General features: G+C 39.5%; 3 protein-coding genes across 3 annotated transcripts; 1 reads left to right on the forward strand and 2 right to left on the reverse strand.

The window, feature by feature from the left end:
* Positions 1-15594: 15594 nt before the first annotated feature.
* LOC128490744 (probable UDP-sugar transporter protein SLC35A4) lies at positions 15595-17859 on the reverse strand. The gene has a single exon (XM_053462780.1). It carries the CDS (start codon positions 17849-17851, stop codon positions 16892-16894), a length of 960 nt encoding a protein of 319 aa, XP_053318755.1. The 5' UTR covers positions 17852-17859; the 3' UTR covers positions 15595-16891.
* Positions 17860-17896: 37 nt separating this feature from the next.
* On the reverse strand, positions 17897-25610 carry LOC128490745 (SLC35A4 upstream open reading frame protein-like). The gene is made up of 3 exons (XM_053462781.1): positions 25549-25610; positions 18849-18944; positions 17897-18684 (listed from the first exon to the last, which is right to left on the reverse strand). Exons 1-3 carry the CDS (start codon positions 25561-25563, stop codon positions 18487-18489), a joined length of 309 nt encoding a protein of 102 aa, XP_053318756.1. The 5' UTR covers positions 25564-25610; the 3' UTR covers positions 17897-18486.
* Positions 25611-32542: 6932 nt separating this feature from the next.
* APBB3 (amyloid beta precursor protein binding family B member 3) lies at positions 32543-60120 on the forward strand. Its single transcript, XM_053464977.1, has 13 exons — positions 32543-32777; positions 40918-41093; positions 42152-42225; positions 48432-48492; positions 50119-50265; positions 50459-50586; positions 52387-52392; positions 53849-53963; positions 54227-54314; positions 55791-55874; positions 56521-56636; positions 58214-58396; positions 59383-60120. Exons 1-13 carry the CDS (start codon positions 32729-32731, stop codon positions 59605-59607), a joined length of 1452 nt encoding a protein of 483 aa, XP_053320952.1. The 5' UTR covers positions 32543-32728; the 3' UTR covers positions 59608-60120.
* The last annotated feature ends 828 nt before the right edge of the window (positions 60121-60948 follow it).

Consider the following 60948-nt stretch of genomic DNA (forward strand, 5'->3'; position numbering starts at 1 on the left):
GCAGGTAGACTAGATGGGCCGAATGGGGCCGATCCTCCAACCAGCTCTTTTATTTTATTGTGTGTACAGAGACAGGCAGCTTCCCTCTTCGTTCGGTTAACCAAAGAAAACGGAAGGAATTGAGGAAATGTTGGCTTGTCCAAATTGTTTGAGAAAAAGGTATTAAATGTATATTTTAGCATGAAAAAAATATGCCTTTTAAATAAAAAAAATTTATTTTATTATTACGATTAAAATGTAATTACTAAAGTCCACTAAATTACATGTTGTTAAGAGTTTCTTTCTGGTAGCTGATAATTGTACAAAATTGGGATTGTCGCACAAAAAAACAGGTCATTTGGCTGGTATACTAAAAAGTATAATTTCATCCCAAAGACAGAAAATATTTGTCCCCAAATAGCCTCTCAGTGCCATATATATGTCCCCAACTGTTACAAGTTTTTATTCCTTTCTTTTTTTGGGATGGGGGGGCACCAGAGGAGTAGTCCGCACAGGGCGCCAGAACACCTAAGGCCGGCTCTGCCTTAGAGTGGCGGACCCGGTTGCAGTTGCGGCGGGCTTAAGGGGCTCTGCCTTTAATGCGGCCATATTTTAAGGTACTAGCCTGGAGCTGCAGCTCCATCAGCCCCTAAGTCAATCCTGCCCTGCCACAGGCGCGGTCACAGTTGCTGCTTGCTCTGGCAACAAGGTAAGTAGGGTGAGGGAGGGGGCTGCAGTGAGAAGGGGCAGAGGGGGGTTAGGTAGTGAGAAAGGGGGAGAGGGGATAGATAGAGGCGGTACATATTGATAAGTGGGGAAGGGGGTTACATAGTGAAAAGGGGGAACATAGTGAGAAGGGGCAGATAAGATGATGAGAGGGGGTAGTGTGAATGCGTATGAGAATGAATGAATAAATGTGTGGATGAATTGTGTGAATGCGTATGACAATTAATGAATTCATGTGTGGATGAATTGCTTGAATGATTTGTGAGACTGCATTAATGAATGTGTTAATGATTTGTGTGAATGATTAAATGCAAAGATGGTACATGAAGGGTGGGCTTTAACAATAAATAAATATGGGCTGCTCAGGCTTAAATGCCCGGGCCTATTTTTTGTCCCAGTCCGGGCCTGATCTGTATAGAACAGGTACAGACAGTCCTAGTTTGGATTACTGCTTCAACTGCGTATATATGTTAAGAACTTTCACAAGAGTCAAAAAACTATTAACATGGAGATCTTAAAAATTGTTGATCCATTTTAAAAATGTTTACACAGTTTATAGTTTTTTTTATCATATGGACAAAACCAAAGAGACAAAAACAGTTACAACTGGTTTTCAGTATTTCACCTAAAGGGTAACACGAAATTACTATTCTATACATTTTATACAACAGCTATGCCAACAGATATATATGCAGATTGTATTCTGGGTCTATGACAAGTGACAACCATCCTTGGTATGCAGTGTTACTCATCACTAATCTTCTCCACATTATAAGGTTTTCTCCTCCCCGCTGCCTCTAACCGTCACTCTCTGCCTCACATACAAGATCCACATACCCCACATGTTTGTGAGTCAAATTTGTTGCCCAATGTGCTGCATATTCATAACACTCATTTTCATCTACAAGCGCTGTTAAATTGGTGAGGGGTGGGATTGTTGTGGATCTCCAGTGCTGTGTTATCAAAGCCTCTGCAGATATTAGAATGTGCATAATTCGTTTTCTCACCTTGGAGGAAAGTTTGCTTTGAAGCATATCTAATAGTGCCAATTTTGGGTCAGCCTGCACAGGGGAATCAAGCACTTTGTTAAGGAGAGTGATCGATGACACCCAAAAGGCTTATGTTTCATAGAATTCCACTATATGTGGTACATATCACCTACATCTGTGCAGCCTCTCCAGCATCCGTCTTAGGATACACATTGTGGCTAAATGAGAGGGCACTCTATACCATCTAAATGAAGCTTTACCACCTCCCAATGGCTTGTACATCTGGATACACTCTTTATATTTTTCAGAGCCTTGAACACTGAATGACGCATTTAGGTATTTTTCTCATTTTAACATGGCAATCGTATCCATGTAGTAACAATTCATAGCTTACAGCTATTGCACCTCTCGCATAGCCTTTCTTTAAATAGGCAAGTAATTTTTGTTCTTTATATAGAATTCTGAATGTCGGCAAGAAGTTTGACGATACCGGTTCAATGAGTTGAATAAGCAAGAGCTTCTTTATTCAAGTGCACACAGGGGAGAGTCCAGTTCACAGACTTCTCTACTCCCTCCTTAATTCTTTAACAATATAAAGACAAAAAACGCAAGTCACTGAGCATAAAAACTAGAGATCTGGTGATGTAAACTACCAAATATAATCATGGTTCTGTTTAAGCCGATTTGTGAATTCTGCTAATTTACTAACAGGCACTATTTTAAAAAGTTCAGGAAAGGGACAACTTCTCCTTTGGGGTGGAGACCTTTCGATTCTTTCACAACCAGACACTTAGAGCAAAAAGAAACATACCGCACATACACATTTTACCCATTCATACAAGACAAGCGAGACAAAATGGTTGCTGTAATGGTAGCTGCAAATCATGAAAACCTTCAACTTCCACACCTCCTTCACTTCTCTTTGTTAGCATGGGTTGGAGAATATGTTTCACTCATAGATATTGAATCATATCTGAGCCTTCCAACTCAAAGCACTGGAAAGGGTAATAGTCCAGATTTATCATACATGTCACTAATACAAGTATAGGTAATAAGTCTCTTGGCAGGAAGCCCACTGGCGTGGCGCACGGCAGGAAGCCCTCTGGCTGGGCACGCGGCAGGAAGCCCTCTGGCGGGGCACGCGGCAGGAAGCCCTCTGGCAGGGCACATGGGAGGAAGCCCTCTGGCGGGGCACACGGGAGGAAGCCCTCTGGAGGGGCACACGGCTGGAACAATACTGGGTCAGGTAAAGGGCCAGAGCAAAGTGATCCAAACACATTACCAGGACAGGAGAAAGGACAACAAAGTACAGGGCTGACAAGACTACCCAGGACCAAACCGGACTAGCCTAGGACTATGAGATAACAATTGGAGATTCCGTCACATCATATGGCTATAGAATGCTTAGCCCACCACTACGCCAAAGTACTCCAATATGCGGTGGGTCCTAAAGCTAAACACTGCCTACAGAAGTACTAAACAAACTAAACATGAAAAGAAGCTGAAGCCAAGAGCAGGACTAGAATCAAAGAATCAGAAGATCAGGGCAGGAATGGATTGTAGCAAAACAGGGGAACGCCAGAGATTTGCAGCTCCGCAGCCTGGATTGGGCATGACATCGGCAATGGAAACTCATTTCATGAAGCTCCCAATGCACAGTGTTTGTGAGGATGTTGCTTCCCCACATGCAATTGCATACACCCAAAAGACGCCCAGTCCACACAAGTCACCCTGATATTAGTCCAGCATTTTCAGGCTGAACAAAGACATATAGCAGAAGTGATGAAAATGCCTTCATCTTCAATGTGTTAATGCTTTGGTACAACTATAGACTCAAAAGCCATCTGTGTTTTGAACAGAAGTTTTGAAGTGGGTGGATATCAATTTTTGAACTCCAGGCAGTGTTTCATGTATATGTATTATAATTGTGAATAATATGTGAGAAATGCCAAGCTGAATCAGGATGAAAAGTCACACGTTTGAGCCCCACACTTCCCACAGAGTTGGTAGAACAACTTGATCTGTAGTCTAATTTGATAAAAACTAATAGACGTGCCATCTGCACTCATTTGTAACCTAAGCCTGATCCACGTTCTAAATAATGGATTAAAAGGACAGTATGGGTTATATAAAAGTCGTTCCAGAACAGAGACCAGGAAACAGTAGAGTTAAAATGATAAATGATACAATTTATTGAATAACTGAGCATTTGATTGCAAGCTTTCAGGACCATGTTACTAAGTCCCTTCCTCAGGCATTAATGAGGCTAAAACAACATCTCCTATTTATAGACGCAATTCACAGCTTTAGATTTGGCACCACAGAATCAATGACCCTTGCAAATCATCCAAGGTGGTATACCTTATCATGTGTGCAAAGTGCCCAACAGCAATGTATATAGGCCAAGCATCGCACATTACAGTTTAATTCGCACAGACATAACTATCAATCAGAAAAAATGGATCTACCTGTTGGAGAGCATTTCCGTCAATCTGGACATCAAGGCTCTTGGTACTGATGGGATTGCTCCAATAAAAATATGAGAGGTCAAACTGATATGCCGGTTTAATGCCTTACTTACTGGCCTTGATAGAGACTGTGAATTTATTTCCCAGTATAACCTTACGAATGACTTTTTATTCATATTTATTTATATAAGAAGAATGAATGGAAAACAGTATTTGGCAGAAATCTGGTCCCTCCACTTCAACCAAAAATGGTTTCTTTTGCACTATACATTTAAACATTGGCAATACCATGCTAATAGCTTTTCCTACTCTTGAAACAGTCGATTAACTTTCGTTTCCTATTTGTAATACTTCTTTTATTTATTCTTTTCATACTCAATTAGCTGCTTACAGAATGACCTTGATTAAATGACTCCCCTTAGATTTTGGATGCACTTGGACTTAAAAATCTGTTTTATAGTAAATTGGCCAGATTACTAATTATCACTAGTAATATAAGAAATTCAATGTTGAATAGGAAATGCCCTCTTATATTATATGTCATTGATTTGCCAAGTAACCTACAATTTTGTAGATTGTTAGTAAATCTAGCCCACTGTGTTCTTTTTATACCTCCCAGGAATGTCAATACTGTTGGTGCAGTGAGGTGCTCCAGGATATGGCTGATCCAAAATCTAGCCCCACGCCTCACCAAAGACTTATTCAACTTATAAATCAGTCCAGAGCACAACAGCTTAACCAAGAAGAACTGAAACCGGAAGAAAAAGAAGACAAAACAGGTATTTGTGAACTTATCATTAAATTATATAATACAGTTTCATCTCCTTGAAAACTGGTGTTAAAGAGACTCGTCTGGTCTTCTGGAGATGTGCTATGTAGAAGGATAGTTGGATGATAAATCACATAGCTTGAAAAGCCACTCATTGACCTAGACAACCATTGGCCTATGCAAGAACTAAAACTCTGCTTGCAACTGCTCTACTCTGACCTGGCCTCTGCTTAAAAATGTCCTTTATAATTTTTGATTGGAACGCGTACAATATTTGCCATGTGACACAAAAGCAGAATCTTTTTTTTATACGAGTAAACCTTCTAAGGAAATAACAAAATGGCAGACCTGCTAAGCGTTATGCTTAAGGCTGCAATGTTTTGTATAAGTGGAACAGCAAAATTATGTTATCCCTAGGAAAAGTTTGGGCATTCAGCAGTACTTGGAAAGAAGTTTGCATTTAGTTATAAAAGTCTTAAATTTATCAGAATAAGGGGACATGTAAGCAAATTAGAAATCAAGTGTAGTTTTTCACTAAAATTGTTGGGGTTACAAACTGAACGTAGGTGCGAACGTCTTCCCAGAAATCTCAGCAAAATCAAGACACAATAAACTGTCTGATTTTAAATATATTTCTAGTTTCTAAAAATATTTCAAGCGAAATAAGCGAAAATCGAATTAAACAAACTTGTGTACAAAAAAAAAAGAATAAGGACATAGAGATTCATATTTTATGAACACTAATACATACAGCAACACTAATGTGATATTTTTCACACTTTCAAATAAAAAATTTATTTTTCAAATAAGGCGAGGGAAATCTTTTGAACCAGCTGAGCAAGAAATATTATACGGAACAGGATGGAAGTGATAAATATAAGCGAAAGGAACCCTGTTACCAGCTGACATCATCTAATAAGGTATGTTTTATTACATAGCAACGCCAACACTCATATTTACAGGGAATTACGAACATCCTAAAGCTGTCACATATAACTGTAATGTTATGTTTGCTTCTCTACGTCATGTGGCATAAATGGTTTATTAGTCTGGCTGTATGATAGGTGTTGGGGTGTCCTATTATGTAACTTTACAATATTGATAATCGTACATTGAGGTTTATTAACCCCTTAAAGACAATGGGCGGTCCCTAATCCCATTGAAAACAATGCATTTTGAGCCCGTATATGTACGGGCTTTGTCATTAAGGGGTTAATATCCCATGTGATATACTATGTAATATCTATTATTACATTATTAAGTCTGTATGTTTGAATGTATTTTCTAATAAAAACAAAAAAGGACACCCTAAAGCTGTTGTAGGTCTGTCACAGCCCTTTCCTAGATATTACAGTGATATAATAGCACCTTCTTTGTGCCTATGTGACATATGGGGCCATTCAGATGATAGAAGTAGCAGATCCTTATATTATGAATGTATGAATTCACTCTTATGCATTTATGCATAAGGTATTACATTTGCATATGGTCGGGTCAGTTATTTGTTAATTCCCCCGAATCCCCCCCCCCAAAAAAAAAGCCTAGAGCCCTTTGATCTAATAAATACATTTTGCATTAAATAATTTATTGGTCAAGATTCCTGAATACAGCAAGTGTATTGTGTATGGCTACAGTATCTTACCCAATAAGACCGTTTGACGTAAAATGGTTTAGGCTGTTATCGGTCCTTAAAAAATTTAAACAGTTAAATGCCAATGGAAACCTGCTAACATTTAGTCTGAGGCCAGGAAGCTGAATGACACATTTAAACAACATTTTGGGGATTTTTCTTACTATACAACCCAAAATGCATAAAGTCTTCAGTCCTTCGTACTTTATAGTTTATATAAACCACCAATCAGCAAGTGGTGTACACTGCAGAATTACCAGGTTTATCCTTACAAGATGCCCCTTGTGGTGATCCCTAGAACTACACTCCGGTTTAGCCGAGACCAGCCTCAAAACACCAAAGCAAATTCATTCATCTTAATGTCTGCTGGCCTGTCTTAAAAAACACACAGCATCTAGCAATAATAACTGTATGGAAAAATAATAAATCATTCCTCGTCTTGCCCCGCAGTGCTATGATACATGTGAAAGTTGTGCTAAGGTATCCTCCTCTTCATATACAGTATGTGACCTGTTTTGTCTTAATGACAATAGGCACCATGTGCTCTTCCGCTAATAAAAATGATCATTAGTAGTAAAAGTTACTTCAGTTAAATATTGCTGAGGTTCTTTATTGATTACCATAGCCCTAACAATGTAAAGTATTGCATATATATTGACCTCTAACAATAAATAAAAAAAAGATAATCCTAAATGGCCATTGTCTGTATATGGAAAAATGAAGCAGTTGTTTTGTTGACAATGGTCGCACATTGATCTTGTTCATGTGTTTTGTCTTAATAATTTATATAGACATTATGTTGTCTTTTTTGGCAGATATATCTGTCAAAATGTTTGGGCTTGGAACTGGAGTTTTCAATGGCACAAGCAAGACGGGAGTGGCTCAAAGAACAACATAAAGCTTTAATTAGTAAAGAACTTATTGGCTTGGAACAAGACAAGAAGAAACAAGAGGTTGGTTAATCTCTTTTTATATCTACAGCAATTTAGTTGAAATAGTAAAATATCTTAAAACGGTTGTTTACATTTTTTTTATTAATATTTTTGGGAACATTAATTATTAATAAGAGGATTGGGAGATACTAGTTATGAAGAGAGACTAGAAAAGTTAAAATTATATACACTGGAAAAACGGCGTCTCAGAGGGGATATGATAACATTATATAAATATATGCAGGGCCAATATAAAGAGCTCTTCGGTGACCTGTTCATTAACAGAAATGTACAAAGAACAAGAGGTCACCCTCTGAGACTGGAAGAGCGCAGGTTTCATAGACGACAAAGGAAGGGATTCTTTACAGCGAGGACAATAAAGGTATGGAATTCACTTCCAAGGGAGGTGGTGTTATCCAATACATTTGATGCCTTCAAAAGGGGTCTGGATATTTTTTTTAGAAAGGCATGACATACAGGGATATAAATAGAATTAATATTCTAGAGCTTCTTGATCCAAGGAGAAATCCGATTGCCTCTTGGAGTCAAGAAGGAATTTTTTCCCCTGATGGCAGAATTCAAAGTAACTTAATTAGGGGGTTGTTTGCCTTCTTTTGGATCAAGAGTAGGAAGGTAAGGTAGAAGGGTTGAACTTGATGGACTTAGGTCTTTTTTCAACCTTATGAACTATGTAACTATGAATATAGTTTATTTAAATATTAGGCCTGGTTCAATTATATGTTAGTAACCAGTTACATGTTTTTTTAATTACAAACATAATTTGAAGCATTTATAGTACCATTTTTTCACCGTCCTGAAATGAACAGTATTATGACGATTTAGGCCATAAGTCACCACTTCCACATTTCACATCTTTGAGGAAAATTTAGATAAACACTTATTCATGTCCCTAATGATATCCAAAACTATGACTCAAACAACCTTCCCCATCCCAGTTTAAACAATTTGTGTTTATGTATAATTTTCCTTAGAAATCTTCAGACATCTTCTTTGTATAAAACACTACCAGTACAAACTACAATCTAAAAAGTTAAACTATTCTTCAGTAATTGCAAAGCAATTGAACGCCACATATTGGTGCTATTACATTATGTCTCAATAGAGAACTCCACCGTATTATAGATCATGTTGTGAATTATAATGAGAGACAATTGCAGACATCGCATGATACATCGCAAACAACCTAATAGTTGGAAACTTTGAGTCAGGAAACCTAAAGTCCTTCCCAATGACTCCACTAATGGAAGGACATGAAGGACCAATCTTGGGCTATAAAAGCTCTTCTGTTGAACATTAGATGTAAGTATATGTGTAGTGCAAGTAGAAAGAGTTAATTGTTGAAATCCACAAAACTTTCTCTAATGAGTTTATTGTGTCTTAGAAGGCACATTGTATTCCTTGACAATTAAATAAATATGATGTTTTTTCCTCTCCCCAAAGCACAATATATTCCATGGCTAAATTTTCAGATTGTTCGTTTTCTAGATTTTAGGATTTTTGTATTGACAAATGTTCATATATTGTAATTCCTGTATTTCGGTATCTTCCCTTTTTAAATACAGTATCATTGGTAAATATTATTATTAGGTAAATGTTATTAAATAACTCTCTAAGTATGTGAGAGATTTACTGTATTTATTTAATGTATTTTATATATGCTGCTTAATTATATTTGATTTACTTGTTTATTGACTATAATACTCAATAAATACATTTATTAAATCAAACATATAATTATATGATCTATTAAATAAACATAATTAAATCTAAATTAAATATGGTACTAAAGACATTTTTAATTGTACTCATGGGTTCATTTAATGAATGTGTGGCCATTTTACATGTGTAAAATGAAGGTATTGTTACTTGTACAGTAAGGTATAACTTTACCTTACGACATTATATGAGAAGAAAAGTACGGCTTGTTACACTACCTGTTTTTTTATTATTTAATTTGCCATTTTTAAGTTCTCAGTTTATATTTTCCAGCACTTATATCACATCTTCCTCTACATAAGGCATCACCAGGGCATGTCATGCAAATGTACCTTCATTGCCCTTGAAGCTGCAAAGAAAAGTGCATTGGTATCACTGTCTGCTCTTATATAGGAAGTTGTAGCATGCCTCCCAGACTCTACCCGCTTTGTTTTAGCACATGGCATATACACCTCTAATGTTGGGGATCACTTATAACCAAACTGTATTATTACAAATACCAAAGGGACCAGTACGCACCCCAATCCTTCAGGTGTCCAAATTGGGACACCTGCATTGGAAGATGTGAGGTAGGACCCAAGACTAGAGGGATCAAAGGCTGGACTATACCTGAAGAGCATCGTAAGGATACCAGGCCTCCATTGATTTTACAGCTCCCTGGGCTGGTCAAGGGGGATCTGAAGAACTTTCCAATTTGTTGGTATTTTCCTTCTGTATCTCCCATGTAGCTCCTTCTCCAGGTAGTGAAGGAAACGAATGAAAGCTTTATTGGATTATTATCCACAGTTCCATCAGGCATCATCAAAGTTGAGCTGAGATAAGTTCCCCGACCCCTCTGGTGAGAACAAATCTTCTCTAAGTTCATCTTCCTCATCTGATGAAAAGGCTATGTGAGATGGACCTTCATGCTCAGAGGTAGAAGAGCCATAGTCTATTTTATCACACTTAGGGACAAAAACCTGAGAGGAGCATTATACTGCTGTAGCTGAAGAAACAGGAGGAATCTGGTTTCTGAAAAGCGCAGAATGGAGCCATTTCAAACATTCACTCCCATCATCCTCTCTAGATCTGGGACAGGAAAAACAGATCTTTGACTTATAATCACCCAGAGACTTTTTGCACAAAGAACATGGCAAATGCTTAGTCTTGGAAGGGGCTTCATAGAAGTCTCCTCCTGGTTTGCCACAACTTGCTTGTCAGACATAATTACAGGAAAATAATCCAGGCAAGGACTGAAGACCACCAGGGAAGCGGAGGTGAGGACATCCCGGGCATGGCAGCTCACCCTCCATTTGAAACAGAAGGGAGAGGAGCCTGCTCAAAGGCCCATATGCCAAATGCAGAGTCCAGGTAGCTCTCAAGAGTCCACACTCAATGCTCCATCACTACCTAGCAGTTCCCATATACCTCCCAAAGAAACTAGTAGAGGCGCTTTTTATATATATTGTCTATCCCGAACAACGGCACTTTTACCTATTGTGTGATACACCCTAAATCCCTCTAGACTGTAAGCTCATTTGATCAGGGCCCTCCTCACCTGTTCTTTCTGTAAGTCAAATTGTTATGTTACATACTTCTTGTTGTGTCCTGTCCACCCATTGTAGAGCGCTACAGAATTTGATGGCGCTATATAAAACAATAAATAATAATATCACTTAAAAGTGAAAAAGCATACTAATATGTTGCATGTAAATGGGATAATTGGGATAATCTGGCACACACAGTCCCTCTGTAATAATCAAATAAATTGATTGCAGAGTCTCACGCCAGAGCTGGAAGCACAAATACTGCAAAAGGAGAAATCGGTTTTGGTTTTGCAGCTTGAAGCACTTAGGCGGGAAGGGAGTGAAGCCGAAAAAGATCTGAATTTACTTTGCCAGTTTTACAAGGAAGAAGCCAATGCACAGAAACAGCATATTTTACAGGTAAATCAAGTGTTTTACATTTTATATTAGGTATCTTTTTATCTGGAACTCTTAAATATTAGCGTCATCACTACACATATTTCAATTAAGAGCATCATTTTGTGTGTAAAACAAATTTGTTTTAAATTATTATTAGTTGTGCACAAATAAAACATGTGACTATCACTATTTGTGACAATCATCAGGCTTTCTGGATAATTAAATAATACAAATGGTAAAGCACACATTATACACTACTATCATTTTATTGAAAAATTGAATGCACTTATATACATAAAAGCAACAGGCAGTATAGGAGCAACCCAACCCCAAACCCCATGTCTTTAACTGCCTTGACGTTTGTTGCCTCTTTAATCACCACCAGTCCCGTTTCCACCGCTGTGCCCACCTGCAGTCCAACGCACCGTGCCAGCATCTTAAGCACTGCCAAAACGTGAGCTGCTGTGTGCTGCTCATCCATAACCTCAGCATGGAATAGAAATGACCTGTATCCCTGCTGACATGAGGTAGTGATGACCGCACTTCAACCTCTTTGACACTCTGATCTGTTTCTGGCTACTACTGACATGCTGTTGGAACCACTTATCAAAGCCATAAACAATTTGGCAAATTTTCCATCAATTTCAACCATATATTTCCAATGTATATTTGTATATTCACATTTCATTCAAAGGCTTATTGAAAATGCCAACTGAATAAGATGGCACCACGTCTGCAGGTAGTGAATTCTAGGTTTCCACCATTTTGACTTTAAAGTACTTTTCTGTTGCTGTGTTCAGAATAATCGTACCACAGACCTCAGGGGATGACTATGCGTTCTCTGGATACTTATTTTGCTAAAGAGATCCCTATAGAGTTTTTGTATAAATAAATCCAACCCTGGAAAAATTTTACTTCCATAATGTGGTTTTTTTTTTGTGAGTACCCACATGTAGTCAGAAAAAATATCTTCTTCTACAGCCTGGCCCTCCTAAAGTCACTGCTGCTTTTGGCCACTTGGAACTTTGAAAGGCATTCATGAAGGGTAGTGATTAATGACTCTTGGTCTCCAGATACACATGTATGAGTTTTCATTTTTTAGATATTTCATGCTTATCGCGGGTTGTTGGAAGAACAAATGGAAGCTCAGGAGCAGCGTTACCGAAAACTTCTTGAAGAAACAATACAGGATGCCGTTCAACTTTCAACGCAGAATCAAGAATTAGAAAGAGAGAATAAACAGCTACAAGAAGGTGAGAGCGTTACACCACTTACACAAGGGCATGTCTAAAACCAGAATGCAGCGCAAGTAATGCACTTAAACATACGACAATGAACGAACATAAAAAGCATAAAGCCACAATTAGAACAACTGCTTATATATCAGCACACTGAACCCTAACATCGGGATTAGTTTACACCAGAAATGCAAAACTCAAGTCATCAAGAGCCGCAAACAGGCCACAAATTCTGCATATCGTTTTCAGATAATAAATTCTTAATTGAGATGCTTGTCATTCAGTTGAGACTTCTAAAAACAGTGGCAGTTTGCAGCCCTCGAGTACCGGAGTTGCGCTTGCCTGGTGTACAATCTAGATACCAAGACAGAAAATAATAAATTAACATTAAGCATAACCAAGACTTTTGGCATAACATTCTAAAGATTTCTTATAAACTGTAATAAAAACTAAACTCGTTTATGACATCATTGTTTTATAAAAGTACCGTAGTTACCAAAGTTTGTTTTCTTTGGAGAGAAAAAAAGTTATTCATACGTATCTTTAATCTTATTTAACAGTTATCAAAGAATTAAGAATGAAGGACACAAAGAAAGCATAGCAGATGTTCCAGAAGACAAGCAAGCATCATTGCATTTACAGAAATTGACAATTCTGATGTTATGTCAAGTTTATTAAACTAGAGCAGGTTAAGGAATCCTATATTTAACATGCTTAGAACGCTCTCATTATTATTCAGTTTAAGGTATTCTGTGTTTCGTCTCAAGGAATTAGATCACAAAATTCAAAAAAATATGTTTATAAAGGATTTATAAATCCAGTACACATTTGCATTTACAATATACATGCATAGGTGGCACCTCATGTGTAGAACAAATTCTAAGCAAAACAGCAAAAGAAAAAAAAATGTTTTGTTAAATAATTTTTTATGTATATACTAGAACTCTACTAGCATGTTTCTATGGTTTCAAACGAAAGCCCTATTTTTCCTGAAAATAAATATAATTTTGCGTGGGTACAAACATGGAAAAGGGGAATCTGATTTAGACCGATATATAGTAAAAATACCAAAAATGACTGTTGCAGGGCTTCAGTTGTAAGAGGACGGGAGGGACACAGTTTGGAGACCGCTGTTTTAGAGGACAACGTCTGAAACTACCCAAGATCAAATACTCCTCAAGGTGGGGAATGCAACCGAGAGCAGTGAAGTCATCCATAGGCCTAGGCTGCAAATATAAGACTTTATTGATCCTTAAAAGACATACCACATTACGGAGACTAAATAGATTAACCCATGTTTAAAGGGACGATGATTAATATTAATACGTCTTCACTTCTCTTCCCTTCAGTAAGCAGAGTGGCTGGGTTCCGACACACTTTTTTTGCCCTGGCCTTTTGGCAAGCCGGAAGAATAATTACATAGGGCTTACACGGTCGCAATTTGTTTTGCCCTGTGGGTTCAGTGAGATTTTAAGAGAAGATCCAGACCTTCCACTGGCTTTCTGGGCAGGAAGAGGCAGACGTATTTAGTGCTCCCTGTGCTTTGCCAGCTTTTGGGGCTGAAGACCCTACCCTTCTTAAAGGCTTTTTTTCAGAGTTGGGCAGGGAATATGAGTGGGGCTTAGTCCTTTATGGCTCATCACTGCACTTTGGCACAGCTTTAGTTTTTTTACTTAAGACAGGAGCACAGCACTGGCATGCTAGCCTACTGAACAAACTAGCGTGACAGTCACAGAAGGCACGTAAAAACACTTTGCAGACCTCATGGAGGCTTAAGTCCCTGCAACTTCAGTCTTTCATTCATGAACCATTAGCAAAATATAATCTATATTTATTTGCCTTAACTAAAACGGCTGTTCTATTTTTTGTTTCATTTATACTTCCGGTTACTAGCAAATTAGCGTTTATTCTCCTAAATTATAAACGTGAGAATTTTGATATAAAGATACAGGCACAAAATATGGGAATTTATGTCAGTGGGTAAAAATGTACCTATTTTGGCTGTTAAAGAAATGATCCATATTCACAGAAAAAACTGGTGTGAGTGTAATTATATATATATATATATATATATATATATATATATATATATATATATATACCCACCAATCAGCCATAACATTATGACCACCTACCTAATATTGTGTAGGTCCCCCTTTTGCCACCAAGTACAAACATTAGTGGCAAGGAAAAGGCATTTATATGATCTCCATCTAAGTTACAATAATCAAACACAATCTGTTTTATCTAATAACACACAATTATATTGTTGGTCCATATTTGCATAAAGCTGGAAAGGGTTACAAATTATCCGTTTTACATATTCATCAGTCCACATTTAGACAAATTGTTTATAAATGGAGATAAGTACTATCGCTACTCTCCCTAGAAGAAAAAAGGACCCTAGAGTAAAAGCTAATGGCTTGAAGGAATCAGATAACATCTCCTTTCATGAGTGTACTATATAAAAAAAACATTGAGTAGGCATGGAGCGCATGACAGAACACCATCGGGAAAGCCATTGCCCTTTAATTTAACAATGCTGTTCGCCTGAAGTTTGTCATAGATCACCTTGACACCGCACGTTACTTGGACTGATAAAACTAAGGTTGAATTGTAGAACACGCAGCACTATGTATGATGTAAAAAGAGCACTGCATACCCAAATGAGTGACACATGGTGAAGTATGGTGGAGGGACATCATGATTTAGGGCTGATTTGCTGCTTCAGGGCCCGGACTGCTTGCCATCATCGAGAAGACAATGAATTTTATCAAGTTTATCAAGGTATTATACAGGATATTGTGGTGTAATGCAGCAGCACAAAGACCCTAAACATTAAAGTCTAATACAGAATGGTATATAAAATAAAAAGATAAGAACGCCCACCTTTTGGAGCAAGCCAGTAAGAGCTCAGACCTTAACCCATTAGAGATGCCGTGAAATGACGCTGTTCACACCAGACATCCTAGGAACATGACTGAGATTAAGTAGTTCTGTAAGGAAGATGCCTCCTTAACATTGTTCAGGTCTGATCTGCAGCTACCTGACGCACTTGTTTAGGTTATTAAATGCAACGGGTTCACTTAAAAACATGAAAGATCATTGTGTGTTATTAGCTTAAGCATTCTGTTTGTCTGTACTTGTGACCTAGATGTAGATCAGATCACATTTTATAAACAATGTATGCAGGGAACTTTGGTTTTACTAATAACAGACAAATAAAATGTAATATCTTTATTGTAACAGAAAAAATATAGAAAGTCATCGTTAGAATCATATTTTGCAATCTGCCTTGGAAAAGAACTCCTAGATACAAAATTGTCCTTGAAGAAAGTCCAGTTCTATGTGATGAAATTGATAGCTGACGGAACGCAGCGAGATGATTAACATTTTAATATTGCTTTCTCCCGTGACAGAACAGTTACATAGGAAAAAGAAAAACGCACAAAAAGCAGGACAAAGCGAAATGCGTCCCTCACAGGTTTGGTATAGAGCAAATACATAGCTTGTAGAGTACTTGTACAGGTTACAGCTCACTATTGCCTTTTCTAGATAGTCTAAAGGGGGCCGTACAGAAATCTATAGTCTAGCCCACATGCACACAGAGCTACACATCGGGATGTGATTTTTTTTTTTTTTTAACCAAATCCTTACCCGCTCTACAGATACACAACTCCCTGTAGAAAGAATCGCTTGTTTTCAGCATCCATTGTCCAACATTCACAGCCACTATTCTCCATTACAGCTACATCTGCAGAGCAAACTACTCCAGTCACTGTACTTTTATTTTCACACAAGGAATATTTTGTGCTGTTAAATACAAAAACACTTTTATAATTGAACACAGATGAGGTGCACATGTTAAAGAAATTATTTTGCCAAGATGCACTTATTTGGCACAGATTTCTTTAACATTTAATATATTTGGAAACACGAAAGATGACATTAGGGACAGCAACCAGTCCATGTATTTCTAGATAAATAACCAACAGCTGCCTAGTAATTGCACATTAATGTTAATATTTATAGCCTAAGCAGGAACCCATAAAACATGTTTAAATGGAAACAAGGAGGAAAAAAATAGTACAAAATGTATTTAAAAATTATGCCATGACATCCATTGACTAAGGGTATTTCTTAATACTAACTGGCTCTCTGCCTTGGGGCACACCCTTTATAACCACAAATCATGTAATACGTATTTACATGTAATAATTTAAGGTGGCTCTCTACTAACCAAAAATGTTGTGCGAGAAGATGTGTGCATGTGTTAAACGCACAGGAAGATGATCTGAGATGAAACAAAACAATGGTCCCTAAGCACAAAATTCACAAGCCATTGGTTAACAGGTTTTGCTTTATAGCTTTCAGCGCAGGTCAGTGTGCAAGAGGTAGAATCTTATCTGAATTCCTAACGTTCAAATTAATATTCATGCAAGTCAGTCAAAACAGACGTGGCACTTCAGGGAAACAATCACAGGACCAGCAGATTTCAAGCTCCATCTATGACACAGTTTCACTTGGCACCATAATACAAGTAGACTGCAATACCAATGAGAGCGACAGCCACAAAAAAGAGAACAGTCAGCTGCAGCTGCAAAAGGACAAAAGACAAAAGTCCGTTTACAAGCATGGAGAATGAAATTACGAAGAGCCTGGTAATGTTGCTGCTGTGTTTCATAATGGCAGACATGATGAGGCCATTGAGAGCTTGACTGCCAATGATCACCAACACCCAAATGGAAAAGCCATCAAAAAAGCCACTGCTGTGACGGCTGCTAAAGTGAGCCGCTAGGTTTGCCACGATGCCAAATGAGTATAAGAAAATGTTCTGCATGTTAAGTGGTAGGGTCTGTGTCTTTAGAGTAACCTCTGTATAGATGGCAGAAAGTCCAGATATAAAGCAGTAGAGAAGCATTAACAGAAGCCCTGGTAACGTGACGTACAGATGATTTAATGAAGACACCGTTTCGACTTCTTGAATGCCACCGTAACTATAAAATACCCCGGCAGCCATGAGCAGGAGGAGGGCCAGCCACTTCTTGAAGGACAGCTTTTTGTGCAAGAAGAAGCTATACAAGAATGCAGTGCTGACAATTTTTAGGTTACTCAAGACTTGAAAAGTGCTGGGATCCATAAAGTGTTGCATGTGCACCACTAAGTTGTTGTTCACACAATAAAGTATGGCAGGCAAAGCGTAAGGAGCAACTAAACGCCATGTAACAGGCATATCCAATGATCTTTGATCCCAAACCAGGAGAAGCGCAATGGACATTATGAGTTTAGTGAACTCAATTAGAAGTACAACAGCTGATGAACTGAAGGGAATCTCTCCGTTCACTTTGCACTTAAATATAAGAGGTGCATGGGAGCCATATATAATAACAGACACGACTACCATTAGGCCCCATAATGCATGCAGGGTTTTTTTGCCACTGGAAGAATGCATGGACTCATCAGGACTCAGATTACCCATGATAAATATCCCTGAAAGGTGAAATCAAAATCAGAGCTCTGCGTATCACGGTGTTAAGTACCTGTCATTTAATAATATACGGATGAGTAGATGTAACTGGAAAGAGAAAATTATTACAGGTTATAATTGACATGTTAATTTATAGTAACCCTACAATAGCTAAGTATACATTTCCACAAGTGACTAGTACTTAAAAGCTGGTCCACAGGCATGATTCTAGTTAGTAAGCCGTATTTAAACTTCATGACCAAATGCAAGACAATTCATGCTGAAAGCATTAAAACCAAGTGAGTTCATTGATTGTCCTGCAAAAGCAATTCATGCCAATAAATACGGGATGCCATCATTTTTTTTTTTTTTTTTTTTTTAAATTTGCTCCTCACACCATTGCATTTTCTCCAAAATACAAACTATAATGCATCAGGTGGTGCACAACCAGAGAAAGCACTTAAAAAAATAGGTTATCAGGCCTGCTGAAGATATTGTGCCAAATTTCCCTTCACTGGATCCAGTTGAAATATTTGCAGACAGCAGCGGATTGCGCAATATGAGAGGTACCTAAATGTTATATCCAGTCAGTATAAAGCACTTAAAGCATTGGTAGGAGTAGTTAATGGAGTGTGAGCATTTCTTGTTTAATCTGGCCCCTTCTTCAAAGAGCCAAGGTAGTCCTTTATGGTCTTCTCGACATTAGGCACTGAATAGGACTGAGCTGCATAGATGCCGGTGCAAGTTCCAACAACAAAGCCAAGGACTGCAGAAGCCCTAAGTTTGGCAACGACATATCCAGCCAGGAATCCTTTCAAGAATGGAGAAGTTAAGAACGAGCCGTTCTGCAAACAGAAAAGTCTGTATTAACTTACATATGAATTAAGAATAGGAAAAGGGAATAAGAGTGTCAAAGGCTACTGTTCAGGTGTTTGGAAAATGGAGGGGATGAGGGAGAATGATTGCATATCGTTTCCCGTAGCCATTTACGAACATTATATACATTTACCTGAGTGACGCCAGCTTGCACCTCGCTTTCCAGTCTACGTTGTAGACCTTCCAGCTGATCCTTGAGAAATGCAAGGTCCTTTAACTTTGGTGAACCCTGAAAAAAAGGCAGACATTGTAAGATGCACTCCTGAAGCCCATTTAACACTTTTTGACTGGTATTTCCTTACTGCAACTATAACCTACTCCTGAACTAGAAACAACTAGTCGATAAAATCGATAATAATAATCGTTGTCAAAGATTTTTTTTCAGAGCAAATGCTCTGAAAAACTCCTCTCCTTATACCGTATTGGCTCGGATATAGGCCGCCCCCGTATATAGGCCGCCCCCTAAAAGTTTGGTGCTTTTTTAAAGAAAAAGTTTTTTTTAATAGACATGCTGCCACTCTGCCCCCCCCCCCCGAGATATGCTGCCACTCTGTCCTCCCCCCTCCCTAGATATGCTGCCACTGTCCTCCCCCCCCCCGACTTACCAGACATCAACGCAATACACGTATACAACTTCCGGTGCCGGCACTCAGCGGATGTGCCGACACCGGAAGTTGTATACGCATATTGCGTAGATGTCCCCCGCCGGCCCCGCAAGACACCCGGGAGTCTGCTCTGGTAAGTCTTGGGGGCAGAGGTAAAACGCATCGTGCGGACGTTCACCGGCTGCGGCGATGCTCGTAAACAAACTCCGCTGCCGGCACGTCTGCACGATGTGCTTTAACAAACTCCCTTGCCGGGACTCCCCCCGTGGGAATTCCTGGCAAGGGAGATTGTAAAGCACATCGAGCAGACGTGCCGGCAGTGGAGGCTGTTTACGTGCATCGCCGCAGCCGGTGAACGTCCGCACAATGCGTTTTACCTCTGGCCCCAAGACTTACCAGAGCCTCCTCCCCCTCCCATACGGGCACAGTGGAATCTCTGGCATATAAGAGGTATAAGGCATTTATGGGGGCAGAGTGGCAAGCTGGGGGTTAGATGTGCATAACGGGGGGCAGTTTGGTAAATAAAAGAAAATATAAACAAGACTTTTTTTCTCAGTTTTTATTAAATGTGTTTGGGTTCTTGTAGCTTTTATTATTATGTCAGTAAAATAAGAAGGTGAATAGAGAGAGAGGCCATTGCAATAAAGAGATGAAAGTGTAAATTGTACGTTTTTTATTACATTATTTTAAATTTAAAAAAATTGCATTTTTTATCCGATTAATCGAAAAAAATAATCGGCCAACTAATCGATTATTAAAATAATCGTTAGTTGCAGCCCTATCCTGAACCCCTTCATTTCATGCTTTAGCTGTGTGCATTTTGTATAGCTTGCAGATTTTAACTTTTAGCTCTCCCCACGTCAAGCCTTATTATAATTATTAAAGGCAATTAACAATATCTTACGTTCATTCATGTTTTTGTTCACCTGTATTCGCCCTTCATGGGAATAGCACTATGGAATCTTCTGTATATATATATGCAGGGCTCGACAAATCCCAGGCGCCAGGTCGCCATGGCGACAGAATTTTGTCCTGGCGCCTAGGTTTTGTCAGCCTCTTACATCCAGAAAAGATTGTGGATGTAAGAGGCTGAGTCACCACACGGGGGCGCTGATGCTTCTGTCTACCCAGGAGTCTGGGCAGACAGCACAGCCACTCAGAGCCCGCCCCCGAGCCTGAGATCACTCCCACGGAGTGAGCCTGTAGGCTGAAAACGCGGTTGCTGCAAAACCAGCAATCGTGTTTTCAGCTGCCACAGGCAGCTTCAGGGAAGGGGGTTGTGTGTTGATTGGGTCCCCACACAAGTGTGGGGACCTGACCCAACACCCCCCAGCTGCCTGATCGCTCCATGAGAGCGACAGTGCAGCGTTAACCCCTTCAGTGCCGCGATCGCGGCATTTAGGGGTTAATTCCCGTTTTGTACGGGGCTCTGCTGCTGGTGGTCTGCCTGGAAGCCCAAGCAGACCAGCAACAGCAAGAACGAGCCCCCACAAGCCCTTTGATGATTCCTGTAGGCATGGAAGCCTACAGCAATCATCAAAGACTCGCCCTGCAGTGGCTGGTCTATAGACCAGCAATTGAGTCCCAGCTGCCAGAGGCAGCTTCAGGGACAGGGGGAGAGGGTTCTTTGGTCTCCACATGAGTGTGGAGACCAGCCCCAACACCCCCCTGCTGTCTGATCGCTCCATGAGAGCGACAGTGCAGCGTTAACCCCTTCAATGCCACAATTGTGTATGACACATTCGTGGCATTGCAGGGGTTAACATTTGTCCCCACAAGCTTGTGGGGACTAAATATCAATCAATGCTGTGCTCCAATGGAACATCAGCATCGAAAGAGTTAAAAAAAAAAATTTAATTAAAAAAAAAACAGCACTGACCTGAAAGTCCAGGGTGCTTCCAGGTCAAGCGCTGTGAGTTTAGTAAGTGGGCTGATGATGATCAGATCACTCCTGACCAAGTGTTTGTTTAAAAAAATCCTGGCTCCTAACTTTTTTACCTGGCGCCTAGATTCCCAACAAATTTGTCAAGCCCTGTATATATGCACTGCAACCAGTACACATACAGCACCCTGCCTAGGAGACATTACAAACCAAAGCCATCTTGCCATACCATTCATATTATTATTATTATTTATTGTTTTATATAGCGCCATCAAATTCCGTAGCGCTGTACAATGAGTGGACAGGACATAACAAGTAGTATGTAACATAACAATTTAACTTACAGAGACAACAGGTGAGGAGGTCCCTGCTCAACGAGCTTAGTGTCTATATGAACAAGGACAGACTTTTTTGCTATTTTCAGACATCAGTAAAGCAAACAAAGCTAACAAAATGTTTGATTCATTGTCCCTGTTGGAATATGAACCGTTACCTTCTGAGGTCATATGTTTAGTGAATATGCCTGCTTAGTATGGAGCACTGGATTATCACATTATTAGCCACGAGGAGGGTCCAAATCATTTTGTAGTGTTCCAATTTACTAAATGAATAAGACACAATAGCCTTACTATTCCTCTAACCGTCTTTGGCCATGGACTAAATGAAACTATTATTCCGTTACTGGCTTAACATGTAAAAACACACTCTGGCTAAACGGACAGGGAAAATAAACCGGGAGACGTTACATCACGTTACACCGTGTTCGGTGGCAGAGGGACACGATAAAACATTGTCTGTGACAACCCAAGGTTTATCCACAAGCAATCAATCCGACAGACAGATTTCCAATAGAGGCGTTTTATTTATCACACTCTCGTGCTCACTTGAGATTTTTTTTCTCGTATGTAGAAGTAGCAGAACTATAGAGAAAGAAGGCAGGGAGACATCGAGAGTGACAGCGTCAAAGGGGGAAAGGCGCTAAGGGCCCCTAAAAGCCACCCATGTATATACCGTATTGGCCTGATTAAAGGCCACCCCCCAATTTGTCTATAATCGGGGTTTAGCACAGGGATGCGCAATTTGTATCGCCCGACGCCCGGGGCATGCAGTTCCGCGCGCCGGTTCAGGTGTTTGGTTTTTTTTGTTTTGTTTTTTTATTTGGCCCTGCTGCGGGCTTCTATGGTGGAGGGCCTGTGTGATGTGACCTTCCGGTGCTCAGTCATAGAAACCCGGTGGAAGTGCCAGGTAGCAGAAGAGGTTGCCCACTGGCATCATGCAGACATCCACCTGCTGCCCACACTAGACACCAAGTAGTCTGAAGCACAGGGGGCAAGTCTGCGGATGCATTTGTAAGTCGGGGGGGCAGATGTTTCTTTTGCAAACATTTTATTTTCCAAACCCTTCAAATCTTAACGACTTTCTATGCAGGCATGAAACGGTGTGTGTATGAAGCTGGCAGCATAGAACGTCGCTCGTACAGAGGAAAGCAGCAGGGCCCCTGCAGAAGTCAGAGTGAGAGATCTGCAGTTCAGGAAAGGGGTGGGGGAGGGTGTATGATCAAGTATGTGTGATTAAGGGAATTAATGAGTATCTGTGAATGAATGAGTATATGAATTAGTGTGATAGCATGGATGTGTAAGTGTGTGTGTGTGTGGGGGGGGGTGGCTTGGGAACCTGTAATCACACTCCTATCATCCCCAGGTTCTAGCATGTAATGGCTGCCTGGGCCTGATAGGAGCAATCACTAATATATATATACCTCAAATAGGTCTGACTATGAGACTAAGATCCAGATCCCCTGCAGCGCTGCAGGGGACCTGGATCCTCCTGTCTTCTGCCCCCCATTTAACACAGCCCGCCCCCAAACTTACCAGTGCTTCTGACTCCCTGGTGTGTTGTCAGGGCAGCAGGTAGACATCTACGTGATTCGCGTAGGCAACTTCCGCTGCAGCCGGAAGGAGTTGCCATTAGCAGCGGGGGTTGTCTGGGTCCATTGGAGGAGAGTTCCCTGCAGCGCTGTCAAAGGCGTAGACGTCTACCCGCTGCCCCAACTACACACCATGGAGTCAGAAGCACCGGCAAGTTTGAAGGGGGGGGGGACGGGGAGTGTTAAATGGGGGCCATAAGGCATTTCTGTAGGCAGAGTGCTCTATGATATGCCTTTTAACCCCCTTAGTGCCACTGTGCCTCCAGAAATGCGTTTTAACCCCCTTTATGCCACTCTGCCTCCAGAAATGCTTTATACCTTCATATATGCCACTCTGCCCCATAATATGCCTTTTAACCCCCTAAATGCCAGAGTGGCATATAGGGGTATAAGGCATTTCTGGAGGCAGAGTGGCACATGGGGGTCAAAAGGCATATCATGGGGCACAGTGGCATATAGAGGGTTAAAAGGCATATCATGGGGCACAGTGGCATATAGGGGGTTAAAAGGCATATCATGGGACACAGTGGCATATAGGGGGTTAAAAGGCATATCATGGGGCACAGTGGCATATAGGGGGTTAAAAGGCATATCATGGGGCACAGTGGCATATAGGGGGTTAAAAGGCATATCATGGGGCACAGTGGCATATAGGGGGTTAAAAGGCATATCATGGGGCACAGTAGCATATAGGGGGTTAAAAGGCATTTCTGGGGCAGAGTGGCAAGACTGGGGGCAGATGTGCATAACTGGGTGGCAGGTTGGAAAATAAAAAAAACAAAAAATTTTTTAATCATAGCTTTTATTAAAAAATTGTTCACATAAACATTTACTGGTAAAACTTTTTTCCTATAGGGTCGTATTATATTCAGGCTTTTTCTTTTTTCCCCCTAAATTAATATTCAGATTTTGGGGGGTCGTCTTATAATCGAGCAAATATGGTATATATATTTATATTCTGGTGTGTTACTTACTACTTATCTATATACATATAAATGCTTTTTTCTGGTGTGTTTTCTTGGTGTGTTACTAACGTTTAATAAAATTGGACAAAAAAATCAATATTATATATAAAATTGTTATAGATTTTTTTTTCTTTTTTGTCCAATTTTATTAAAAGTAACACACCAAAATTGGACAAAAAAATGCAATAATAATATAAATATATATATGATTAACAGCAGTCACACTCCTATCATGCCCAGGCAACCAGAACATTCTAGAACCTGGGCACGATAGAAGTGGGATTGCTGTTAATCATATATATATATTTTTTTATTTTTTTTTTGGGGGGGGGGGTCATTTTCGGTTTCGGCCTGAATTTTCATTTCGTGCATCCCTATATAATAGCGGTGCGAGGCTCATGGATCAAGTGACCTTTTCCTACTAGTAAGCCTCAAGTTCACACTACATGCAAGGTTCCAGTATATATACATATAATACACACACCCCAGTATATATAACGGTTACAGACTGTGCCACCTGATTGGCTGGCATGCTGGAAGATTAGTCTGATCTCTGATACCATGCAGGGGATTAGACGCTGCCACACCATGCCACATGGAAACTTGTAGATAACTTTTCTCACATCAGCCTCTGCCAGACTCATGATAAGGATGATGGGAATTGTACTCCAGAAAACTGAGTGCACCAGAGAAGTAAAACAGCGGCAGGCATGTGAAGTAAAATAAACTTTTCCATAAACTGTGTACCTTTAGTATATTATGGCATTAAACTATTTATTCTATGTGCTCCTGCCCCCCCCCCCTATTGTCAACGGTTATGACGACAATAGTTTTATACACATACGTAATCTGGAAACGTAATTTTCTGGTACAAAGCTCCCTCGGTAAAGAAGGTCTTAACATAATGATCTGCAGTATAATCGATCGCCGCCGAAAGAGAAAACAAACGCCTGACACGTAACGGGTTAATACTTACTGAGAAATATATCGGATAAAATACTCAGCTTGATAAAAGGCTCATCATTAACATGTAATGTTCTATTAATCATGCAAACGAGGCCTTGACCTTCCCAGCCCGCCTAACACTTACCCGAGTTATTCGGTGGCGCTGACACGTGACGGAATTATCAATTATAATAAATAATAATAATTAACTATGTCTTCATTCATACATGTATGACACATGTAGAGGACCGACATACATGCTGGCAGCCTCTACATGCGGAACCATTTCATTCACTTTTTAAATAACTTTATTCCCTCTTAACACTGTCGCTACACTGACAAGCACAACTTTTACACTAGGAAAACATTAACGCTGTCCTACACTATTGTGACAACGCAGACACTACGTCAGTGGTAAAAGCGCGAGAAGCACCCGCTAACTATACATTAACGCAGATAAATAAAGCGGACGGCGGGTCACAGATTCCAACCGCTCTCTCCCTACTCACCTTGTCATCCGCCATCTTGTCCGGCAGGAGCAGACGCACTGAGACACACTACCGGCGCATCGATGAGATCTGTGACTGCAGTCACGTGGCGCGAACGATGTTTCCACGATTGATTATACAGGCGTGAGCAGGATGACAATATAATGTGTAGAGCACTAGATGCTTTAGTTGTTTAGGGATTGTTAAAGGCTTGCAACTGTAGACACAACTATTAGTGTTATTTAACTGTGCTTTGTGTAGACGCCAAATTTTTTCATTAAATTCTGCTTCATGATCCTTGCTCTACTCTGATGACTTTAACTTTTTTTTACTTAAATATACTTTTTCTTAAAAACTCAAAAGTTGGAGTCCCGCCTTCAAATGAAGAATTCATCAACATACCTGGGAACTCTCCGGTTTTGACCCGGAGATTGCCGGGTGAAGCACCACTTCTCCGGTTCTCCAGGTCAAGACCCGAATCCTCTGGGGAGCAGGTTCTTGACACACCCTGCTCCCCGACCATTTTCCTTTAGGGACCTCCCACTCACATGAGGGGGATCTCCCACTGATGTCAGTGGGGCCTCCCACTGACATCACGGGACCGCCTGCTCACATCAGTGGGCAGTCCTGGCCGCGTCCCGCAAGGGAGGTCTCCGGGCAGCCCGAGACCAGAAGTTCCCAGGTATGATGATCAATTAACTGCTCTGATGCTGGAATCGGCCATACCATCTCTATCAGGTAGAAAACAGATGTATGTGTGATACAAATTGGTGTGACGCTGCATACCTTTTAGACGAACACACACATACAGTAATTCACTCGCTGTAACACACAGATACACACGCACATTCATTCACACTGTACAGAACCTGAGTCTGGCTAGCCCTAAAATAGCTGTGGATACATATTTCCTTTGGTCAGAAGTGACTTGTGCTTAAAAGCTGGTCCACAAAGACACGAGTCTGGTTAGAAATCAGACAGTGTTACTTAAAATACACGAGTAAAAGACAATCCGAGCTGAATGCTTTGGAGCCAAGTGACTGCGCCATTTGTCCTGCAAATGCGATCTATGGCAATAAACAATTTTGTATGCATCAGTTTGTAATATTCCTCTGCACACCATAGCATTTCATCCAAAATACAATTTGCAATGCATTAAGTAAAATACAATTAGAGAAAGCACTTTAACAAACAGGCCTGATGGATCAGTTTAAATAATTGCAGACACGGCAGCACACTATGCAATATGAAAGGTACTTCATTTCCCAGACCATACAAAGCATTTAAAAAGGAGTAGCTAACAGAGTGTGCGTGTATTGTCGTATCTCATCAGAGTTTTAAAAAGCATAGGTAGTCCTTGATGGTCTGTGCAGGGAATCTGACCGATTTGGTCTGTACTATAAGGAATACTTGTGTAACGACAAAGGCAAGAGCTGCTGATGCCTTGGGGTTTGACAACGACATAACCAGCATGAGCTATTCTGCAAACAGTTTACTTTGTAATAACATATCTGAAAGGAGCACTCAAGTCCTGTTTTCATGTTATATACATATAGGGGTCCAATTTGCATGGAGTCCTGCATGCATGCTTTAGTTACCAAAGTTGGAAAATAAAACTTGTTCAGCTCCTCCCCTAGCTACCTCCAGTGAATGCAGGGTATGTACCTTAGTATGCTTCTTGGACACGCTTAGAAACTCCCATTCTAGTCGGTGGAAGGTGAGCTCCCATTGGAATGAATGGGTGCAGCCGCAGCCAATCATATTGCGCTCTGAACTGAACGTAAGCGCTACGTAAATTGTTATAAAACATAATAATAACGCTGATGTTTTGCTAGAATGGGCACGATTGGCTGTCGTTTCAGGTAGTGCTACTGAGCATGTGCAAGAAGTAAATATACTAATGCTTTCTGGTTTCAGCAGAGGCGGCCGGTGCAGGATTTGAGGCAAAAGTCTACATTTCTAAATAATCCAAGAATACAGTTCCTGCCAAAATTCAAATGCATTGGATCCCATACAAAATGAACTGCAACATGACTTACAAAGACCGTTTCTTCAATTAAGAATGTGCAAAGGAAAATCAAAAGTGTTACACAAAGCTACTAATGAAATCCTGTTTAACTTAACTAATTGTTACCAAATAGTTTTTAGATCAATAATATGTAATAATATGACATATTCTGTTACATTGCTTTATTTACAAATCCCTATCTCAAACCCTATCTCAATATCTTTCTGTCTCTGCAGAACTCCCATTACCCAGAGTAAGTAAAAGAAACCAAGGGATTTGAGCTAAAAATGATTTAAAAGATTAAAAAGAGTTAAGCTCCCGCTGAAGTCTATGGGGGGTGCAGGAAGTTTATTGAAGTATGCTTCCTAATTCTGGTTTCAGAAAAAGGCAGAGAATGATAGGATAAAAAAGGAATATAATCCTAATTTTGCAATTTAAATTGTATTGCAAATTGTATATAAATTATATTTATATGCATGTAATAAAATGCACTGGCGTACATCCGACATCGGCACCTGAATGTATTATCGGCATTAACAGGTTTGAGGATAAAGAGATGACGCTTTCACTCAATGGATGAAATCATGCATATATATTATTATATTAACCAAATCATAATACATGCATAACAACCAGCAAAGAAAGAGGAATGGAACAGAATATGCTTACGTGCCTTCCTGCACTGGGGCGCCCATAAAATCTATATGCAGCTTCACAGCGTGAGACGGGCCGCAGGGCTAACGCCAGGCACTATACACTAGTCCGTGGCATTGTCATTGCTGGAAGGGTCCCAATAATATATCTTTTAGTAATACACGAAAGCCTATGTGAGTATTTGTCTATATGGTCATAGTCTTTAACTATTGTCTAGCAATGTTGTGGTTACAGAATTCTCATGCTGAACTCCCTATCCTGTTCTAAAACTCCCAACACCCCAGGTTCAAGGGCACGTTCAGCTGTGTTCAACCCCACTAGAAAAATCTACATGACATCATTTTTATTTAAACTTCCCGATATGTTTTATACAGAGAAAAACAGCATATTAACCCTTTCCTCAAAAATTAACCCTTACACCATCATCACACCTTCATCACACTATTAACCCTGTCGCTTCACAATTACCTTCTGGACACTACATCCACTAAAGCAGAAGTTGGCAGGCCATTGGCTATGAATTATGATGGTCCAGTCCGAACAAACTGGCCCTGTATAATTCATACATCAACGGAAGTAAGCAGGGCCAACTCCGCTTGCATGAGCCTTTTTAACCTGCATAATGACATTGGTGATTTGAAACCACAATCCCCCTGCAAACTCTCGATTTACTGAATTAACCTATGTATGGAATACTTGTGTAATTGAATAAAACACTTCATTTTATTGACACAATTCAACTAATAGCACACAATGTGTTGAATATACTCAGAACAAACATCCTGAGCTCATAAGAAAGAGGAAATTAAGATGGAAGAGGAGTGTGAAAATTTGGGTTCCAAAGGATTGTCGCATATGAAGAACGACATTCTTTTCCAGAAAGGAAAGTACTACCATAACTAAGCAGTAATGTTTGAGCAATCCAGAAGAGCATTGGATCGATCAACTTTATGCCCCTCTGTACTTTCTGTGAAACTTGTGTCTACACAGCCAGTTTGTAACCACATTATAAAAAATTGTACATAAATCATGAAAAAAACACTTTTTTTTAATTTTTTGACCCAAATTAATTACCACATCCACCTCTAATACTCCGCGTGGCAGTATATCCCATTATGTAATGCAAAATGAAGCAATGAATTTTGAGTGCTGTAGCATCTGCTTGTTTTTTTCTGCACACAATGGACTTGGCCAAAGGCCCAGATGCGGACACTGGTTTCTTAAGTTGACCTGATACCGAAGCTGGATCGAGGCCTGATAATGTTCCCTAGTATTAATGATATTGCTGCATGATGCCATTGTTAATATCACTGCATGTTATCATTCACAAATTCATTTCATGATATCTTTGATAATCAGAGTCAAGGTGACACCTTTATCGGCCAACTGAGTAGAACTGGAGTGCAAACTTTCAGATACAAAACTTGAGTTATGAGTAGGCTACTTTGTTAATGTGTGGTTTCCCTAATTAGAAGGGTTTCATGTGGCTTTCTTTTCTGAGTTTCTGAGTTGTAGTCGTGCAGGAATAATTCACTGGCTGGAGCATTGATAATAAGTAGTTTGGGTTTTCAGGATGGGTCAAAATGACTAAATTAAACATAGGTATAAGGTTGGGATTTTTCAAGCTTAACAGATAATGGAACCATTGGATTGGGTCGTGGTTAGAAGCCATCACTGTGGCTACCAGGGTTCTCAGTTCTGTGACTCGATTTTTCCTCTCACAAATACTAATTAATGATATGTCAGTAATCTTAGGAAGAGTATGTTATAGGTTTGGCAGCGAGAATTTTCTGGCTTGTACTTTTGAGTTAATGGGACTTTTAGCATTATTGGTTATGATGATAAATAGGGTAGCTATATAGGAGGCATTGTGAGGTTGTAGGGTTTTATAATAGTCTGCAGTAAAGCCATTGGTTCTTGGGGCTTTGTTACTCAAATTTAAAGGGAAGCATACAATCTGTCATCCTAATATTCCAGAACGTACATCTTTCACCGCCTTCAAGTGTTACATCATTGGCTTCATGTGATCTTTGTTATAATAAAACCTTCATCGTCCAAGCATTCCCTCACCTTCTGTATCATCCCTGCTCATCTGTTTAATAGACTGTAAATGTACAAGATCATGGATCGCTTGTCCTTCTGTAACAATATGTCTAATATGTGTTGATGTTTTTATTATCTATATCTAAATATAATGATACTTTGCATCTTTACTCTCGGACATTGTAACAGAGTAGCGGAAATTCATTATGCTCTATAAATAAAACGTAATAAAAATAAAACCATATATATAACATTTAAGCCTCTTCATTTAATTTGTTTTCCAGCATTTAGCAGTGCCACTTTTGCTGTCACCTTTATTAATGAGCTGACCCTTAGAATCTACTAATCAGGGAGACAGTTAGTGAGGCGAGTAAGACGAGGGTCTTCTATGAGGAATAGTGTCAAATGCCTTATTGGTTGATCTATTATTTTAGTTACCCAGTCAAAAAAGATCTTGCAAACTTTTTACAACCAGAGAACGTCCTGCATTACTTATATATATATCTAAAAAGGTTTATCGCCTTTTTTTGGTTAATTTGACAATTTTCTCCTTTGTATTTGCCTCGGCGCATCTAATAGTGAGTTTTGCCTCCTTAAGCTGAGCTTTTTATTTACCCCATAACAACTAATGACGTGCCAGGCACGCCACGGAAAAACATACAGTTAAATACACGGCACACAATGGGGTTAAATGATTGCTTTTCCCACTCAACCAGCATTGCTGCAATGTCTCGGCATCAAGGCATTCAGAAACAAAAAAAAAAGTATGGGCCTCATTTGGTTGCTCTACAGAGCAAACACATTTGCCCTATTGAAAGGTGCATTTGAAAGGATGTTGGTAGAATTAGTGCATGGAAAGTGTTAACATCCCACCCTTTGACATATCCTGGGGATGTCTCATTTTCAGAAATATATGGCTTGATGGGGTAAATTGAATTGGGCAGCTTCCAAATAGGACATAGGCACAGGATGACAAGATGTCAAAATTCCAAGTTGAAAAACTTATTGATGAGCACTGGAGCCCAATTACATCACAGTGAGATCCAAAATCAAGTCCCCATTTGTAAATATTAGATCTAGCACAGCCTCTTTCCTCGTTGGCCCTTCTACCACAGGGTTAATCACTGTTCTGCTGCCTTAAGCAGATCATCACTTAAATATTTCCATTTCTCCTGGACTCCATTTAAAGATGTCTAAGCCATCAAAGACTCGTCTACAAATCTTTCCATTTTAGAAAAATCAGCTTTTCTATAATCAAAAACCTAAGTTTCAGTGAGGTACAACACAACCTCAGTCCTTATACGAAACCTTACTGATTGATTAGCACTGGAGCCCAATCACATCACAGTGACATCCAAAATCAAGTCCCCATTTGTAAATATTAGATCTAGCACAGCCTCTTTGGCCCTTCTACCAATTGCCTAACATGCTTTGTCTGCAGGCCTGTATGTTGCCATTGTGGTTAACCATGACTTTTTTATATAATAAAGTCCTTTCCTCTGTAGATTTTCATGAGCCAGATTAAGGGACACTTTAATGCATATGATAACTGTGTGGTCCCTTTAAATATGGATCCCCCACACTCATCAGCCTCTTCCCCCAGTTATTTTGGATGCAGAAGATGTGTTTGGCTGAACACGTCTCCATGTATGTGATATACTTACCTCCAGTCAGCTTTTTGGTGAATTTTGCACACGTGAAGCAAGTCAGAACCCTTTCCTACGAATGATTGGGGGCTTCCAGCAGCTAATTAATGGCAAGATTCATCATACCAGGTAGGGCATCTGCAGCGACAAGGCTGCGGTTTCTACATCAAGGAAGTGTTTTATATACTTTAGAATGCATTATTCTTTAGTGAGGGTGTTTAGATTGAAACACTGGAGGCAGTATGATAAGGACTTGGGATATTTGTTTACTAGATTAACCTCAGATATTATTCATTAATGTGATCCTAGTAATTAAAAAATCATGGGAATACTCTTTTATTCTATACTTTGCCGAGTAAGATTGGATTTGGAACTCAGAGTCTAACATATATTAAAAAGAAAAATTGAAGATACATAATAAAATGTTAGGGGATAGACGGATTATTACATGTAGGGTATCCAGTGTTCTGAACCTGTCTGTGTCCCCTCCTGTGCATCATGTAGCACTGCCGGGGCTTAAGCATCTGTTACATTAAGCTACAAACAGCATCATTCATCAGCATTTGGACAGCTCCTCCTCCAGCCCAGCTCCCACCCTCAGCAAAGACAGCTCTCATTCCCTGCTCTGCTGCTCTCTCCCATTCCTGCTGCCCTCCTGCTCAGGTTTCTGTGGATGCCAGGAGCACATCCACACTAATGGGTGCTGACTTCAGGGTATTTTAGCAGACGCCACATCTACATGAGATTCACCACATTTCATTATCTCCATTTGTTATTTTGTAGAGGTCAGACACACTGGTCTGACCGACCATCCCTCTCTAGTGGATACTGAATTCCCTCTCCTCTGAAGATGTTGGGGAAGGATTATATGCTTGCTATCATCATCGTTAATTATGATGGTAAGTAGATGTTTGATTTTGCAATAAGATGTTTACCTGTTTCTTTTTCCTTTTCATTCCCTAGAGACATGCATGAACAGTGCATGAACAGAGACAGTGAGACGCATGCCAAGGTATAAAATCCATCGTAAGTTAAAGGTTTGCAATAAATGAATACACACTATCATAAATGAGGGCTTGTTCTCCAGCTAGAATGTAAAGAAAAACAATATATATATATATATCATAAGGGGATATATATATATATATAGTCCCTTAATAATTATAATAAACACATTTAATCAAGGATGCAATCTAGTTCTTTATACTACCAAATGCTCCATGATCTAGGCATCTATTGTGTTAAAGACTGGGTCAATAATTAATCCACCTAATTAACACTTCATAACATTTAAGTTATACCTATTCAAAAACCGGAATTCAAGCAATAACAGTCGATGCTAGCTTGATAAAGAACTATAATCTAACATACTTCAGGTGTTGTTTTCTGTTCCTTAAATTCTTCAAAACTAGTCAAATTTGACTGCAAAATTTGTACAAAACCTGTAAAAAATCCCCCTGTACATTAATTGAATAATATATGTGTTGTACACAAAAATAATTAACAATAACTGAATAGCAGTGGTTTTGTGTTTTTAAACAGTGGTTGAGCTGCCTTTAACCCCTTGTGTCCCAGGCGGATATGCAGTCGATTGAAAATCAATATATCTTTGTGTACAGACACTTATCCTGCTGTCTTATCTTTGTACCAATTATATAAAACATCTTCCTATGCTACAGCATAATTTCATATTATTATGCATCTAGAATTGTATGTGGGATTTAGGCATGCATTTTCTGAGCTGCACTTTTTGTATTGAACACACATTTGATACAGTATTCATTTTGTGGGGGAAAGTTGTAGTTTTGTTTGTGGATGTGAAAAATTCTGCCATGACAATTTCTGATTTGAAAATAATGAAAAATAAATAGAGCCACAAACTCGCACCCAACTGGATCTTTCTGACTGCATTACGTTCTAGACGTCCACACCCAAGATAAGCATTATATTTTGCTTATTAAAGTGGATTAAGCTGTCTTCTTTAAGTTGCTCAAATATCATTTTGTGCTTTTGTGACTCTATTTTCTAAATAACATTTACACAAAACCAATGATAAATTCTCTATTTTAGAGCAAAAGTTATATGGTGCCAATAATGTGTTCTAGTAGGGCTGTCTGTATGAATAAACAACATTGATGAACTTCCTGTATGAGGATGGGATCCAACCCCAACAAATCTAGTCTTCCAATTAGAAATATTACAACTCCTGTCTTTTCCTGATCCTCTACTGAAAAAAATGGTATATAAGTGGGTTTTCATTGGAGAGACCATAGAGAAGTGGTCAGAGATAAATGCTGGCTGTACGCTTCACCTTAAGGACATGATTCCAGTAGACCTAGTCAAAGTCTAGCCAAAGCATTAAGCTATCTGGAACATAACCCAGGACCTATTATGGTTTAGTGTTATAAAGGATGGGACACATGTTCTTTGACATCAAATGTTTCTTTGTTTCTGGTCCCAACTTAAAAATGCTGCCTCTCTCCCTCCATGAAGGGAATTTGGAGTGTATGTGACATCCACATTATGTGAGCAAGTTGCGTGTAAATGCTGCATACTGCCAGAGGAGGGTTGGCACCTTCTGGGTCTGGGGGCAGGTATGGGCAAGTGGCCTCATTGGCCCCTTGCCCCCGGGTAATTAACATATGCACTGGCACACATTAGCACAGACTTACAAACATACACATTTATGCTTCACATTTTAAATCAACACACACATGTACACTCATGCTAACACACTCATACATACACACTATAACATACATAATCATCCCATTACCTCTCTTTTACTCCCTACCTACTCACCTTACCATCTCTCTCACTTCTTTGCGGACTCCCTTACCCTCTCTCTCTCACTCCTTTCCACGCTCCCTTACCCTCTCTCATTTGTTTCTTTCCCCTTCCCTCTCCTCACCCCATTTACCTTCCCAGAGCCTGTTCTTTTAGCTGTTGTCACACACGGTGTACAGCTAATGCCCAGTATAATATAATTTCAAGACAATCACTCCCAAATCCTGTGTATTTAAGGACATTAAGTGTCATAAGCATACCACTACAACATTTCAAGTGCCCAAACTGGGGAACGTGTTTTTTGGGGGGGCAAAAGTTGAAGAGAGGCCTGGCCTGTTTTAAGGACAGGTTTGCAGAAGTGATGTGAATAATGAACATTGTACCCAGCCTCATTATTTATATATCAGCATACTTGGGAACTTCCCAGCGTAGGCTGCAAGAAGCTCTTCTTATGTGGCTTCACAAGCGAGTGGGGCCAGCCAGGTTAGAGGCTAGTTACAGACAAGGACGGGTCTGGAACCAGATGGCATCATGTTGGTTGGTAAGAGAATTGGGTGGGCTCAAAGCCAGAGAGTCCCCAGGTATGTATATCAGTGAAGTCGTCTCACCTTGCTCCATAACACATAATACAGGGAACAAAATGCCAGAATATCGCTTAGAAACAGACCAGTGCTGAGTGACCTGGTAAAAATGCCTTCTGGGTAAATGCTCCAACGCTTAAATCCAGATTAGTCTGAAACTGTAGTTTTGAATATCCCCAGATGACCTTTTGGAAGAAAGCCAATTTTTTTTATCTGGAGAAAGGCCAAATATGTACCAAATATACTTTTATAAAGCAAATGTATTTTTTGTAACTATATCTGAATTGACATAAGGGGTGGAAAACGTGGGACAGATTTCCCCCACATTGGTGTCTTATGTAGCCTCACCAACAGAGAATGAAGTACATTGAAAGTACCGGTATTTTGACATGCATATATATAAACTGTAGGAAAAAACTTGATCACCTTTAGGAGAAGTTGCAGCCCAATAACTCTGTGATCCTGCTTTTGCTCCTCTGAATGGCTGCTTAAAGCACTGGTCTTGACACCAACCCAGATCCATATCCAAGAGTGAAAGTGCATTACCTGAATGCAAGCAGAAGGAGATATGTTTGGTCAAGCTCAAATGTGGATAGACCAGTAGCTAGGGCTCAGGGAAAGAGGCAATGCATATGGGGGATTCTTCAAAATCTCAATACGTTCCTAAGGGGGAGACATGCCTAGAAGTTCATATGATGTTTGCCTTTTCAATTTCCAATTAATTTCAATTTACCAACAGAAAGTCCCAACCCAAGAAATCTTCTTCCTTGATGCAGTGACTTTTTAAAGCTGAAATGTCCAACTCTCTTACAAGCACTAGGTTTAGTTAATTCGCCACTTTAATTGGCATAAGAAAGCGGGGAACAACCTCTCCAATACTCAAAGAATTAATGTGCATGCACATAATAAAATAGTTTTAAGGGTGATCGTGTCATTTTAAAAACTGGTATCTCCAAATGTGTTATTAGCAACCTTTTCCTAGCACCTTCATAAACACTCGGAGGAGTGTAAATGAGTCATATTTCAGGGCTTACATATTACAGACTATTTCACAGTGAACTTGAATTTGTAAAACAGACGATATAAGAAAAAGAAACAAACTTAAAATAATACTATAAGGCAATCTTATTGATACAGAATGTACCAAACTCATTAAATACCGCATTTCCCTCTATAGATGCATATTGCCTGTAAGAAAATATACAAACCACAAGAAGGAATTGCTGTGTTTTGTCAGCTACAAACGAAAGCTTTCTAAATATACCCAAATCTGACTTTGCATTAGGGCAATGGGACATCTGGCCTTGTTTTATGAAGCCTCTTAGTAACAGAGCTGCGTTTTTAATTTATTATATGAAATGGAAAATATTTGGATTCGGAGCAAATTTTAATGTTAACGAAATTTGCCAATTTCGTTAATTTGTACGAATGTCTGAAAATGAGAAGCGACCCCAACAAAAGCAATGAAAATGAAGCAGGGAGCTCCAATTTTCATTTTCATTTTGTTGTTTTTATTTACTTTTACTTTGTCTCACTCTCCCTTTCACATTTTCTCAATGCCTCCCTACCTTCTCCGCCAACCACTTCTATGTCTCCATCTTCTTTTCTGCAGCTAGGCTTCTTGTCTTGCCTCCCCTTGTTCTTCTTTCTTCTGTCTTCTTTCTTGGTCTGCTTCACCTTGCTATCTGCTCTATAAAACTGGCCTCCTGGAGCACTTCAGCAAAAGGGCGGAGCACCCACGCACACTCTCACCTCTGATTGGAAGAATCGGGAAGAGACTGTCCCCATGGTGCGTGCCGTGGCTTCACCCTTTTGCGAGAAGTACTCCAAGTGGTCAGAATAATGCAGACGGATCCATGAAGAAAGAGAAGTGCAAGTTACCCAAGCAATGAATGCATATGAAAGACCTCAAATGCATTGCTTAAAGGTGAAAGAAAAAAATATATACTTTGGGAGAAGCTGCAGATCTGCAGCTTCCCACCCCTCCATGTCCTGATGTGTCTCTGATCTGATTGGCTGCTCCAAAATCAAAGGGAGAGCTCTCTGTGCAAGGACATGGTGGGCCTTGTTACACCCTGACATTGCTTACCCAGCTCTTTCCTGCATGGAAATTGTTTGGGAGGCAGGCAAAGGTGGGAAATGTATATGGGGGGAATTTTGCAGGATACCCAATGCATTTACAAGGTGGACACCATTTACTGATTCCTCTCAGATATATGCATTAAAGATGTCTGGAGTGTCCCTTTCTATTTGCAAAGTTACAAGTCAAAAGTAGCCAAACTATCAACATTTCTCTAAACTGGAAAAACATTAATATTTAAATGTCTAAAACGATATAAACTGTAAATAATATACGATAAATCATCCAGAAGTATGGTGCTTACATTTTTGTTTACAGAAAAACACAGGTTTTTGTGCACCGCTGAGAAGCTTTTCTTGAGTCGTCAATCAGCTTACCCCGGGAAATGTGTGGGCAATGGGCATAGACATAAGCAGAACGCTAAACCCTGAAACGCTCTGAATTCACACAATAATCCTGCAGCTAAGAGCCTACAGATTCTTGATTAAATCCTCTCCAGTGATAGCCTCCTAAGTGTTATCCTAAAATCATATAAATTCTGTGCTCTGTTATTATTAGCAAATCTATAATCTATAATCCTGGCATTATTCATAATGGGGAAAAAACTAAATATTTTGATTAAAAAAAAGAACTGAAAATGCATTAGGATCTTTCTTGGTGAACAAGTCAATTGAGCAGTGACTCACGAGGGAGCCTAATTGGCCAATATGGCAACCTGTCCCTGGTTTTCTTGCTGCCCACAGTCTTGACCTAGGCGCAGTTGCCTGGGTTAGAATATACAGCTGTTAGGCAATGTTACTTTTAGTTGCCCAAAACCACAAGAATGCAATGTTAAACCTGGGCCCAGGCAATTATTTGAGGTTCCACAATCACCCGGGCAGTATCCTATTCTTCCTAAGACGATAGGTACTAAGGATTTGCAGCCCCTGGGCTGCCTTATTAGGGCTATGCTATGGCTCTCAAAAGGCCAGCTGGTCAGCTCCCTTGAAGCCAGCCCATTCCTCTTGCTGTCGAGGTTTGGAATGATGTCATATCCCAGCATTCTGCACAGAGAAGAAGGGCAGGTAGCATGAGGAACATGTGAGGAGTATCCACCGAGTTTGCCCTGCATTGTTTTCAGTGATCTGGAAACCATTTAGGATCTGTCTACCTTCCTAACATTGATTGCTATATCCTGGTATGATGATATTGTGTGTAGAGTGTCCTTTTTATTTTAATTGCAGAAGAACTGGGTGAGATCCAACATTGTATCTGCCTGCAAACTATTACATGTATTACATGTTGGACCTGGTTTTTGTTTATCTATGAATTTACGGAACAGTGAGCTTAGTCTTGGACCTTTGCAGTTTTAATATATAGTAGCCTGGCCTTTGGAGTTTGTATACTTTTATCTCGTATCAGACAAACTTTATGCCTGTAATATATGACATACTTTTATCTGATTGCTGAGGGATTACTTTTGTGGTAGATAGAAATACGTTGGTGGAGATGGCATTGGCCATTTAACAGTTTTGGATTATTTTGGAGGGTGGATGCAGACATTTTTATTGTCTATTTTTCCTTCTGTAATTATAATAAATTAACTACCCCTTTGCATCCTGGCTAGTTTGTATTTGGCATAATATTTGATTCTCTGAATTAACAGGAAATGCCCATACTTCCCAAGTGTCCCTGTTTAAGAGGAACAGTCCTTCCTCGGGCCTCAAATCCATGTGCCCTGCTTTGCTACCAAAAAATCATCAGTTATGGTAAATTTCACTTTTAACAGGACTGCCAGCAGAATTTGTATCCTCAGTGCCTGAATCCGCCAGTGTTTGAAAAAAAAAATATAATAAACATTGCAGTCTAAATCTAAACATGTCCATTCTTAAATGATTAAGGTTGCCATAAGTGATCGTTTCTATGTGCTTATTATACGGTCATGGAAAGCATTTTGGCTTTTTTTCTGTATATATTTAGCATTAATAAATGTGGTAGGAAATGATCAAGTTCTACATTATTTATCGCATATTTATTGCTGACACTGGAATGGCAATTTCCATAGCTGCCTAAAAGGTTTGTTGGTAATTGTATGAAATTTGAAAGAGCTCTGCAGTAGGCTATTGGCATGAAGGACTGTGTATTCAAGAGACAGGCTTTCAATGCTCGAACAAGATTTAAGATGCATGATATCAACAGGACTGAGTCTATGGGGGAAGCCGGCTGACCTTTGTATATTTTTAGATCTATTCAATAGGAGAACAGATACAATTACGTTTTCACAGAACCATTCAAGGTTGAGTCACTTACTTTATCAATATCCTTAGAACAGTCCCTATATATTGATCATTAACATTGATTTGCTTTATTGAAAAAAGATCATGTGGTATGAACAATGTATAGTTAAACCACTAAAAGAATATAAATCATTTTTTAATTAAAATCTCTACAAATCCGCTGTTTGAGTACCCTTGGACTTTAGTGATGACCCATTTTTGGAGCAGAATGCAGCTTTTAAAATACTTCACCATGTACTCTTTAGCTTTCGAGATTGTGAAGAACAATCTATGTTCAACTTTTTTTCAACTCTCCCTCTTCACAATTCCTACCTTGAAGCATTGCATAAATTGTCTGTAGCATCACTAATTTACAGAGTTCCAAACTGCCCCTGAAAGTACTAGTGCACTAGTGCTGTGTGTTGGGAGCTTCAGGGGTTTCGATTGGTGAGCAGCTGCACATAAGTTGAAGATCACTATGTACAATGTCTAACCTTGGCTGGAGTGCTGGAAAGACTCTGGACCAGTGGAAATGTGTTCTCTGGAGTGATAAATCACTCTTCACTATTTAGGCAAATCTAGATTCGATGGATTCCAGGAGAACACTACCTACTAGAATGCAAACCGCCTACTCAAAATTTTGGTGGAGAAGGGATAATGGTATGGGCGATTTTTCGGGGTTTGGGCTATTCCTCTTAGTTTCAGTGAAAGGTAATGTTAATGCTACAGCATACTAAGGTATTTTAGACAATGCTTTCAACTTTGTGGCATCAGTTTGGGAAGACCTTTTCCAGCATGACTGTGCCCCTGTGCACAAAGCAAGGTCCATAATAGCATATATGATGAGTTTCATGTGGAGGAACTCAAGTGTCCTGCACAGAGCCCTGACCATAACCCCATTGATCAACTTTGGGATGTATTGGAAGACTCTTGATGTTGTAAATGACTTTTGTAGCTGGAAACAGTTGATTTTCAATTGAATATTTTCATAGTTGTACAGTTGCCCTTTATCAGCAACCATCACTCATGTGTTCCAACGGCACTTTGTGTTCGCTAATCAAAGTTTAAGTTTAAAAGTCTGTAAGCCCCAAAGAAATTATGATTTTGTGCATAGGTGCTGTACAAATCACATATATGAGTACCTGTATATGAGTATGTCTACAGGATCCAGTCCAGGATTCCTATGAAGTCTGCATCAGGTACAGGTGCTGGACATTTCATGTCCTACCCATGCTGCCTTTAATCCATTTTACAAAGTTTTGATTAATTTGTTTGGGTGTTTTGGAGATATTAAAGGCACAGAATGCATATCTTATTGCATATTTTCTTTCCATAGATAATCTTTGGAGTGACCAGACCCTGGAAGCTGATCCTGATCTTCCACCAGGATGGAGAACAATTCGTGACACATCCGGGACCTATTACTGGCATGTACCAACAGGAACCACTCAATGGCAACACCCAAAGTATAGTTCAAGCTCAACACATGGCTTAGTCCCAATCCAGGAAAAGGTATGGAATGCACAAATGTCTATTTAGCATATTTATATACCTGTACTTGTGAAGATATAGTTGTCACCTTGCCAAAAGTTTGCATTAGTAGAGGAATCCATCTTGACACGATTTGCATGGTTATTCCCCACTGTCTGTTTATTCCACTCTTATGAAGAAAGCCAATTGGCTTAATTCAGCAGCCCATCTAAACCTTAAGTGTTGAAAGTAAAGTGGCTGAAAATACATGGTTTTGATGAAACCCTGTCTAGCAGTTGTGGGCTGTAGACTGTAGACTGTGGAAAAAACTGCAAAACAACTTTGTCTAGTTTATGTATGTCTAAGGCATTTGTGCTCATAGAAAGCTGAAATAAGCATTCTGCATATGTGCAGATTGGAAAAATTTTGTAGATCAGTGAAAGTTTGACCCTTTCAATGTTACCACAAGGAGGTAAACGTGCCGACCAGCCACACTGGCATAAGTATACCACTTGCATTTAATCGCTCCAGTAAAGAAAGAACATGTGTAATGTACAACAGACCCCAGGACACATCCTTCAGAAGCTGTCCTAGTTCAGATCCCAATACTTGACAAATTAATACAATGATGTTATCTGTTTAAAGCTATATTGGTTAATGCATATTAGCTGCAAAACAAGTTAAGCAGACATCAAAGCAAACATCATCAAATGTAAAAGTACTCACACTACGGACTGTAGAACAATACCTGTAATGAGCTTCTGCAGTGGTAATGACCTTTGCTGGCATCATATTGGAATCACAGTGGTTAGGATATAAAAAAGTGCGCGCTGAGGTATGATTATGAGACATGCTTGCTAAATATGTTCATTTGAGAAATTAGCAATCTTTTTTTATTTTGTATGGTGGGGCATTAATTCTAGTGAGTAATCTTTATACGCAAAAAAAAATACACGTTAGGTCATGGTTATATACTATTTTAAAATTGTTTAAAAATGTGTAGGTCAATCTAGAGAAAAAATAAACTCACAGGTGACTAAACGTCTTTAAAAAAGCATTTGTATCATTATTATTTAATGTAATGATTCCTTTCTCCTCAGAAAGACCTCCAATCCTCTGTGAGTGATGTACCCCCAGCACGGCCATTTTCTTCCACAGGGATTGCAGACAGACGGTAAGGATGAGCTGAGGATGGAAACAATTATTAAAACATTAAAAATGTTTTTTTTTTTACATGTTTTATATTCACAGTGTACATATATGGTATATAGCGGATATAGGGTATAAGATGGGCAGAAACCATAGAGTCTGGAACAATTAGCACAGGCTCATCAACAATATTAGATAAGTGTGTAGCAAGTGTGACAATCAATGTCTAAAAAGAGTTTACTGACTACTAGAATAATACACACACGAAAATAAATATTATACACAGTTTTCATGACCCTGCATTGCTTACTGGATTTGTTCACTTAAGAATAACAGACCAAGTGTTTTCTAATATAAGACCGGAGTTTTGCCGATTCCCACCGGCCAGTCTTCTTTATCACTGAATATCCAAGTCCCCATCTAGCCGCCCCTGTAGCAACCCCAATGCGAAAAGAATTAGAAGCAAATTTCTTGCTTCCAGTGCCGGTACGTCGATCCTTTTCTGGTTTTCTCCATTTTTTAGGGCATGCTGGTGGTGAATCTAAAGCCTGTAACTGAATATGAAAACCCATACTCTCTTGATCTGTTTTTAATCTGTGCAAGAATAAATAAACTGTATTCCTCATTATCACTGCACCCCTAAGCAACAACCACCCCGTGCTACACTTAGATGGTCTCCAACTCTCAAAGCCCCATAGAACACATGCACAAACGCTGCTCTAAATAAACTTGAACTCTGACCAACACACTGGCCTTAAAACTGGCCACCTCTTGTCTCTCGTCATGAAACTCTTTTGACAAATCTGGTAACAATGAAAAGCCAGTGTTGCCATTAATTAGCCTGGCAAATGTGGTACCTAAATACCATAGTAAAACCATAGTGCAACTTTAGCCTGGCACCAGCTATTCCTGGTAGGAATACGTTCCATTTGGCCTAAAAGCCTTACGATAGCCTGTCCAGGTTGTGGGAGCCAACAACCACTTCAACAGCTCTAGATCTGAATGGCCCCCGAATATCCACAGCCATTCTGGGCAGACCTGATGCTCCTCTGCACCTGGGACATCTGCCAAATACGGGCCCATTGCTGTCTGGACAAAACTTCAGCAATGCAGTTAGAAGCTTCCTGGGATGTGAACGGCCCTCACATACATATTAAGCTGTAAGCTCCTTAAACTATGTGCCAAATCCATACAATCACAAGGGAAGATGAAATACCTCACAACTCAATGGAAAACACAATGGGGAACAATTCAAGGAATACCCTGTTTTTAGCTATGTCCCTTCTTGCCCAACTTACTGGCCACCAGCCCACCAAAACCCTTGGTTCTTGCCTCGTCAGTAAATATGTCGATCTTATCAATCCTCCAGCCATGCAGATCCCCCGTTAAACTCACTAAGGAAAATATCCCACACAAATAGGTCATCCTTCAATTAGTGAATCTAATAAAATTACGGGAGGCCTTAGTAACCGTTGTAGCCATCACCATTCTCCTACAAAAAGTAGAAGAATTCTGAATAGACAGTGAGTAACCGGAAGACTGGCTAGATGTCCTTCTTGGCTAAATAGTGCTCCCTGCACAATGAAACCCTGCATAAATCCTCATTAATGTCATCATTGACTAAACCCCCTTTCCCTGCTCCTTTTTTTCGGAACAACACCAAGTTCACAAATTCGCTATTGGCAGGCTATTGGAACGGACTTGCAATATGACTCCTTCATTAGTTTATCATACACTACCTCGTGCTGACTTAAGGTTCTTTGAATTTTTTTGAAGTAGTTATCCCTTAAATTAAATTTTAAAACCTCCCTGGAAACCACTCTTGATTAACAAACCCATCTCCTTTAAACCATGCTGCTTAAGGCAGGGCCCAACACACTTATGTTCACTTGAATCCTCTACATTTCCTGAAGCCCCTGATCTTTAACGTTTTTCCCCTTCTTAAAACAGTAAAGAGGGTGAAACCACCATCTCCCCCTGAAAAGGCTGCCTGGCCTCCCTGGCTGGGGCTGTGACCTTAAGCCATAGAGTGATGTCTTTATGGTCCCAACCTGCCTATCACGCTGGCCAGAATAGTAAAGGCCTGTAACCAAATGGGGGAAAAAACTAACTAATTTCTAGCTAGAGAAAAAAAATACTTGTGGACTACAGCATTAACGCTTCACAAAGGGTGCCCAATAACTTACAAGAAGTTGCAAAAAACCCATCTCAGGACAAATAGTAGAATCTATTGTTTCAAAGAAAAGTGAGAAAATTTGCATTTTTTCAAAATTTCACCATATTTATTTATTTGTTTAATAGTAAATTAGATGATATGATCAAAATGGTATCTGAAGAAAGCCCTTCTTGGTCTGAAAAAAAAACAATATAACTTGTGTGAGTTTAGTATATGAGAGAGAAGAAACTTACAGCTAAACACAAGCACCTCAAAAGTGTTAAAACAGCCTTGGTCATGAAGGGTACAAAAAATAAAAAACAGCCTGGTCCTTAAGGAGTTAATGAGAAACATGTGGGGCAGGAGGGACGGCTTAACCCTAGGTTTTGGTCAGAACCTGCAAATATGCAAAGCCAAATATACAAAAAGGGAGCACAGTAACCTAAAAAGTATAAAAGCCATACATACATTCAGATTCCTGGGTTACTGCTAGAATAATAATGACCAATAAATATACAAAACAAAGCAAGAATCCAGCACATGCCCAGTGAATACCATTCAAAAAACACCTGATGCATAAATATTAGGGATTTTGTCACACTATATGGCCATATATTGATTAGCCCACCACTAGTCAAACTACCCCAGGTTTAGTGAGTCCGTTCTAATTTTTCACGGCCATATTGCTTACCAAGGAGCTGAATCAGTGGGACTGTGCTGCATTTTATTTGCGTGTTCCCGGGCTCCCAATACTTTATCCACCATGTGCATAGAAACGGGGCCGAGGGGGACTGAAAAAAGTTAGTACAGGAGATTGGAAATAGGCAGAAGTCAGCTTCTTGTGTAAACTGCCCTTATTGTTGGATAGGAGCAAAAGACTCAAAGAGAGCTAAAGCTCATTTGGACAATGGGAGGTTCCTAAACCCATTGAAAACAATGCATTTTGAGCCCGTACATGTACGGGCTTTATCATTAAGGGGTTAACATTGTATCATGTTTTTGAAAATAGAGACACTAAATAGAGACACTGCATGCTGGAAACAGATCTATTGCTAAATTACAATTGTCATGTAAATGTAGGTGTCTGGTAGGTAGTGGTTACCTATGGAACCTAGGGGGTGGGGCACTCATGGTCCACTCATCTTTTATGGGCCATGAAATATGGCAGCCCCGCCCCATGTTTTTTCTGAAGCTAACAGGTCAAAGTCCACATCTATAGGTTAGTAAATAACCAGTGTGGCTCACTTTTGACTGAAAACGGCATGATTTTACCCTCCATCTAGATGCGGACAGATACATGTCCCTGGAGAGCAGTGAGTATGCACTAGCCTAGTGATTTACTGGCCTTCAATGTGCCAATCAGCCTCACAGTGGGTCCCATAATTCTCCTGCCAGTATTGTAGCTGCCCTTGTAATATGCAATTTTATGTGCAAATTAGATAGACAATAACACTATTCCCAAGATCCCGAACTCAATTTCGAATGAAGGTTTCAGTTTACGGAAACAGGTAATTGGATTGATAGTGCAGGTAAAATGCATTTTATTTTTGATATTTTCCTCTCCATACTTTAATTTGTAGGATTAGATCTACAAGCCAATAGAGGATAGCAATTCTGATTATTCGCTATCCCATGAGACTTTTATTTCTGTTCATAATGTTACATGGTGTTCTTATTTGATTTACAAAGGATTAACGTATTTTGTTTTTCTTGGGGTTTTATTACATTTTAATATATTACAATGCATAACGTGGACATAGTTAACAGAATTTTTACAGATCGAAATCATGCATACATGACATGTTTAAACAGGCATGTCTAATTTATAACTCATTGATCTGTAAAGGAGCATCCATTGTAACTTTCACACCATTCATACTGGGAGTAGAAGAGTTCTAATCTAGATTGATCAGTCGTGTCATGGGGAGTCATGCTGGGGGGGAAGCATTTTTGAAGAGGTGTCGTTCGCCTGTCTAGATGGTTCGTAGTCCTCTTATGTCCCTTTATCTCCCATGTTAGTCTTGAGCCTTGATTCCTTAACTTGAGGCTAGGTTGGCCTGTTTTTTTTTTTAATTTTATGTATTTGTTTGCAAAATGATTTCCCAATATGATTTACTTTGTGTTTTGTATTTTGCTATCAAGAGACGGAGAGAGTTATATTCACTAAATCAGGTGTATCTGACGTTTGAAGATGAACAGACTTCCAGGCATCGCTGCTATCTCGACAGTTTTGTTGTTCAGAATTTGACAATGGAGTCCAAATGCATTCTCCTCTAGCAGCAGGATTCCGGCTTAAACCCTACTTATACACATTCATCCCTATTGTCATCAACATTGTAACGAGGGGCCAGGAGGGGTCTTCAAATTGTCAGCATTTCTCAGGGGAAGGCTGAGAGTTAACACAAGGGCTGGGGTCATTCAGCCAGACAAAAAAGGTAATAAAATGCATTTATTAGAGACGTCATGGCGTACAAATAGAGCACAACAGATCCAGGCAAACAGGGATAACAAATAAATCTGAGCAGGAATTCCAAAATATCAACATTTACACAAAAATCCTTTCACACAGGACTCTCCAAGGTCCCTTTTCTTCATTCGGCCCTAAGTTCATGGGCCAGGTCGACCCAACGTCCGTATCCTCGTGCTTCTGGCCTCGTGTACATATGGGTAGCCTCCTCAATGAATCCAGATACTCTTCTCAATTACAGCTTCCTGATGGTCTTATAGCACTCCTCAGAGAGAATGCCCACGGAACCCACACGCTGTTCACGGTCTGTGGCTGCCCGCAAGCTTGGCTGGACAGCACTACTCCTGGTATCTTCCATGCCCGGCCACAAACCCCAGACCTTGTAATAAAAATGCTCCTCCGGGGAAACTCTCAATTCTGCCAAGCACGGCACAACACCCGTCTTTGCTTCTCACGTTCCAAGAATTCTGACGCATTCTGTGCCAGATAGGGCACAGGTTGGCCTCTGTAAGGAGATGCACATGCCTTGCTCCCTACATCATGAACTCTCTCCCACACACACTAACAACTTAGCATATACTACATTTTAATCACATTAATGCTGATGTTGTCAGCCCCATGTAAAACAATCTCCCTCCATGAAACGAAGAGGACAACCGCAGAGGTGTTAAACGTGGATAAAGAAATTCCTGTCAGTTCCTGCAAATGGTGCTATCAGTTATATAGCATTTCCTCTGTCAGACATGTTGGCACCATTATAGTAACCTGTTCTCTGCTAGGAACTATCCCTAACTTTCCCATTAAATAATAATATTTTTTGTATGAAAGAAAGCAAAATGTTCACTGAAATCAGACAAATATCACTTTCAAAGTGACCCACGCACTTCTACAAACATGAAAGGTGTGTAGTCACAGGGCTCTGCGGATTGTCTCATTAAGAGACACTACAGAGCAGGTGGAGGCAAGAAATCCCTAAAAATTTCTCGAAATCTCCTGATGATACCGTAGGGATAACGGCGGTAACACAAGCATAGGGTTAATTATATTGGATTTAATTAGTTCTTTATTCGTCCCTCTTGATATCCGGCATTAGACAGGGTTTAGGTAGTGAACAAGATATACAGAGGCAGGATGAATGTGAATAGAACAACCGGAGGAGTTATGTAGGACTGATGGATGGGATTCTGCGTCTGAGGTTATCTGGCCTGTAGCTGCAGCTCTGCAGGACTAATTAGCAGCCAATAAGGATACAACTATGTCTTGTCCAGATGAAGGTTAATGAGGGCCAAATTGTTTTTTTCACGTGAGTAACATGTACCGATCTCTTTTAGTTGTATATTAATAAATGTTACCGATAGGGATCTTTCTTTTCAATTAGTTTTTCAGCTAGTAGGGTTTTAGCACCCAGTAATCCTATCTCTTCTCTGTTATTCTTAGAGCCAATATTTGTGTTTGTTGACAAGACTGCTAGCTCAAAACTGATTCCCATCGAGAGAATTTAAGGATGCATTAATTTAAGGATGTTTTATAGACTTAGACAAGGCCAGTGGTGAAACAAAATGTATGGTTTTACAACAACAATCATACAAAAATTCTCTTTATTTTATAGGCGTTCTCTTCCTTGGCATGACGAGGACTTATTTTACAATATTGATGAACCAGGCTCTAAGGTAATAATTACCCATTTACCTGCATCTTATCAAACCCAATTTTTTTGTAGGTAAGTCATATTCCATTAAAAATCTGGTTAAATGTGCTCTTTAGCAATACGTAGTCTTTCTAGTTGTGCTGTCACTACATAACATTCATATTTTTATATTAATACATGAATATGAATACATAAATACATTTTTATTTATTAACACATTAATGGGGTCCACAGTAGGCTTGTCTGAACATTTCTGTGGACTCCAGGTTATTATGTTGTAATCTTGCAATTCCCTAAATTCCTAGCAATATCTCTGGAATCTACTCCCAAGGAACCTTCAGCATTCACTCTCCCTCCCGACATTCAAGAAACATCTAAAAACCCACTTCTTCAGAGAAGCATACCATCTTAGCTGCTAGAACTTCCTTGTCATCGATACAACCACCACACTACCTCTCACCCTTTCTCTGTGCCTTATGTTTGTAACCCCATTTCCCTCTAGATTGTAAGCTTGCGAGCCGGGCTCTCTCCACCAAATGTATCGGTTTATCTAAGTCTGTCAATTCTTGTCATATCCCTTGAATTTATGTATTGTATTAAGCGCTGCGTAAACTGTTGGCGCTATATAAATAAAGGATAATAATAATAATAATAATATATAATAATAATAATAATAATAATAAAAAGCAATAACAATGCACAAAACAGAGGGTAGCAGGAAAATGGAGATCTTTGCCAAGGTAATGTGCAAAATCACCTTTATGAGCGTTCCAAGCTGGTCAGCCAATTCTGTGAGATGGCAGGTACTGGCAAGTCTCAGCACTGTGTGATATCCTGCGACACATAGCCACTTCAGCAAGTCTTGACCACGTCTATATGCCTAAATGCATTGAGTTGCTGCCATGTGATTGGCTGATTAGCTTGTTAACAGGCAATTGTATAGGTTTACCTAATAAAGTGGCCAGTGAGTGTATACGCTTAATGACACCATTTTTCACTCTGTAGCAGCCATAAATAGATGAGAATTAGAAGTGTCACAGTTAGGGACACTCAGAGACTGAGGCTCATCTCCCGTACTACAAGTAGTGTAAATGTACTTCTAGTGCAGAAAATTGACTGGTGAGGGTTGTATATTTTATTTAAATTTTATTTAATTATTATTTTAGGGCTATTTTTTAGATTTTAATTTAGAAGCCATTTCTTCAAAGTGTTGTGTTTCAGTAACACACTTACACTGCCAGCAAAGCCTCATAGTGAAAAGATGAGTCTGGGAGGTGGCAGGGACCCCCTTCATTGAAAATATTGCTCTAAATTTCACTTCTGAATGAAAAAATCCAAAACGAAAAATCGTCTTTGCTCCCCTGCAACATTAAAAGGCTTCTGAAAGTTTTATTTTAACCATTTGAGAAACACATACTAATAATAAATTGTTTATGAGTGGAAATGGAGGTATCATAAAACAAAAAAAAATCTGGACCAAACCAAATCTTGCTCATGAGAACTCAACAAAATAATATTGTTATAAACAGAGAAGAAATAAAAACATTTGTTTGAAATTTTACATTCAAGTGACAAATTTTACTGTAACAACGCAAAAAAGTAAATTACCAAGGCCATTGGAAAATTCATTTACGTGTCTTTTTTCCAGAGTTTTGCGGTTCACTGTCTTGGATGGGTGGAAATCCCAGAAGAAGACCTTGCACCAGGAAAGAGCAGTATTACAGTTAATAACTGTATCCAGCAACTTGCACACACTAAATGTGATGGCACAGACATACTGGGACCAACAAATGACGTGAGTAGACAGCAAGGTGCATGGGTTGGCATTTTAAGGTGATGTTAGCTACAGCCCAAGGCCACTTACAAGTAAAGGGGCTCGTTATAAGTCACAACAAGGATGGACTCTACTCCTATTGTGAGTTAAATGTAATGTTGCTGTTAACTGTTTAATGTTTCTTAAATGCATTTTTCGATATTTTTTATTCTAGGGTCAAAATATGGTCATGATCTTGAAAAATGATACTATGAGTTTGGTTGATCCACTCGATCACAGTTTAATCCACTCTCAGCCCATCACTAACATCCGCGTGTGGGGGGTTGGCTGTAATAATGGCAGGTAATATCAATGTATTGGTGCAGTATGCATATCGGTAATTCAAAGTGCACTAAATCCAAACGTATAGCAAACTGACTCCCATTACAAGAGTAAGTTACATTTCTGCAGTTTTTCTTATTTTATGTTGCAAATGCAGTAAAGAGAGAAAAACCTCACAACGAAATAGCATTTTTCTTGAGATGGTTGCGAACAGCCACGGGTGGGAGGTTTTAGGTCTCCTAAGCAGGGGCTAAGATGAACACCCAGTCCATGGAAGGGATGGCCCTGCATTAGGGACCTGGTGTGAGACAACCTATATGAGAAGGCAGAGGATAAGGTTGGAGATCATGAGGAAACTGTGAATTTATCCAATCGACAGAGCCGGCCTTAAGTGTTCTGGCGCCCTGTGCGGACTACTCCTCTGACGCCCCCATCCCAAAAAAATAGAAAGGAAATAATCTCCCCCCTCTGCCCCTTCTTACTATCTACCACCTCTGCCCCTTCTCACTATCTCCCCCCTCTGCCCCTTCTCACTGCCTTCCCCCCCTCTTCCCCTTCTCACTGCCTTCCTCCCTCTGCCCCTTCTCACTATCTACCCCCTCTGCCCCTTCTCACTAACTACCCCCTCTGCCCCTTCTCTCTGCCGGGCGGTTGCTGAAAACTTCACGAGCGACCGCTCAGCGCCCCTGCCCGGGACTTAAATTAAAACACCAGGTTTTTTTGTTTTAACTTTATTTAACATCCACCGTGTTAAATAAAGTTAAAAAACACTTTATTTAACATGGAGGATGTTAAATAAAGTTAAAAAAAAAACAAACAAAAAAACCCCGATGTTTTAATTTAAGTCCCGGGCAGGCGCCCCTGCTGCACGGATCGCACACCCGTAAGGCCGGCCCTGGTTATCGAGGTATTTTAAGTGAAGTAATACATCTAATTAACTATGCATCATGCAGGACCAGCTCTACTCATCGTGCAGGAGACGCTTACACAGTGAGGCCTTTATAATATATAGTTAATTGGTGAAATTAAATATTTAATCTCACCTCAATTTATAGTTTGAATAAACCCCTGAATCTATTTGTAGTGTATTGTGCATTTGCATATTAAGTGTCAGTAGTTTTTAATACAGTGAAATAAAGTTAAAAATATACATCAGTGGTGGATTTTCTATTATAAATAGAAATTTCATTGATATCACCCCACATGCTTACTCTGTATCTCTGACAGTAATTGACATGTCTACATGTACTCTTCTCAATGCTACCTGTCTATTGAAAAATAAAGGATGGGAACATCTGAATATAAATCATATTCTTATATAGTAAATTTAACATGCAAGTGAATCATTAGGGAAGGAAAACCCCATCTCTAATAGTACATTTAGTACATACGGTATATCAATACCAAAGGCTTGATCCCATTCGAGCAAAGTTTATAAAACAGGCCTGTGCATGGAGTATACGTCCATCCGTCAGTCAGTGCTGTTCCATAGAAGAGTAAAACATGGTGATCACTATAGGTGATGCACAGTAAGCAAAGTGAAGTTTCCCTGTATTTTTATATTGTTTTTTATATTCACAGATTATCTATAGACATCAATTATTATAGCCAGTTTCAAGTGTCTACATGCAACACATCTACTCATTTTCCTTTACAATTATATTCAGTAATTGAAGGTTACATGACTTCTTACACTTGAGACCATAAGAACACACAGATTGTCAAAGATATCACACTGTTGAATTGTTGTTCTGTGCACTCATATGTTTGATGTGTGTTTTTATTTTCCTTTTCCATGCTTTCTATACTTGATGGTTACAGAGACAGGTAATTAATCTGTGAATCTGTTTGTGAGCTGAATCTGTTTTATGTGCCTTTAATTACAATAATTGAAAATCATTTCTATTTTGTAATCCAGGTAATCTATTATATGAGAAAATACAATTGTACATACTAACATACTAACACCAAATACTAACACACACACCCTAACACCATACCCTAACATACACTAACACACACTAACAAACTTTAGCATCATACAATAACAAACACACACTTGTTCTTATATGCTTAAGTAACACCATATACTCATGCACACACATGCTAACACCATACACTAATACACACAAATGCCATACAGTAACACACACAACACCATACACTCATACGCATCTTGATCTCATACACATGCACAGACTATTCAACAACATACACTAACACACACACTGACTCTAATACTATATTTATACATCCACACTAACATTTATAAAAACACACTTACTCTAAAACTACACACACACTGTCTCTGGTGCTATACATATAACACTACAGTACTGTACATACACACACACACTCGCAGCTCCCTCTATAAAGATTAAATGTACGTAACTGACCAGAAAATCCAGAACTCTTAAGCATAACGTTAAAAAGTATACAAATGTTTCAGTGCTGGACCAACTCCATTACTTAAGGCGACCAAACAGATGACAATTTTTGAAAATCCCAGCTTGAGCACAGAATCTCAATTAAAAATACATTAAATGACTACAAGGCTACACTGAATTTTTGGCTTATTTGTGGTCCTCAAGGACTAGGGGACTGGAGTACAGCCCTTTGCTAGCCAATGGAGACTTTATGTTGATGAGATGATCTCTCTAAGCCTTACTGAAGGGGGGGGGCGGATTGCTGTTTTTTTCCAAGGTCCACCTTGTTCATATTTATTAAGTTCAATCATGATTACAGTCTGACTGTTTCACATTACCGCCAACATTTCAGTAACCAAAACAGGGCATCTTTTTTGGGAGGACATAGTAAGAGGTGTCGGGTGGTGGATAGAGGTTGAACTGTGGGTAAGACGATGAGCTTACCTTTGTAATACATTGAGGCGTCAGTGTGCCACAAGAAGGCCATGTGGGAGCCGTTATTGATGTATTGGCTTCAAAAGCACAGATTTTCATTGATTTTACAGCTCAGTAATTTCAGTTGAGATCTTCTGATCTCTCCAACTGGTCTATGGTCCCTACTGTCTTGACCCCACTGAAAACAGGACGGTTGTAGATTTCAAATGTAAAAATACCTAATCAGTTACTGTAAATTTACAAGAATATTAGTCTCGGCCTGAATGGCTTGATTCAGAGGTGTGGCAGGACAACTCATTCGAATGTCAGCATTTACTCTTTAAAAATGTCCAGTGAGAGTTGTGAAATCCAAGATCTGAAACCTGAAATAGTTTTTCCGTGGCTCTCGTCCAATCCGTTAACCTATTCCCTTTCTGTTTTAGGGATTTTGCTTTTGTGGCTAATGACAAAGATACCTGCATGCTCAAGTGTCATGTTTTTCACTGTGATGTCCCAGCAAAAGCTATTGCAAGTGCTCTGCATGACATGTGCTCTAAGGTACTAGTATCATGGATTATTACTTTCAAATCAAAAAGACTATAGTGAATAATCAGATTTTCCTCTTTAAACTAACATAAAACACACATAATGATGTATTATTATAGTGGAATGAAACGGAATCTTAAGGCTTTTTTGGTGAGGGTTTTGTTTAGGGAGATATTGGCAGAACGTCTTACTTCGTAGCATTTGTAGTGGGCGGAAGGATGCAAAGAATATTCTTTTGATCTCACGTAGAGTAAGTTATTTTTTCTTGATTTCAGATCATGGCAGAAAGAGCAGTAGCCAGTAATAGCATCACTCGTTCTGTTACATTGGAGACGATATCACCAGAGAGTTTACCAGTTCAAGGTACAGGTACACAAAAAAGTTATCATTTTAAACAGCTCTCTTTTTAATCCTAACAAAGTTTGAAGTTCTGAAGTATACCAAGGTATGTTTTTTTTCATTAGATTTTGAAAATATTTAGATTCAAATTGGAGCAAACACTGGAAAATAGAACCATTATTTTATAGATGAAAATGGAAATTTGTCAAAGTGGCATTTGGTGACTCTTAAACATTGGGAACTAGTGGTGGGGGGGGTCAGAGGAAATTCACATCATTAAGTTAAGTCACTAAATTCTCTTTTAAGGCAACCCATACATTGGAGATGTTTTCCCTACATGCTCAGGCCAGCAGGGGAGAAGAAGAGAAATCTGTGTCAAAGAGAGAAGCTGGCTGTGTTATATTCATTTGTCATCTATAATGGGAAATCAGAAAATTGTGATTTTGCACTTAATTAACGAGACCTGGAAATATACCAGCAGTAAATCAACATTTGCCTTAACTCCATACTTGTAGCAGGAACAGATGAACGTTATTTAATTGTCAACATTCTTAGTTCTGAAACCCTGTGTCACATATTGGATATTTTGGTTTAGCTTGGTACGTCAGCTGGAATTTTCTGTCAGAAATATAAATTTATATAACTTCAGGGTCTATGAAACAACTGATATAGACCAATGGATGGTGAAATCGATAATGTGTAAAGGCATGGGAAATATCATTTAAAGAACGCTGATATAGTAAATACGCAAGTCTGGTGAAAAGTCACATGTTTGTAGATGCTGTGTGAGAGGGGAAAAGTGTGAAGAGACAGTGTGTAGATGTTTATCAATTTATCAAATAATGTCCAAACAAATGCCATTTTTTTCACTTCTTCCTATGTGTCAAACATATTGATGAGGCTTGGTCTGACATCCACAAACGGGTTGCAAAAATACTAGTAAAGTGGAAGAAAAAGAGAACTATTTATATAACGTCTGATCAGGCCCTGATAAAAGAGAGAGCAGTGGAAAAGAATAATTAACATTGGTAGATGGAGTGTGGAGTAAGTTCAAAGGACCAAGTGTTAAAGAGTGAGAATGAAGGTGGTGAAGAAACAGAAACAGAGGGACGGAGCAATGAAGAAGGGGTAGTTATTGAGAAATGAATGAAAAATCGGATACAGCTCTCTTTACACATATATTTATTTGGAGCAAAATGGGGGTACGATTCCAATTCTATGTGGTCCATGGGGAGTGAAAGTGCCATGCCACCTACTCCACAGTACGTGTGCTTTCCTAGTTCTGTTGAATGACTACTAAACCTTTCCTAGAAGTAATTAATCATGTGAAAGTTTGCCTTGTTTATTTTTTAAATACATCATGTGAATCAAAGGAGGCCATATAAACTTAAAAACGTAATTAATGTGATAAAATGCACCATTGGGCATAAGGATTGCTTTATTTTAATGCATATATCTGTGTTTTATTAGCTAACATTAGCAATGATTCTGTCTTTCCAGTTGATATTTTGGATGCTGTGAGACAATCCACTAAGAAGTGTGACGTTCTTTACCTTGGCAGTCTGCCTGTTTCAAAACCAATGGGTAAGGATGGCACTGGCTGTATAGATTTGGAAATGCTCTGTGTTCCGTGATTGGCCCAGAGTTGGATTCTTTTTAGAACCAAGAAGAACTTTAGGTCCGAGGAGTAATACCATACATTTAATTACAATGTGTTACCCTTATAGGTCCCTCTTTCCGGCACCATCCGCTGTGCTAGGACTTCAAAAGTATGAAATCAGGATCAACTCTAGGCTTAAAGGGCATAACTTTCCTGTGCAATTCATACAAAGTGACATCAGGGATCTTTGTGCCTAGTGGTGCCTCAAATATAAACCTGGTCCTGATTACTATGTTTTCCCAAGACCCCATTTTGTGTTCACTCTGCTTCTGTCCTCCATAATTATTTTTTTATAACTTAGAAAAGCTGTATTAAGAAAAACATTAATTTCTTAAATTCATGTTGGAGATTTAATTTCTTAAATTCATGTAAGGATTATATGGCTTTATATGTTAGAAATAAGAATCTAGTCATTGAGGGCTTGATTCAATGACCCAACTGAACATTAGGACTTCACTTGGAGACTCTGGGTCGTACCCAGAGAGTTCCCAGGCATGACCATCGCAACTAATTTTGACAACACTGCTGTAGTAAACCAATTAAGTAATTTCAGATTTATGTTTTTTTTAGGTATAGAGGTATTGAATGATACAATTGAAAATGTAACCAGCAACACACTCAGGGAAGATTGGAGACCTGCTGTCATCGAAGTTACTGATACTGTGCTAACAGTGCGTCAAAAAGAGGTATATTCATTTAACTTACATACACAGACCTGTCTGCTGTGTGGCTACAAAAAACGATACACAAATTACTAGAGCAACAAACTTTCTATACAACGTGAAGCAGTTCACTGTGTGCTAGAAGTCAGGATGTTTAGGTGTCTATAGGGTTCTATGAAAGTCAGCCCGGCCTCCCTGGGAGAAAATGTGCAAGTACATGATGTGCCCACAATTCATGAATTACTACTGAATAATTACTCCATCCAGTTATTATACTGTAAATGTTTTATTAATTGTAAACTTGAAAACAAAAAGCCACCCACTCCTGAGTTGTACCTTATATGCAACTCCACATATAGGGTGAAAAAAAATCTTACAGCTGCCACAAAATATGGGTGCGGAATAATGAACAGACCTGCTAGGTCTTTAAGGAATTTGTGATGTTACTGTACCTGGATTAGCTGGTTAGCACAACGTGGACATGAGTCAATGAATTGCCGAAATTAAAGCGAGTACGTTTAGCAATCATTAAGACTTGATGGTTTTCAAACAGTAGGGATATGGGAAGACCAGATGGGCTAGGGAGTTCTCGTGCGTCATCACAATCTGTATTTCCAGTAGGGGAGTTATATCAATAAGCGTATTGTTTCACATCTAAGTGCAGAACAAGTGTTCTATGGGACTTCATAAGCTCCGCAATGCTAATCATACAAATGACAGTGTATCGTATACTCTATTCACATCATAGCCTTTTCAGTCAACCGCAGAAAACAGGGACAGTCAGACAGAACTAATGGCAATTATCATTAAAAAATTATAACTCTAGCGCAAAATACCATTATCTTTGAAATAATGATTTTGCATTTCTTTAATTCTTGGTGACTGAACATGAAACTTGAAACTAAATCTTAAAGATATAGATCCATAATATGATATTGAACAGCTTGTTATGTACTTAAAACTATTGGCCAGTATTTCCAAGATAGAAAAGTCGCCGGAGTGCAGCATTAGACTCATCTCATCTACATGACTCAGCCTCTTGGAGCAATAACTCGTATTGTGACAGATACTCTGCTATTAGGAAACATTAACAAGAACTAAAGTGAATCTGTAACTTTCACAAAAACTACATTTTTAACAGGGAGGGGATTGTTTTCCAATTGGCCAAAGGTGGACACTTTTGTTTTGGGGTTGTGGTCAGAGGTGCCAGGGCTTTACGACACATTTTATTTGACTTTGGGACATTTTGATACTACTACGTATGAACACATTGATTTCTACATATACATTACTGTGCATCTGTGACACACTCTTCTCATAGCCACCAAACAACCTCCTAGAAAACAGGGACATCAAAGGAGGAAAGATGAACAGGGGGCTTGGGTCCTCAATTAGGACTGGACCTCATAAAGAAGGACATTTGTTACACACCCAAAAGAGGTTGGTAGAGGAGACATGTGGATAATTATCTGTTCAGTACAGTGTTGGGTTTAGACGTCCTTAAGAGGAAGCCACCTGTTCAAACTACTGACCATCTTACCATTAGTTCAAGAAGTAGAATATTCTGGTACATGGAAATAACAGCCGTGTGTTTTCTTGAGGATGCTGAAGAGGATCCCATATGGCAATGCCAAGTTCGTTATGTAACATTCATTGGCATCGGAAAAGACCCTCATACTTTTGCATTAATTGTGGATGTGGGAAAGCAGTGCTTCCAGTGCACGGTGTTTTGGTGTGAGCCAGATGCCGGGAATGTGTCTGAAGCTGTCCAGGCTGCATGTATGGTGAGTTTGTGTGCTACCCGATGGTTTTCTCCTGTCAAAAGGTATTTCTGTATTATAACTCATTGGAATACTTTAGTTGTATAGGTTAACTTGTGAGGAACAAGACTAAAAAATGAAAATTTCCAGTTCAAAGCATTTTATAAAAGCAGTTCTGTAAAGGCCCACTCCCATAATATATAAACACCCTGATATGCCACTCTGCCTCCCTCCCCAAGGCTTACCAATGCATCCCCAGACTCCATGGTGTCTAGCGGGGGCAGCCGGTGGACATCTGCATGATGCGCATAGACAACCTCTGCTGCTTCTCGCCACTTCTATGCTGACCCTTAGTCAAAGAAGCCCCAGCGGTAGTGCCGGCAGCAGAGGTTGTCTACGCGTATCGCATAGGTGCTCACCGACTGACACTGGCGAGGCGCTCAGTGCCACCGGGGCTTCTTAGACAGAGCACCTGAAGGTCATGTCACGCCGGCGCTCCGTCATAGAAACCCCAGCAGCAGCATTGAGCAGACACCCACCTGCTGCCAGAGAGGAGGATCCAGGTCCCCTGCAGCAGTGCAGAGGATCTGGATCCTAATCCTGCTGCTTGGCCGCAGCAGGGCTAAATGATAAAGAAAAGAAAACACCTGCCCGAAACTACATGTCGGGCAATACGAATTATGCATCGCTGTGCTAAACCCAGATTATAGGCCGCACCCCCACTTTAAAGACTTAAAGTGTAGGGGGGGAGCAGCCTATAATCGGGCCAATACGGTATATAGTATTTGCAATATCATTCCTATTATTTCTGATAATCCAAAAGGCATAATTTAGTGTTGTCCAATTGTCCTCCTTTTCGATTTTAGCTCTAGCCTGTGGCGATGGGACATAAAGGGGAGAATACTGACTATGTTTCCATAGAGCAGGAAGCTTCTGTGTCGTGGTATCTGCTTAAGTCCTTTTGATCCAAAAAAAACTGTCATTTTTTTATCCAATCTGCTTCTTTGTAGGTTCAGTACCAGAAATGTGTAGTCGCTTCATCTTCAAGGATAAAAACGAAAGCTCCTGGGAAATCACTTCTGAAAATAAAGAGGACTACTAGTGTAGATTCTCCAATTTCTCCATTCACTTCTAGTGGTCACAATCTGCAGAAAAATACGGGAACAGGTAAAAGAAGAGGAGTCATGGCTTTCTTTGAATCATTTAAACAGAAACATGCCATGCATACACCTTAAACAGATATTGATTATTCTTTTTTTTAAGTTAATCACATATTTTGTAGATCTTTTAGTAGGTTTTTGAGATTTCAGACAATATATATATATATATATATATATATATATATATATATTAAGCTCTGAAAAGACCTGGTGCTGAATCAGAGGATTTAGCATTAAATTATATTGAAGCATGTGCTTAGGGGATAGAGGATTAACATTTTTGGTGCCAAGATGTATTCCTGTTGTGGGGATTGTCCAAAATCCACTGAATTCTATGTTATCTAAGAAATCCATTACTGGAAGCGATGTTACGCTGCGTTGCTTCATCTACACTGAATTAAACCCTTTTGAAACTGGATGCAGCATTGGAAACATTATTCCTACTGCCATTAAATGCCCAAACTGTCTCCAGAAGTTTTATTTTTAAACTAGTAAAGCTTTGCTTCATTAATCATTTTTGCCAGAAATGCAATCATCATGTGACACAAAAGCAGGCACTGATAAGCTGTTGTCATGGAAACGAAATTTAAAAAACGGCACCTTTAAATAAATATTGGTTTCTGGGGGTATATTTAAGGCAAACGTTAGCCTCTCGTGGCTAAAGCTTTTATTTGAAATTATATATTTATAAAGGGACAATCCTGTGATTAAAATATAGAGAAAATGTTTGTGGTCATATGAAAAGTGTGTATAGGATTTGGTGACCTTGGCGGGCGTTCACTATGGGTTTTAGTAAAAAGTACAACATAATAGTGCGTTGTTTGGGGTCAACACTGTCCACAAAGTGGGATCGTGAAATTGGGTAGATAATTGCAATTAGTGGAATAGATGTAATGCTAACGGTCACAGCTTTACTCTGTAAAATATGCTTTAACTGTAAATATTCAATGGCACCGCTGGTTTCTAAATGGATCTGTTCTTAATAAAGTTAAATATATTGGACCTTAATTCTTGCTGTCTTGATTGAAATACATCTAATACATCTTTGCTTCAACTACTAGATGGTTTATATTGTAAGTCATCCAATAATGATTCATCCAAATCCTTTTAGCCGTTCACAATTACAACAACTGTGAGGATCAGGAGTCTTTGCCAATACCTTCAGCACCATTGAATCATCATCGTCGTTGTCAATACACGCATGCATTAGAGGCCCACTGCTTCGGTGCTTCAATGACCAGGATCTCTACGTATATGTCCAATGGCACTGGGTCTTCCTTTTTACCCGAGCATAAAGAACCCCCCCAGACCCAAAGAGGAAAGTTGAAGGGACCCCCATTATTCATGGTCCTTGGGGATCTGGTTCCTGCAGTAGAACTAAGCAAAGCAGAGGCTGAGAAAAGATGCTGACTTTGG

Source organism: Spea bombifrons, chromosome 4 (genome assembly GCF_027358695.1).
Source record: "Spea bombifrons isolate aSpeBom1 chromosome 4, aSpeBom1.2.pri, whole genome shotgun sequence".
NCBI classification, from domain to species: Eukaryota; Metazoa; Chordata; class Amphibia; order Anura; family Pelobatidae; genus Spea; species Spea bombifrons.

What these genes read in the sequence shown, in the direction of transcription:
- LOC128490744 (XM_053462780.1), bottom strand. Translation starts at nt 17,851, where the DNA reads ATGGGTAATCTGAGTCCTGATGAGTCCATGCATTCTTCCAGTGGCAAA.
- LOC128490745 (XM_053462781.1), bottom strand. An exon ending in TGCAAGCTGGCGTCACTCAG is followed by an intron (nt 18,685 to 18,848) that starts GTAAATGTATAT and finishes TTCTGTTTGCAG; the next exon opens with AACGGCTCGTTCTTAACTTC.
- APBB3 (XM_053464977.1), top strand. Translation starts at nt 32,729, where the DNA reads ATGTTGGGGAAGGATTATATGCTTGCTATCATCATCGTTAATTATGAT. An exon ending in TACTGGGACCAACAAATGAC is followed by an intron (nt 50,266 to 50,458) that starts GTGAGTAGACAG and finishes TTTTTATTCTAG; the next exon opens with GGTCAAAATATGGTCATGAT. An exon ending in TGCATGACATGTGCTCTAAG is followed by an intron (nt 53,964 to 54,226) that starts GTACTAGTATCA and finishes TCTTGATTTCAG; the next exon opens with ATCATGGCAGAAAGAGCAGT.